Genomic DNA, 70,457 nt, shown 5'->3' with positions numbered 1-70,457 from the left:
CATACACCAGCACCTTTGCGCCTTCCACTTCTACTCCCACGACATGACCCGCCAAGTTGAAGCACACCACTTCTGTGCCCACCAGAACGAAGAGATGCGTCAGTGCCTCATCTACGACAGCGAAGCTGCTGACGCCAAGCTCATCGGCCTCGAGTATATCATATCCGAGGCCCTCTTCCTCACCCTCCCGGACAGCGAGAAGCCGCTCTGGCACTCGCATGAATACGAGGTCAAGAGCGGGGTTCTCTTCATGCCCAGCGTTCCGGGTCCCATCGAGAGGCAAGACCTGGACAAGCTGTGCAAGACTTACGGGAAGACCATCCATTTTTGGCAGGTGGATAGGGGGGACGATTTGCCGCTCGGCATTCCGCAAATTATGCTGGCTTTAACTAGGGATGGACAGTTGCGACCGGAGCTCGCCAGAGACGTGGAGAGACGGTATGGGGTGAGTTTTGAGGAGGAGAGGGAGAAGCGAGCGTATATGGCGGGGCCGAATCTTGGGATGCATCCTTTGGCCAACGGAGGAGGAAAAGGGTTTAAGACTGAGCTCAAGGAGGTGGGCTGTATGCCTGTTGATTCTGTTCCCAGGGTCTTTGTTTGAGTCTCTAGCTATGTAAAATATAATAGCCTGCACTGAGTAGTAGTATTTGTATGTTTGGTATGGTGTAATTTTGTGAATAAACTACTAGTTTCTGTTGGAATTAACCATAAAACTAACAGTAAACTCTAGAACACAACGCAGCAAGATTAGTGTAATCTTACCTGCAGAATACAAAAGATCACCAATTCGTTCCTGCAGAGGCCATGAACACGATGCAAAAGGCTCTTCTACTCATTTGGAGACCTGTATGTCCTTATGGTGATAGTCCCAAAAACGAAGAACCTTTTCTCTATGAGCAGGGAATCCTTTTTAAATAAAGCAAGGTTACCCAACTTCTATCTATCATGGAGGTTGGTTATAGAGCCGTTGCTTTCAGTTCCAGTAGTGGAAGAAGTAGTTCTAGTACGGGCTTCAAAATGCAAAGCATGATGGATGTAACTCTTCAATTATAGGACATGGTATTACACATATACAAAACTCTAACTGATTTATAATTTTAAAGATGTTGACACACCTATATCACTACTAGTTGAGTCTAATTAGGATTCTTACATTCTCCCACTTGGACGTTAACTAGTTATGGTTTGAAACAACATGTTCATTATAAATCATTCTTTAGTGATCACCATGAGTTTCACGCAATCCATATCCTATACACATCTACCAGTAACCATTTGAAAATCGAACTCCAGAAAACAATGCATGTATCAATACTGTATGCACCCTGAAATCATGATATTCAAAATCGCACTGTATGATGTCAATGACATATGCATATATGTACAATCCATACTTTAGTAATCACTACAATTCTCACACCTTTTCCTTCCACACTCATCTGTCCAGTACACTTTAATCAGACTTATCTTTAGAGCTTTTCATCCTTAAACACTGGACTTCGAGTTGATTTCTAGCTTCCTGCACAAAACAAACTTATCCAATATGTTCTTTGGAACAATCATTGGCCACATTAATTGCTTTAAATAAGTCTGAATCAATAACCATAGTGTCAATTGAATATAAGCTTGAATGAAACAACAAAACACAAACTCGCAGCAACACTAATAAATTGTTATAATTCATGCAGTAGCATGTTTTACTCCCACATTCCTACAGAATCAAAACTATCATGCACACCCATGTTTGCTACATGTTCTTTGAACATTCCCACTAATCTCGCATATTGAAACTAACAATAAAGCTTCACGATAGTGGTACGTTTCTAGTAAACTGTATGCAACAACCTTATGTGAAAATGCAATAGCCGTATATATAGATCCTTATTTGAATAGTCATAATCTCCATCCTTATATTCACAAGTTAATCTCCTGTATCACCGTATAACAGTCTTCCTTATTACTTCAAAAATTGAAGTCACAAGTCCAAAACACTTTCACGAAGTAGTACAATTAGCCATTATTCTAACTAGTTGGCCACCAAGTGTATTTATTGCACATATTCTTTTAATCAAACCAGAAAGAACCCTTACGGCGAAAGAGTACAATACATAATAATTTGCAAGATGTAAGGCAAAACAAATATAAAGTTATCACTCCCACTAATTTAATTAATCATAACTTAATTACAGAACAACACTTTTGATAAAGTTCTGAAATATGCATGCTTTGGGAGCAACCTTACTACGACAATTAGTTAACACAAAAGCATCTTACCACATAATTTTATTTATTTATTTATTTTATGTTTCTTTAACATGCAAGAAATCACATTATCAATGAAAAAGTCACAAAAGTATCACAATCTTTGCACAAGATATTCCAATCTTTCCTTGATATTCATTTAAGCATGTATGATGGATACACAAAACCATACCACAAACAATCAAACGGTATGAAACAACTGGACCACAATTGTATCGATATCAAACATTAGTTCGTATTAGCTTCACACTCCTTATAAAGACCAACATGTAACCATCCAATGCAACCATATGCAATAGACAAAGACGATAGAGAATGCACATAAACATCATATATACATTATATATAGTCACACAATTTAACCATGTTGTCATCTTTAAGATTATAATTCAACTTGAGTCATGCTAGTTTGAATCAGGGTGAGGTTCCTTACACTACATTTTAGCAAATTCTAGTGCAAAATTATGAAACCCTTGCTCTACAGCATGAAACTAATGAAACTTGCTTTACAGCCTGAAACTGATTGCGTTGGAAATAATGACTTTCCATTTGATTCATGTCATGGTGGTATATGCCATATGCCGTATGCATGCGTACATTAGTTATTGTTCCAAGACTTGGATGGTAAAGCATGCTAATAGTACATTGGCGTTACTGATTTGTTGTCTCACATATGGATGTTGAATATTAAACATGCATTCATCATAGAAGGAAACTTAATACATGTGTTTTCAAAAACTTTAGTTTACTTTCAATTTGATTTGGACAACACAAAGAACAACTCTCATAATCTTTTAGAACTCAATAACTTTTGAATGAGTTAATGAGTGTGAAGCTCAAGATTTCGTCACTTATTCTCTTACTTGGGCAAAACACTCATTAATTTATTGCTTCACCAAAATTCAGCGTACTAGTTGCTTAAAATTTTAAACACAAAAGAATAGAAATCCAAAACAAGATTCCACGAGTGAGTTCCAATTACTGTAGGATTTACTATAATTAATTAATTATATATATATATATATATATATATATATATATATATATATAATGACTAATCCTCAAGTTATGTAAAATAAACCAGAGACGCTTATTATTCATATAACAAGTTAAGAAGTCATGGTTGTCCTATTAATAACCAAGAGAAGCAAAGTGGACTAACCAGAAACTGCCAGCATAGATTTCTTTATGAGCATAGATTACTTATAAATTTATAACAAATAAAATACATAACCAATGACCACGAAAATGTGAATTGTAGGAGAAGACATATATACGTACAACATATCAAAATGTCAAGCATTTTCATGGTCCATATATGTGCCATTGATTAAGCTTTATTCAAGATATAATTTGCCAAGCAATTTTTGTGCATCGACATCTCTCATGAAGATATATATATATATATATATATATATATATATATATATAAACATTTTCTATCTCATGCTTTCATTAAAATTGGTCCCTTACATACCTATAATGAGGCTCATAGCAAAAGCATTCGTAAATAAAAATAAAGAACTTTATCTCTTGATCACGCATTACATGGGTTACCTCATGAAAACTTTCAACACCTTTGGGCAAGGCTTTCACAAATTTTTTTTTTTTTGAAATAAATTCATACTATGCCATCCTAATTGAACCAAAAATAATGATCTACACCTTTGGGCAAGAAGATCATCGATCCCCTTGTTATAATTAAAATGCAAGTTTGATCAAAGAACCTTAAAATCACTGGTCCTAAAGTCAACTAAGCCATTGCGTTTTGCTTAGTTGATGCAAGTATGTGATAACTTTGTCGTTTTTATATATAGTTGATATGGTTCATTACTTTTCTTTCTAAGTTCATCAATAATTGTTTAAGAAAAACCTATTATTAATTGGAACCCGACTCAAAGCAAAAAGAGTGTTACAATTAAACAAATGGGAAAGCAGAGACCCACTTTGAAATTGATCGAATAAAATATCATATGAGCAACGATTCAATTATTAAGCTACAATTGCATTACACCAATGTCTATGTGCCAATATATATATATATATCAACATGTATTATAGTGTAATCAAGAAGACATTACCTATATGCAAAGAGTACAGCAGTGAACAACATATTGGAAGTGTAAAGAGATGAATGATTACCTACCTGAAGAAGTCATGGATGAAACCAAAGAAAAGCTTCTACTCCGCAACCTCGGATGAGAAACAACTTTAAATATTAAACACCGATTTATGTTACACCTTTGGGCAAGAAACATAAACTGCCAAATATGCATTACACATCCTTATTTGTATAGCTATTTCACAAAATTCACATTCCAACTTGAATCACATTTTTGGATAAGAGACTAAAGTTGCCTTACGGAATCATGAAATACTATACACTGAGTCACAGTTTGAACCAATCATTATTTCTTTCTTTGGAAAGATTAATATCATGTTATAAACTGTTAGTCACAATTTCATGTAAAAATTACATTGAACAGAACTTCCTAATAATTCTCACTTTGGTGAAAAATTATATAAACATTTGTTCAAGAATACTTTATCATGGTTGTTGCTCCTGCAAAAGCCGTTAGTCTCGATAACCTTTGCGATGAGTTATCTTTATCATCATCATGCCTTCCAACATGTGTCTGAAAAACTTTATACACATGAACCATTAATAATGACAACCATAAACCACAATTAAGTTTTTGTCAAATAAAATTCCTGATAATCCCACTTTTTCGTGAAGATTATTTTAATTGGAGTCTTTAACAAGATGAATCATTAGATGCCCAAAAAATTGTTAGCGACATAACACTATATACATAGCCCTGCAATTGTCTAAATCATTAGCAAGCCATTAATTACCGATATATATACATATATGTTGTTCTGGAGTGAGACTTTAATAACAAGATTACTTGTATATGAAACATGTCAGCAACACCACAAGATAGAAGTATGAAAATACTACCTGTAGAAGCTAAGGATGACTGCACAAGAAAGAACTTCTACTCCCACTAATTAACCCAGTTTACTTTTATTGATCAAGATTGAATGATCTATTTACAGTCACGAGACTCCAATATTTCAAGCTACCTACATGTCAGACTTAACCAATATATTCTTGTAAGACAAGAATTAATCAGCCATTTAAATCAATCAAATGCATATAACAAGTCCGAACAAGTTTTAATGCTACCAGTTAACAACTTCAAATGGCAAGAAACGGAGGCTTGAAATAGCGTACATGTATTTAAATATACACACCAGTTTCGTTAAGTTAGGAAAATAAAGAATTATATATATCATTTTCCCAGCAAATATGAATCTAATCATTCTCAGAGTGATAGGAAATAATGCATTGGATCTAGGGCCTGTTAGATGGCTCTAATACCAAATGTTGGAATTAACCTTAAAACTAACAGTAAACTCTAGAACACAACGCAGCAAGATTAGTGTAATCTTACCTGCAGAATACAAAAGATCACCAATTTGTTCCTGCAGAGGCCATGAACACGATGCAAAAGGCTCTTCTACTCACTTGGAGACCTGTATGTCCTTATGGTGATAGTCCCAAAAACGAAGAACCTTTTCTCTGTGAGCAGGGAATCCTTTTTAAATAAAGCAAGGTTACCCAACTTCCATCTATCATGGAGGTTGGTTATAGAGCCGTTGCTTTCCGTTCCGGTAGTGGAGGAAGTAGTTCTAGTACGTGCTTCAAAATGCAAAGCATGATGGATGTAACTCCTCAATTATAGGACATGGTTTTACACATATACAAAACCCTAACTGATTTATAATTTCAAACATGTTGACACATCTATATCACTACTAGTTGAGTCCAATTAGGATTCTTACAGTAACATCCCACATCGCCTAGGGGAGTGGAGCCTGTAAGTCTTATATGCATATTCTTATCTCTACCTAGCACGAGGCTTTTTGGGAGCTCACTGATTTCGGGTTCCATCGGAACTCCGAAGTTGAGCGAGTTCGCGCGAGAGCAATCCCAAGATGGATGACCCATTGGGAAGTTCTCGTGTGAGTTCCCAGAAACAAAATCGTGAGGGTGTGGTCGGGGTTTAAAGTGGACAATATCGTGCTACGGTAGAATCGAGCCCGGGATGTGACACCTACATTAATATTAAGAAACATGGGATGTGACACCTACATTAATATTAAGAAACATGTGGTGCAGTCAAAATGACTCGAAAATAGGCTTGTGATGAATTTTGCAAAAATTTTCAATACCAATTGAAACATGGGTTATAATTCTAGGTATCTATGAAAAAATTGAAATTTTTAGTGCTGGAAAATTTTTTTGCGTGGGAACTAAGGAAATTTTTACAAGATCTCTGAATTCAATTGTACTATTTATTGGGTCCCTTTTTTTTTTTTTGGTTGTATAGATTTTTAAAGTTAAAAAGTAGCAAAATTAATAGATAACAATATCAAGGCCCAAAAGCACGTTTAGGTGTCAAAAATCTTTGGAATGTCATACATTAATATTAGGAAACATGTGGAGCAACCAGAATGAGTTGAAAATAGGCATATTATGACTTTTACAAAAATTCACAAAACCGATTGAAAACGTGTGTTATATAACTCACGATTATGTGAAGAAAAAGAATGAAATATTTAGTTTAGAAAAATCTTTTGCGTGGAAGCTTAAGAAAAATATTCATTTACTTAACTAATTTAGTGTATATAGCACCGCACTTATTTCAAACAAACTAGGCAACCCTAACAGTCCATTGTCTGAAAAAGATTAGCATCAACTCACACAGAGGATACATATATAACATGACTCCAACAAAAGAGAAAAGATGGGGTGATAATATTTTGAAGGCGAACACTTTCACTTCCCTTTGTGGTGAAGTTGATAAACCTTGGACTGTGGGGCCATGCTTAGACAATCAGGTATATACAAGACAGTAAACATTAAATCGATCAACTCGTAAACCAAAACAAGAATTCACACTTTCACGTTTTATGTAAGTGTGTATGTATAAGAAGGACAATAAACATCAGATAAGCGATAAAAGGACAAGCAATAATTCACACTTTCCCAACAGGATTCTCTCCGTATCATTTTGGTGGGGATTTTGGGGATTCGTAAATCGTTGGAATGTCATATATTAAGAAAAGAGGTATTCTCTGAATCTCTTCCACCAAAATCACCAAATCAAGTGATCCGAGCTTTTGAAATTTCATCTAACGGCAAAAAATTATTATAACTTTTAAGGGATCTGTTGATGCACAAAATCAGTGAGGACTTTAATACAACAGAAAGTGTTAAGTTTGTGACCTTCGTTAGATTGCTCCGGTCACTAGTGTGGATAAGTATGTAAATGGATAGAGACAGTGAAGCAAACACAAGATGTACGTGGTTCACCCAGATTGGCTACGTCCACAGAATAGAAGAGTTCTCATTAATTGTGAAGAGTTTACACAAGTACATAGGTTTAAGCTCTCCTTTAGTGAGTACTAGTGAATGATTTAGTACAAATAACATTCGGAAATATTGTGAGAGAATGATCTCTATTTATAGAAGAGAGTTTCTAGTTTCATTCTAACATTGACACGTGTCGTGTTGTGATTGGCTTCTAATGTTGACACGTGTCGCGCTATGATTGATTTTTGATGTCGACACGTGTCGCGCTGTGATTGGTCTCCTAGTTGGAGCGAAATTCTTCTGGGTCCTTGATGGTATAACGTTGACCGATGCTCAGTAGTTTCGGAATTGGTCAAGTATGGTACAAATATGATCAAAACAGGTGGACCGTTGGATGAAATTTCAAAGGTCTGGATCACTTGATCCGATGGCCTTGATACATTAATATTAGAAAACATGTGGAGCAACCATAATTACTATAAAATAGGCATATGATGAATTTTACAAAAATTCACAAAACCGATTGAAAACGTGGGTTATAACTCATGGATTATGTGAATTAAAATGAAATATTTAGTTTAGAATATTTTTTTGCGTGGAAGCTTAAGAAAAATATTTCTTTGGTCTACTAATTTGGTGTATGTAGCCGACCCCACTTAGTGGGAAAAGGCTTTGTTGTTGTTGTTGTTACTAATTTGGTGTATATAGCACTGCCCCTATTTCAAACAAACTAGTAACCCTACCAGTCCAATGTTTGAAAAAGATTAGCATCAACTCAGAGGATGCATATATGACATGACTCCAATAAAAGAGAAAAGCTTGGGTGATAATATTTTGAAGGCCGAACAATTTCACTTCCCTTTGTGGTGAAGTTGCTAAACCTTGGACTGTGGGGCCATGCTTAGACAATCAGGTATATACAAGACAATAAATATCAAATCGATCAACTCGTAAACCAAAACAAGAATTCACACTTTCACGTTTTATAGGTGTGTATGTAGGCATAAGGAGGACAATAAACATCAGATAAGCGACAAAAGGACGAGCAATAATTCACACTTTCACGCGTCTCAAGTGGGATTTTCAGGGGCAATTAGGATCTTTCCCGGTTTTCCAACAAATGGGAGAGTTGCAATCAATGAAAAAGCTATAAAATTATAAAATTATAAAATTAATTGATAATATGAAGATTAGTTGACTTACTTATAAGCATATGTAAGGTCACATCTTTCATCAATGTGAGATTCATTCTCAACACGTCACCTCATGCGTGTCGAATTTTCAAGTCTAACACGTGGACAACACAACAAGGTGACGTAAAGCACGTGTGGATATTTGACTTTAAACATGGGACAACTTGCTCTGATACCATGAAGAAGTTGAGGTTCCATCATAAAACTAAATATAATGCTAAATAGACTAAATTTGCAAACTAAATAATGTGTCGATAATAGAACATAAACACGTTAATCGGTTCTTAATTAATACTCTAATTATTAACAATCACATCATTTGGTTTATACAATTTGGTTTTAAAATTGATCTCTCTAGCATTAAAAATTTAAAACAAATTGACAATATATTAAGTAACCCAACTACTTAGAGCAAGTCCACCCCTAAAAAAAATGCGCCAGCACCCAACTTATTTAATCCATTCAGTGAACAGTGATAGACCCCAATGTACAGTAATAGGCCAAATGCATCTCCACCCCTAAGAGCAAGTCCACCCCTAAAAAATACGCAAGCACCTGACCTATTTAATCCACTCAGTGAACAGTGATAGACCCCAATGAACAGTAATTGGCTAAATGCATCTCCACCCCTAAGAGCAAGTCCACCCCTAAAAAAATACGCCAGCACCTAGCATATTTAATCCATTCAGTGAACAGTGATAGACCCTAACGAACAATAATAGACTAAATGCATCTACACTCCTAACAAAAAATAACCTAGTCCATTTTATAGAAATATTATTAATTTTTATTATAAAATAATAAAAATAATAATTTTATTTAAAAAAAAAGGCAAGTCTGGAACCTCCATCTCTCTCTCCCTTTTTCTCTTTCTCTCCCCATTCGGATTTAAGGAACTATTCCGGTCTTCCCCACCGAAAAATGAAACACCTAATGTGACATGTACGGCTGGAGTCACCTAACGTGACCAATACGACTGACCCTCATCACAACTATACTCACTGCAATTTCTATCATCAATAAGTACTCACCTGAAGCTTACATGGGCGTCCGCAGAGTAATTTGGCATAACCACTTTAAAGTCCCAACATTCTTAATCAGAACTAAACCCAGTGATAGACCAGAATAAAATCATAGTTAATCTCTACGCTATTAACCATCATAACTTCTTTCCTTACATAAAACAAGTACCATATTAAATTTGGATTGTTTTATGGCTGCATCTAACTGTCTACGTACCCTCAAACGGGATCAAGCCATTTGTAGTTCAACTTAGTATTTCAAAGCATTTACAGTAATTATATGTCGATAATATGCATATAGATATACCATAATGCAATCTAAAACTCAACCATACCATAGTATTTTAACACACACACACACATATATATATATATATATATAACATGGCATAAAATGCATAGAACAATTTAAAAGCATTTGTGGAATTATCAGACATATCTATATACGATAAAAGGAAAAGACCCACTCCACTTACCTGAGGTCCGCGCTACGATTACCTAGCACGAAAATCGAGGCATCATAAACCATCGTCGTCTATAACAATTATCAAATCACATCTCAGAGATCTCATTGATAAAATACGTAACTTACATAAAACATATCCCCAAGAATGTTTTGGAATGATTTGAGACCCATTGACCAAAAGTCAATCGTCAATCAAAGATCGATGGTAGGGTCCATAACCCTACGTAACTCTATCCAGAAGATCCGCATCTCAGATTTCCGATCCGTAACTTCCAAAGATCCACATTGTGCTTTTAGAAATGGGTGGCTTCGATCCATTACCTCTGGTGCTCCGCCGCCCCTATAGTTGTTTGGGCTTTGTTCCAGACCTCAAAATGAGTATTTTGATGGTGGTGGTCGACTGTACTACCTTTAAAAATGGAGGAATTTGTGTCGTACCCCCACGAACCTATTTAACTCGATTTTTTGATAAGATTGGAAGAGGAAGGAACGCTAGGTCAATTCCAGGTGGTGTGTGGCTTCTAATCGTTGGAGAAATCATCTGAAAAGGCGTCGAAAATCACGTATGTACCCGGGTCGAGCCGCAGGTCACAGAATGACCCGGTTTGGCTGGGTGGATTTCCCCATGTTCCTCTCATTTTCTTTCCTCTCTTTTCTCTTCTTTCTTTTGGTCATCATTAGTCAGTCACCTCCTCTCCTCTTCTCTTTCCCGATTCCCCCTCTTCATCTTCCTCTTTCTGCTGCCATTCGGCAATTTCTATTTCTTTCTCTTTTTTTTCTTCCCAGCCACTGTGACGACCCGTCTCTAATTTTCCTATGTAATTTCTCCCCGAATATGTAATTTGATGATTATGCCCTTATTAGCAAGTGACGTGGACTTATTCTTATCGCTTTCCTTTTTATTTCTCGTTATCGCATTTAAATTGTACACGCTAGTACGAGTAGGCGAAAATTTTTAAAGTGTAAAAATATCTACTTTGGATAGATTCCGATTTCCTTTTACTGTAAGAAATCTAAAAACCTATCCATTGGATTCTTTTTTATCCTACTCGTGTACCCTCCATTATTTCACTCCCTCACTTATCTCATCTTTCCTTCATTTTTCTGTCCCCCCAATCAGAAAACATCTCATCTCTCTCTCTCTCTTCTCTCCCTCTCCCATACCGAGTTCTTCTTCTTCTTCCTCTCTGCAACAACCACAAAACCACACCAAAAAACTCAAACGTGAAAAACAAATTTCACCATTGTGATTATCTCAGTCCCACGATCACAACCATGTCCTTGAAATCTGGCGTGGATGAGTTTTAACTCACTAACTCGGAAGGTCGACTCGGCGAGTTCGACATATCGATTTTCAAGCCATTTATGGCTTAGGTAAGCCTTGAGAAACCTTTAGAACCTTCATTTCACTTCTATGGGTTGTTATTGATCATTTGTTTATGCTTTGGACGTGTGGTTTTACCCAGAAACTTGAGGAGAATGAGAACCTGCACGTTTTTCATTCCAGAACCGTGGCCATTTGGTCACTTTCAAACCATTTTTCTGGTTAACCTCGACCTCAACTGGACTTCTTCTAGGTACAAACTTGTTCTCTACATTCCTAACTTCAGGCCAAATTTCTGATTAACTCGGACTATATTAGAACTTTCTGTGACTTGGAATCGGTAGACCACATTCCTAGCTTTAATTTGGCTTTTGTAGAAGTGAATTGGGTTGAGAATAGAGCTTGTTAGGAGCTTTGGAAGTTGGGCAAAAAATCTGCAAAACTGCAGATTTTTGTGAGGAAGGTACTCGAGGGCGAGTGGACACGCGTGGCTTGCTGTGCAGCCACTTTGGTCAGTGCGTGGTTGACACGTGTGTGTTCGTGTCGTCGAGTAGATCGATTTCATATATTTAAACCCTAGGTTTGAGCAAACTATGTGGGTTTTATTTAGGTTTCTGTTATGTGCTTTAATTAATGTATTTTAGTTATTTCACATATAAGGGAAACTTATTTCGAGGATTTTCGAGGTCAAGCTAGGCTCGAAGGCTACGACCCAGCGACACACTTGTGAGTAGGCAGTTGTTTTATACCTATATATATTTATAGTTTCCATAAATGCGTATGTACTTCACTTTTATGCTTATATTGCCTAGTATCATTATTGTGATATAAATTGTGAAAAATGCTGCTATATGGTTGTGATATTACTGTTATGGCATTCATATATATTTGTACATGCTCATCTTGCTGCACCCGGTGTTAGTACTCGCCCTAGGGCCAGGGCCAGGGCCAGTCCTTCACGTGTATATTCACATCCGTACCGTTTGCTCACCTTGGATCCAAGCTTAGGTGCCAGTCCTGTCAGGTAGATTTCACTAGGCAATCCGACTTATATGTGATGTGCTTTTGCACCAGTCTTCACGTGATCGTAGTACTAGAGCATATTGATTACACTCAGTCATGTTCGTGTCAGAAACTATCTGTTCAAACTTGTGTGTCAGCTTTATGGGTGGGTTGGAAAAATAAAAAACCGAAAAAAAAAACCGGACCGAAAACCGAACCGAGATCGAAAAAAACCGAACCGAAGCTGTCAAACTGAACCGAACCGAATTTGGTTGGTTCAGTTTCGATTTTTTAGGTCCAAAAACCGGACCAGATCGAACCGAACCGATATATGAAAATCATATACAAATACCTCAAAACCTGATGGCTTGAGGATTCAAACCCCTGTCCTCTAAGTTCGGATAGTTGTTTCATACCAACTTGTTGTTGGCTTTGTGTTGCTATAATTGTACAACTAATTTATTTATAGGAATTCTAATTTTAGGCTTTATAAAATTTCTAAAGTTTACAAACCCTAGCTGACTTCCATTTTAGTTTTCACTTTTCTTCTACACACTTTCTCTCCCATTCGCTACTTTCTTCTTTGCGCAGCAGCCTCCTCTCTCTCTCAGTCTTCAATTCAATCACTCTCTCAAACGCTCTCTCTCATTCCCAGCGGCGACCCTTCTCACTCTCAATCACAGCAAAAGGTTAGTCTCACTCACACTCTGAAGTTTAATTTTCTGTTCGATTCCTTTTCTTCCGATCTGATCCCCTATAATTTTTTTCCCTTCTTGTTTAGATTTATTTTTTAATTTGATTTGTTTTGTAATTGATTTTATTCTGTCTTTTTTGGATATTTTGATTTTGCTTCTTGTGAATTGTATTGCGATTTTATTCGATTTGTGTTTTGGGATTTTAGGATTATGGTTATATTTTTAACGTGTTTGACTGGATGTGATTATTCGGTTTCGGTTTGAAGTATGTTTGGTTGCTGAGGAATTATGGGAAATGAAGGGGTTCAAAGCTTGACTATTTTAGGGCTCTATTTTTGTTGGGTTTTCATCCTCTGGGTTATTAAGGTTTGGTGATTTTTTTTTTCTGATTGGATTATGTAACAGAGATATATCGTGGCTTATATAGTTTTAGAGGTTTGGTTTGAATGTTTGCTCTCTGTGGTTGTTTGGACCTTTTGGCTCTAATTATCTGGAAGTATATACATGTATGGTTGAGTGGAGCTCCTTGGAGCCCCTTTAGCCTTTAGTTGTAGAAAGAAAAAAAGGGATTGCATTTGCAAGCCGCATCTGTGATGGGTTTTAGTGTGATGGTTATTTATGTATAATGGGATTGCAAGCCGCGTAATAGTCATGTAAAAGGAGAATGATAGGTCTCAGGAAGTTATGGAACTAATTACTATTTATCAAGGGGACTAATCATATATTTTGTTTATACTTATACTTTGTTGTTTATGCATAATGGGTTATGCTGCATTTGTTTTGTATAGTTCAATGCACCATGAACCTGTTTCCTTTCTTCGATATCAGTTTGATTCTTGCCTTTGTTGTTGTGGAATAGTTGTAGGATTAGGTTATTATAAATAGGTGCGTTGTAATTCAATGTTGGGAGACTTGATTTTGTCTTGCTGTAAACTGTAAAGGATGATTGGCCTTCCAGATTTTGTATCATTGGCCTTCCAGATTTTAATTAACATTTACTTTTGTATAAGTTTGTAGTACTAACTACTATCTTCTTATTATTTTGTGTGAATTAGATGAAGTCAAAGGCGTTAAAGGTCTCAAGGGCCTCAAGCTCAAGTTCAAAGATCAAAATCAAATAGCTTATTTTATCAATTATGTTGAAATGGGACTTTGATTTTATTTATACTCCTTTGGAAGATGTATTACAAAATGGCTACAAGTTGTTTTCTTAGAATTTTTTTTTGCTATTGGGAAACACAAAAAAAAAAAAAAAAAAAAAAAAAAAAAAAAAAACCGAACCGGGCCGAAACCGAACCGAAAGCAAACCGATAGAAAATCGAACCAAACCGAACCGAACATTAATTTCGGTTTGGTTTCTGATTTTGGCAAAAAACCGAACCGAACGGAACCGAACCCACCCCTAGTCAGCTTATATGGATGAGCACTTTATTATATTGATTATCACAAGATTATTACTGTGGCATATGATATATCATTTACTTGGCATATTTCTGATTATATTGTTGTTATATTGGATTTCATACTTACGTAGTCTGTTTTGAGGAAACTATACTTATTTTACGGCGAGGGGTTAGTATATTCAAAGATAAAGGTTCTCTTATAAGCATTGTTTTGCTGACCCACTCAACTTTGTTTTTCGCCCCTCCAGGACCTAGATAACCGTACTTTTTGTGGCACTCGAAGAATCCCGGCAGGTCTGACATTTCCTTCTGTTTTAGACGTATGAACTTATCACTATCATGTAATAAATGTACTTTGGTTGCTTTGACTACGCTTATGTAGTCTCACCGTCTATTACGCTATGGATAATTGTAGTGGGTTCAACCCACGAATTGCGCACTCTTTCACTGTTTAGTTTTAATTTTATTCACTTTTTGCATCACTTACCATTGTGGTTACGTCACCTCACGGTGATGGCCAGCATGCTTCGACCTTTCCAGGTCAGGGTGTGTCAGCCACACACATGTGGCCCAATAATTTTGTAGTATAAAATAATATAATATAATTAAAATATAGTTATTTCATCAAAACACTTTCGGGTTCGTAGCTCCATAAAACTTTAACCGTAACTCCAAATTCACTTCTGCTTACGCTTACGCGTTCATATCGTCGAGTACTTCAAGAATACGCTAAAAGAATATTTAATCTGTCTCACTATACGTTGATCAACGAAAGTCCAAACCTTCATCTAGAGCATTTTCGTAAATTCACACTTTTAAAATTTATAAAATCATAGTATTAGGGACGAGTTGTCACAGGTGGGTCCCACCATGCTGAAAAAATCATACAACAAAAATATTAAAATAATAAAATGGTATTTTATTTTGAATAATGACTTTACCGAAATGCCCTTGGACTTCGTAAGTCTATAAAATATCCATCGTAGCTTCAAATTTGATTTCGCTTGCTCTTACGCATTTGTAATGATGAATACTACGAGGATACGCTGAAAGAATATTTCATACGTCTCTCTAAACAATGGTCAACAGAAGTCGAAATCCTTGCCTGTAGGGGCATTTTCTTTAATTCACACTTTTAAAATTTGTGAAATCGTAGAATTAGGGACGGGTTGTCAAAAAAGCAATGTAAACATTAAAGTAATTATGTATAAACAAGTTTTTATTTATTTTTTTTTAAACCTCACAGCTGTGTCACTTTATCAATACCCTCTCAACTTTTTCTCTCTCTTTCCTAACTACAAACCCCTATCTTTTTCAAGATGCGTGCCAATTTATTAAAAACAAATAGCTCCTCTCATAAAAAGTTAAAATACAAATACTTAAAAAATATATTTCTCAACACATAAAGTGTGTGACATTTACTACCAAAATGTTAACAAAACCACAAAATAGTTTTGCTCTCGATTTCTCTCTCCTCTTTCTCTCTCATTTTCTTCTCTCTCCCCTCGTTTCCTCTTCACTTATGCCCCCATTCGTTTCCCTCTCTCTCCTCCCTCTCCTCTCTCCTTGTCGTCATGTGGCCCCGCACACACCCAAACAAACCATCCCCCATCTCTCTCATCTTATCAGTGAAAGATTTTTAAGTGTAACTATCACATGAAATTATACACCACGTGTTGCTATATAAATAGTAAGATATGTGTATTAAAAAATTAATAATTTAAAAAATAAAATTTTCCATCATTTATATAAAAAAACATGATATAATACGCGTGATTCCGTTATAATTATTTTCTCATGCGTCCCTTTCACCCATCCTCTCACTGACACAAAAGAGCCTTGGCCCCACGTCATATATTCTTATATTATTTTATTCTCACGAAGTGCCGAGATTTTTAGATTTTTAGATTTTTATGAACCAAACATTTTTAATTAGTCTCGTACTTCTTTTGTTCTGAGGACATTAATATTTTATACTAAGCTCAACCTAAAAGTTCAACAGCAATAAGACCATCTCTAACCGAGGGCTGGCCAGATGGCTCGTTTTAGTCCTCTGGCCCTCCAAAATTCCTCAAGATATTAATATTTTAATGAACAGTACATGACCATATTTGCCTCCGTCTCCAACCGAGGGCCAGAGGGCTCGTTTTAGCCCTTTCACAAAAAACTGTCTCCAACCGAGGACCAAAGGGTCATAGGGCCAAACATAATTTATTATTTAAAAACTACAACTTAAATTCAAATCCAATGGCTTAGGAAGTTATAGGGAAAAAATAGAATTAAAAAAATAATATGAAACAAATTTTATGAAATAGAAGTTATAGGAAAAAAATGGAATTTTAAAAAAATATGAAACAAATTTTGTGAAATAGAAGTTATAGGAAAAAAATGGAATTTAAAAAAAAAATATGAAACAAATTTTGTGAAATAGAAGTTATAGGAAAAAAATGGAATTTAAAAAAAATATGAAACAAATTTTATGAAATAGAAGTTATAGGAAAAAATGGAATTTAAAAAAAATATGAAACAAATTTTGTGAAATAGAAGTTATAGGAAAAAAATGGAATTTAAAAAAAATATGAAGCAAATTTTGTAAAATAGAAGTTATATGAAAAAAAATATGAATCAAATTTTGTAAAATAGAAGTTATATGAAAAAAATAGAATTTAAAAAAAAATGAAACAAATTTTGTAAAATAGAATTGAAAAAAAATATGAAACAAAATTTGATTCATATGAAAAGGAAAAAAAAAAGGGAAAAAAAGAAGTTTAAATTCATAAAAAAAAAAGTTAATACAACGGCTACTAGCCGTTATATTAAAAAAAGGAAAAATTAGTATATGGTCCCTAGTTTTTATTGTTCATTGACTAACACCTTATTAGTTCTCAAATTTTGATTCAAGTCCCTAGCATTAATGTGATAATGAATTTACATGTTTATTATATAATTTTTTAATATAAAAATTAGTAATTAATTTAGGGTTTAATACTCACACCTCTATTAAACTTCTAATTAATTTTCAATTCAAACATTTCCAAAATAATAAAAAAATTAAATTAAATTAAGTTTGTACCTATTAGTTTTTTTTTATATATAAAAAGATTCTCAATTTTTTAATCTTAAATGTACCCATTCTCAAATATATCAATTTGTTATATGTAAAATGTACCCTTTTTTAATATAAAATCCATTCAAATTTTTTAATCCATGTTTAAACTTATATGGGTACATTCTTTTTCGTTGATTTGACAATGTATCCATGTTTTGGTACAATAATTTTTTTTGTTAATTTTGGTTAATGTACCCATACATATATGTATATATATACACACACACACACACACACAAAATATAATAGAGAGAATAATTTATATTTTATCATTTTTAATCCCATAAATTATGGGTTTTATTTAAAATCTCATTAATATAAACAATTACAAATTTCAATTTTTAATTTTTAATTAAAAAAATATAGTAACTTACATTATTACATTAATATCAGGGACCTCAATCAAAAACTAAAAACTAACAAGGTTTCAATCAAAGAATAGTGATAGCTAGGGACCGCATCCAAAGTGTCCTTAAAAAAAATTCAAACTATTAGTTTCGGTTATAACCGACACTAATAGTAATTAAAAAGAAAAATTTTGCTTTTGAATAACTATTACTGTCGGTTATAACCAACAGTATTAAAAAATTATTCTTTAATGCTGTCGGTTATAACCGACAGCAATAGGAAAACATTAAAAAAAAAAAATAGTCAGCCTGGGGTTGGCTGGCTGGCCAAAAGCAGCCAGCCCTCTCTCATCCCGTGGGGCCCTCCCAGATTCCAGAGCCCTCTGGCCTAGCCCTCGGTTATAGACAGTTTTAGGGTTATTTTCGGCACTCTGGCCCTCTGGACCCTTCGGTTAGAGATGGCCTAAGGATCAGAAAAGAAAAAGGCCAATCCCTACAAAAAACCAAAAAAGGAAAAACAAATCGAACCAAATAGAGAAAAACGAGTCCTGAAAAATCTCTCCAGCAATGGGAGTTGGTGCAAGCGGGAAAAGAAAAAGGCGTAATCAAAAGAAGGAGGGGCGAGTAGGGTAGAGTCGTCGAGTGGAGTGGTGAAAATGTCAGGGAGTGGGAGTAGTGTTACGGTGCTGACCGTGGCGGAGAAGCCGTCGGTGGCCAAGTCGGTGGCGACATTACTGTCAGGGAACCAAGGGCAAGGGCTGAGAGTGAGGGAAGGCCGATCCCGCTACAACAAAATCTACGAGTTCAACTACTCCATCAATGGCCGTCCAATATAAAAGTTGTCAACTCGTCATCAAGCAGCCATACACAGGTTTTTCTTCCATTACAATGTTCATCTTATTCAACGACAGATCGTAAAGCTTTATACTATATATATACACAGACATCCAAACAAACACAGTGTGGGATAATTGACCAAAAAAACCCTCATAGAGGGACTGGATCGATACAGATTGAAGCGACACCATCTTTTGTCACCTTTCCCACTCGTGTGAATCCATCGTCCCCTTTGTAAAGGAGATCAGGTACTCGTACTAGATTGAGGACGCGCGTGAGGACGGGCATTGGAACAACTGTTGGTCTAAGGAACTCCTCGTTTATATCCTTCCACAAATCCATAATTTGTTTCTCAAAAACATCAACTGCCTCTTGCTTTGAGACCCCGTATTGCTTCATGTAGCAATGAACACAAGTAATAGCATCAGCCTGCAAAAAAAAAAAAAAAAAAGGAAAGGTAGAAATATCCAGAGTTAATGTTTCTTAGGATCTTAATTATTATTTATTCAGTTGTTTTCGTTTGATTTATTCAATTTGATGTACATAATTAAAGAGTGGTGTGTGATAAGAAAAATATGTATGATTATTGTTTTTCATTTATAAATTAATTTATACGTACGTCGGTCGAAACAATGTCATCCATGATTCTGAAGATGGTATTTGCAGCCCTAATAATTTTGGGGTCATTAAACAACCAGTCAAATGACTGCTTTGTTACAATATCTCCCATGCCAAGTAAAGTGATGGCTGTATTGAAGGTGTAGCTAATAGAAACTGTTGCAACACGCATATACTCCTCCATGCTTGGAATTCATCCTTCGTGTAACCATCGGGCCTCGTCCAAATAGGAATGAGCTTGACCTTTCATCTGAGCCATGCATGCATGCATTATTAAATAGAAGATAAATAATTAATTACGCCACCGTTTAAAATTCTCCAATACAATTTAACAGAAAATTAATAATTAATTGATCTTGCATCTTAAGAGCAATTTGAGTTTTGCATATTGTATAGGTTTTAGTGTTTAGTGTTTAGGGTTTAGGGTTACGTACAGCTTCTATTGCATAGGGAACCCGGTATGAATTTCCTTTCTTTATCATCTCTTCCTCAATTTCATTAAAAAGATTCAGAAGTGCATAGTAAAATATTTGCATATAGTCTTGCAGTTCATCAAGGCCATTGACATCCCACCTGAAACATATATATATATATATATATATTAAGATTTATTAATAGAAAAATGCAGTCAAGGTTTAAAGAGTATTGTTTATTTCAAACCTGTCGATTGCCTCAGTAAAGGTCACGAGCTCTTCAAATGTACCAAATGAATCGTAAATATCATCCATCACAGTTAATAAGACGTTCACTTTTGCCAGAATTTTTCTCCCAACAGAGTACTGGGGTTCAAAATATACTCCCACTGTCCAAAAGTACAACTCCACCACCCTATCTCTTGCAAATGGCAGCTTCCTGTCAAACTCTAGTGCTCTCCACCACCTGTGTTTTCATCTTACTAATTAGATCTTACATGTACCCACCGTCTAATTTTTCTTATTTCAATTTCTTTCAACAAAAATATACAGAACGGTTACCTTGTAATCTCTTGGAGTTCCTTTTTGTGTAAAGCCTGAACAAGATTGAAATCTAACTTTGCAAGTTTCAGTAAAGCTTCGTCATGGGAAGCTTCATCTTGGTAGATTGACGTGTAATGCCTGGCAGATAATCTCTCTAGACTTCTTCGCAGAGGTCTCTCTAAAGCTTGAGTTATTTGTGCTGATAGCGGATAGCTTGCTTTGGTTGCTGCCGACTCGAGGTGAGTGGTGGTGAAATTAAAAGCCTCCTCTAGTATATCTTCTCCATGCACCCTCAGGTGGGATGCTTCATATAAGCTTAGCATGCCCGACAGGTCATCAGTCAAGCTTTCCTTGAAACTACCATTCTCATCATCTTTGAACCTGTTGAACATAGCTGCTAAGAAAAAGAAAATAATATTAGTCCATGGTCCATGACATGTCAGGAGAAAAATTAGGACAAACACGTCGTTTGTAAGATATTTTTTCGCAAATTAAGAAAATTGAGATTAGTGAGAGTTGCCATCTACTGAAGTTTCTCTTCACATGCATACGTAGTACTTTTTGTTCACCTACCACATGTAGCGTTATATCCATGTTGTCTTAGTATCCGAAAACCAAGAGCAACACTATATAGATCGCCATAATTGTCGCCATGGTAGTCAAATATTGTAGCATGCATATTATCCAGTGCTTCTTCGATTTCTCTCTCAAAATGGTATGCCACGCCAAGGCGCTGAATAATATCAATTAACTTTAGTTGATGGGAAAAGTCACTTGCAATTGCTGTGAATATTTTTCTCCTCACTGCTTCTTTGAGGTGGTTAACTTGGTGTTGAATGTCGGCACAAGTCCTCTGCAAAAACAAAATAATTAATAAAATGACAAAAAAATAATGTAACCAACGTTCTCTTGTAAAAATTATATATGTTGTCAGACAATTTACGTTAACAATTTGTGTTACAAAATGTTAAATAAAATTGAGATATACATGCGATAGAAAATATTGAAATCTTCATGCGCGCATGATGATGAATTATAATTACAATTTCTTGAGAGTCGTCATAATTGATGAATTGATCTCTCCAAATGCTTGGGTGATAATATTTTGAAGGCCGAACAATTTCACTTTCATTTTGTGATGAAGCTGCTGAACCCTGAACCATTGTGCTTTCCATGCTTTCTTTCTGTAGCTTTAAGATTGCTATGCAAGTACGAGGAACCATGCTTAGACACGTATATATGCAGGCAATACAGTAAACATCAAATCCATCAACTCGTAAAGGAAAAAAATTTAAAAAACAACAATTCACACTTTCACGTTTTCTTCGCAATTGGATAGAGACCTGGCTTCTCTACTCTCTCACTTTTCATACATTCTCATTCTTTATTATTTATATAGTCATAGTTAAATCATATTAATATTTTATATTACTATTATTTTTTTTCTTATTATCTCTATAAAAAAATTTAATATAAAATGTTGACGTGGCTTAACCGTGACCGTATAAAATAAGAGGGGATGAGAGTGTATGGAAAGTGGGAGGGCAGAGAAGCCGGATCCATTGGATAGGGACCTGGCTTCTCTGCCCTCCCACTTCCCATACACTCTCATCCCCTCCTATTTGTGCGGTCACGATTAAACCACGTCAACATTTTATATTACTATTGCTTTTTGTCTTATTATCTTTAAAAAAAAATCAATATAAAATGTTGACGTGGTTTAACCGTGACCGCACAAAATAGTAGGGGATGAGAGTGTATGGGAAGTGGGAGGGCAGAGAAGCCGGGTCCATTGGATAGGGACATAGCTTCTCTGCCCTCTCACTTTCCATACACTTTCATCCCCTCCTATTTATGCGGTCACGGTTAAACCACGTCAACATTTTATATTTTTCCACTGAATTTTTCTAAAAGTGATAAAACAAAAAAAACTGAGGACTTTTAGTGTTTGTTTTTTGTTTTTGTCTAAACGTTTTAGTGTTTGATAAACATGCTAAAACTAGCTTTTTCGATTGAGGCTGAAAAGAAGCCACTGAAGCAGTAAAAAAACAAGCTTGTTATTCCAAAACTCGGGTGAAAAATGCATTCAATGAATTTTTCAAAATGGTCATATTTATCTGTCGTCCGACTGAACCACATATTTAGTGTGTTGAATCAATCCTACCCTCTTTTTCTCTCTCTTTATCGTACTTATCTATTGCCTGAACCACATATATAGTGTGTTGAATCAAGCCTTGCCACCAGTAGCCACTTGACCACTATGACCCGTCACTACTGCTAGAGGGGGTGGTGGTGGTGGTGGTGATGTGCACAAGTGCAGGGCACAGGGCCCGAATTTCTGAGCGCCCCAAAATTTTTAATCCTCCTCTATATTACATTTAAGTTCTAATAAATAAAAAATTAACTGAAAAGAAAAATCATCATCTTATGATTTTATCTATATTACAATTGATTAAGTGAAGCATATATTAATTTTTTACTTTTTTCCAGTAATAAAAAACTTGTGTATTACTTTCTTGGGTTAAACTCTATTTATTAACTGAAAAGAAAAATCAACATTTAATACATGAAGTTTTTTTTGTCCCAAAGTCATACCTAAAATGTTAATTTTGGGACAGTCTCATACATCTGTTAGTCAAACTGTTAATTCTCCCGTTAAGTGATAACATGACGCCCATGTGGACAATGACTAGGCGCCACGTGTCATTACAAAATATTAAAATAATCAATTAAATATTATAAAATAAATAAAATAAAAAATAAAACCCAGAACCCTATCGTCTTCCCCACCCCGACCCCCTCCCTTCTCCCTCCCTTCTCTACTCTGCACCTACCCAACCTCTGCACATCCATCCTTCCCCCTCCCTCCCGACCCCCTCAATCATTCTCCCTCATTCTCCCTCCCTTCTCTTCCCTGCACACCCACCCATTCCCTTTCTCTGCACTCACCCCTACTGACCTCTTCCCTCATTCTCCCCACCTCCTCTGCACTCACCCCTACCGACCCCCTCCCTCATTCTCCCAACCTCATATGCACTCACCCCTACCAGTCACCACCTCCACTGGACCACCGACACCGTCGCTACGAAAACCACTATCACTAGCCGACTCGACAGGATCTCGAAATCCCGGCTCTTCTTACAACAACAACAACAAAGCCTTTTCCCACTAAGTGGGGTCGACTATGTGAATCCTAGAACGCCATTGCGCTCGGTTTTGTGTCATGTCCTCCGTTAGATCCAAGTACTCTAAGTCTTTTCTTAGGGTATCTTCCAAAGTTTTCCTAGGTCTTCCTCTACCGCTTTCAGCCCTGAACCTCTGTCCTGTAGTCACATCTTTGAACTGGAGCGTCAGTAGGCCTTCTTTGCACATGTCCAACCCACTCATTCCTAATCTTATCCTTTCTCGTGAGCCCACACCTCCAACGAAGCATCCTCATCTTCGCTACACCCATTTTGTGTACGTGTTGATACTTCACCGCCCAACATTCTGTGCCATATAGCATCGCCGACCTTATTGCCGTCCTATAAAATTTTCCCTTAAGCGTCAGTGGCATATGACGATCACACAACACGCCAGATGCACTCTTCCACTTCATCCATCCTGCTTGTATTCCATATATTCTGTCTTTGATCAGCTTAGGCGAAGACCTTTAGATTCCAACACTTCTCTCCAAAGGTTAAGCTTCGCATTTACCCTTTCCTGAGTTTCATCTATCAACCCTATATCGTCTGCGAATTGTATACATTAAAGAATAACATCTTGAATATGTCCTGTTAACTCATCCATTACCAATGCAAAAAGGTAAGGACTTAAGGATTGTTGATGCACAAAATCAGTGAGGACTTTGGTACAACAGAAAGTATTAAGTTTGTGACCTTCTCTAGATTGCTCCGGTCATTAGTGTGGATAAGTATGTAAAAGGATAGAGACAGGAAAGCAAACACAAGATGTACGTGGTTCACCCAGATTGGCTACGTCCACGGAGTATAGGAGTTCTCATTAATTGTAAAGGATTTACACAATTACATAGATTCAAGCTCTCCTTTAGTGGGTACAAGTGAATGATTTAGTACAAATAGCATTAGGAAATATTTTAGGAGAATGATCTCCTTTTATAGAAGAGGGTTTCTAGCCTTGTTCTGACATTGACACGTGTTGTGTTGTGATTGGCTTCCGATGTTGACACGTGTCGCTCTGTGATTGGCCTCCTGGTTGGAGGGGAAGCTCCTCGGTTGGGGACTTGCAAGATCCAAGCCGCTGAGTAATCACGAAACTTCTAAGTACCGAAGTGTGGTATCGTCTTCACTTGCCTTATCTGTCTCATAGGTAGATATGCTATCTTCTCTACAAGTACTCTTCCTCCGTCCAGGGGTGGTATCTTTAACTGGTGGAGATGCACAAGGTAATGTATCAATTTCACTTGAAGATTACTTGTAGTTTCAAGCTTGGTCAAAAGCGATACAAACCATGTAGTAAGAGTCCCCTAAGTCGCCGAGCTAGGGAATCTGCTGAAAGAGGTGACAGACAAGGTAAGCAATCAGAGCTCCAAGCAATCAGTCCCAGATCAGAAGTTTGATTTCGAGTTCCGGCTGATTGTTCTCATTCTCCTTATCTTGCAAGCAGCATGAAGGATAAAGAGAAGAAAAGGAGAAGAGATGATATGAGATACTTTTGCTTTTGAAGAAGTAACTTTCCACATGCTTATTCTTGAACTGGGCTGGAGGATTTTCTGGTTACCTCCAGAGTATAAGGTCGACTGAAGAATTTGAGGGTCAAAACAAGTCCATCAAATCTAGAGTACGTTCGACCCTGCTGATATGGGATACTTTTGCTGTTGACAAAGTAGTGGAAGTATCGGCACATGTTCTGTTACGCTTATCTCCACATGCTTCCTTGTATCCTTCTCACTTGCCCTATCTATTCCTCAGGCAGATGTGGTATCTTCTCTATAAGCATAAGATATTGAAGATGAGTAGTCGAGAGCAATGTCAGGTAAGTAATCAGGTAAGGGTTCCAGGCAGTCAGTTCCTGACTAGAAGCTTGATTCCAAGTGCTGACTGATTGCTCTATTTCTCCTTGTCTTGCAGGTAAGAACAAGGCCAAAGGAAAAGACAGGGGAAAAAAATATGATATGAGATACTCTTGCTTTTAACCCTGATGAAATGAGATATTCTTGCTCTGGTGTAGCTTGTTTGCAGAGGTATTATCGAGGGGAAAGAAAGCTGAGTATTTTGAGAGGCTTCGTTGGAGTGCCCTCTCAGATATGAGGAAGGGTTGAGCATTTTTGCAGGTCTGCCTATTCGTTGAGGATGGAGGTCGACATATATAGGAGTCTCCCTAACAATAAGTAGTAATGTTATTCCTTTACCTTTCTTGGTCATAGCACTGTAGTGGGAGCTGCCAGCTTCACGTGTTTTAACTCTGTCAGAGCACTTTGAAAAAGTGGTCTGTGGTATCTGGAAAGCTGATGTTGCGTGTGAAGATTACAGACAAGCTTTATCCAAAGAGATCTGGCTCTCGAAGTTGAGAAAGTGATGCCTCTTCGGTTTTCGAACAAGCGATCCTGTCAGGGATCTGGCTCTCGAGATTCGGAGAACGGTGCCTCTTCGATTTTTGAGAAAGCAATCCTACTAAGAGTTTGGCTCTTGAAATTCGGAGAGCGGTGTCTCTTCGATTTTTGAGAAAGTAATCCTGTTGGGAGTCGGGCTCTCGAGATTCGGAAGGCGGTACCTCTTCGATTTTGGAGCAAGCAATCTTGTTGGGAGTGTTTTTTCGAATGTGAGTAAAGGTTGGGCATTTTTGCTAGTCTACCTTGCCACGGAGCACAGAGGTTGACACACAGAGACTTTCCAATTATCCAGCAGTGGTGTTGTTCCTTTACCCTTGTGGGTAATAATATGGTAGCTAAACCTTCAAAATTTATGTGTCTAAACTTTGTTAGTGTTGTTTCTTTGCTATTTTTTTACCCTTCTTGGTCATAGCGATGTAGTGGGAGCTGCAAGCTTGACGTGTCTAAACTTTGTCAGAGATCTTTGGCAAAGTTATATGTGGTACCCATGAGCTGATGTTGCGTGTGGAAAGTGGATGATTGAACAGTAAGATTCACATGCTTTCTACTTCACCAGAAATCTTCGATAGATTGCCAGTAATTTCCGCAAAGCTGAGTGTGCATGTGACAGGTGCTGACAAGGCTGAGAAAGTAGGTGCCTCTTCGATTTCTGAGATCGATCCTCGTGGTCTCTGAGCAGCCCAGCTTTTGAGAAAGCAAGCGCCTCTTCGATTTTTGAGATCAGCCCTCGTGGTCTTTGAGTAGCCCAGCTTTTGAGAAAGCAAACGCCTCTTTGATCTCTGAGATCAGCCCTCGTGGTCTCTGAGCAGCCCAGCTTTTGAGAAAGCAAACGCTTCTTCGATTTCTGAGCAAGCACCTCTTCGATTTCTGAAGCTCCGTCGAGTGCAGATTTTTATAGAATCTGACATTAAGTTCCAAAGCACACTTGAATCTCCACCAGTAGAAGCTCTCTTCTTGCATTTCTAAGATCTTGATTTGTCCAACCTCTTCTCTCTTCAACACCTTTGAAAATGTTTGGCCCTTCTGACCGTCGTTTTGACTTGAACCTTGGTGAAGAGGCAGCCGCGCCTTCTCCAGACAACATATGGCGCCCATCATTCTTATCCCCTACTGGTCCTCTTACCGTTGGAGATTCCGTGATGAAAAATGATATGACTGATGCGGTGGTGGCCAAGAACATTCTCACTCCCAAAGATAACAGACTTCTTTCCAAACGGTCTGATGAGTTGGCTGTTAAGGATTTTCTGGCCCTCAGTGTTCAGTGTGCAGGTTCTATGTCGAATATGGCCCAACGCCTATTTGCTTGAACCTGCCAAGTTGAATCATTGGCGGCTGAAGTGATGAGTCTCAAGCAGGAGATTAGAGGGCTCAAGCATGAGAATAAACAGTTGCACAGGCTCGCACATGACTATGCTACAAACATGAAGAGGAAGCTTGACCAGATGAAGGAATCTGATGGTCAGATTTTACTTGATCATCAGAGGTTTGTGGGTTTGTTCCAAAGGCATTTATTGCCTTCGTCTTCTGGGGCTGTACCGCGTAATGAAGCTCCAAATGATCAGCCTCTGATGCCTCTTCCTTCTAGGGTTCTGTCCAATACTGAGGCTCCGAGTGATCACCCTCTGGTGCCTTGTCTTTCTGGGGCTCTACCGACTGCTGAAACTTCTCCTAAGCAACCTTTGTGAATGCCTCCTCTTATTTGTTTATTTTGACTCATGTATATGTACGTATTTGTAACTTATCGGAGATATCAATAAATAAGCTTAGCTTCATTTCAACGTATTGTGTTAAATACACCAAAGCCTTCTTCACTAAGTTCTTTGAATTTTTCTTTTGTTGAAGCTTGTATGTTGAAGCTTTGTGAGTGAAACATGTAAGTTGAGGTAGTGTTCCCTTAATTTCTCGAGTGAGGAAAACTTCTCGGTTGGAGACTTGAAAAATCCAAGTCACTGAGTGGGGTCGGCTATATGAATCTTAGAACGCCATTGTGCTCGATCTTGTGTCATGTCCTCCGTTAGATCCAAGTACTCTAAGTCTTTTCTAAGAGTCTCTTCCAAAGTTTTCCTTAATTTCCTGGCTCTTCTTAAAATGACAATAATTATTTTTCTTATATTGGTTATATCGTTGCTGGCAAAATTGTGAACAAAAATAATTTGAGTAAACTGTCATTTAACCCCCTGAACTATCACGTGAGTGTCAATTTCCCCCCTGAACTATTTTTTCAGCCAATTGACCCCTTAAACTATGTTAAAGTGGTCAATTCACCCCCTACCGTTAAATATCTTTAACTCTATCTAATTTTCTGTTAGAAAGTGTCATGCTAGGCACATGACCACCTTTTTACATTTTATGTTTAAATCTTTACAAAGAAAACATATAAAACAAATATTAAAAAAAAAAACATACAAACCCTAAACTTAATCATTCAAAATAATAGAAAAAGTAAGGCTTTTTACATTAACACCCCACAAAATGTTGAATGCACCCCATATTAATATTTAATATTAAATGACTTATTTACTCCACTATGCAATGCCAATTTTGACCTTATTAGGTTTTAAAAAAAAAAATTTATAAATACACCCCTAATCACTTTTAGCGTATTATTTATCTTCTCAACTATCAAAACTCTCTCATCCTCCATTATTTAAACTTCTATATTCATATTCATCTTTTAGGGTTCATATTGAAAAATAATGCAGCAAACGCAAGATTAAATAATTATCGATGTCATCGAAATCACTAAAACAATGAAAAATGTGAAGTCTTACCTCATGTGGAGCTTCAGAAACATCGATTTTGTGTTTCATTCATCAAAAACAATTTTTCTCAATCAACATGTTTGTAGTTTCATTGGTTAGAGTTTTGTTCAACAATGGAGGATGAGAGGGTTTTGATAGTTGAGAAGATAAATAATACGCTAAAAGTGATTTGGGATGTATTTATAATTTTTTTTTTAAAAAACCTAATAAGGTCAAAATTGTCATTGCATAGTGGAGTAAATAAGTCATTTAATATTAAATTTTAATATGGGGTGCATTCAACATTTTGTGGGGTGTTAATATAAAAAGCCTTACTTTTTCTATTATTTTGAATGATTAAGTTTAGGGTTTGTAAGTTTTTTTTTTAATATTTGTTTTATATGTTTTCTTTGTAAAGATTTAGACATAAAATGTAAAAAGGTGATCATGTGCCAAGCACATGACACTATCTAACAGAAAATTAGATGGAATTAAAGATATTTAACGGTAGGGGTGAATTGGCCGCTTTAACATAGTTTAGGGGGTCAAAATTGGCTGAAAAAAGAGTTCAGGGGGAAATTGACACTCACGTGATAGTTTAGGGGGTTAAATGACAGTTTACTCAAATAATTTGGACTTTATATCGACCCAGAAAAACATGTTGGAAAAGCAGAAACCTGTGTGCGATCAGAGGACAGAGTCGGAGGAGGAAGGAGGAGGGCGATGGAGACACAAAATTAAAAGAAATTGCTTTTGGTTAGTTGGTTTGGGAATTTCCGACGCTTCCGATTCTCCCGCTAATTTCGTTTACCCGAATTTTCCGGTCACCCGGTCGTGTTATGCAAAGCTATATGTAAGCTCACACACACCCTTCTCTTTTTCTCTCTCCGTCTCTCTCTCTCTGCCTTTTGAATCTCCTCCCTATTGGCTTCCCTCGACAGCCAATCTCTCTCTCTCTCTCTCTCTCCCCCCTCTTTGTTCCGACATTTTCCGACGTTTGGATTATGTTTTTCTAGAAACTCCCCTGTTTCGTTTCCTCTTCTGGGTGAGTTTCCATTTTTTGTGTTTTTTATGATCTCCTTTTTGCCTTTTACTATTTATGCCTTATTTTTTCTCAAATATCTCCCACAAGTCTCTGATTCTCCGTAAAGGTATTGTATTTCGATTTTTTAGCTCCAATTCTCAATTGGGATTTTGTTGAATTTTGGTTTTCTTATCTGGGTTTAATGCAATTTTAGTCACCCCTGATTATGTAAGATTTAATTTGGTGATTGGCGTTGATAAATTTGCAAACTTTCGGTGGCATGTTCATATCCTGCTAATATTTGTTTAAAGCTTTAAATTGGTTACTGAATTGTGCGAGTTAGGACATTGAACTTTGTGTGGTTGGATAGATTGTGATGAAGAAATGATTGGTTTTTGTGTTTGGGGTAGGCTTTTCGATATTTTGGACTGTCAAAGAAGGGGAGTTCAAGCGTAAGATTCGCGGTCAAAAGTGCAGGATGGGAAGGGTAAAGCTAAAGATTAAGAGGTTGGAGAATACAAATGGGCGTCAAGCAACTTATGCTAAAAGGAAGAACGGCATCATGAAAAAGGCTAATGAATTATCTATACTATGCGACATTGACATTGTCCTTCTCATGTTTTCGCCGACTGGAAAACCTTCGTTGTGCAGTGGCAAACGCAGGTATGTATCTACAACTGTACATTCATTCTAATGTAGTAACAAATTAAAGAATTTATAGCCTGTTTAGAGGATAGTATGTAACGACGCGTGCAAGGTTTTTGTGTTTGCGTTTGAAAACGATTCAGGTTTATCAGATTAAGCTTTTTAGTTAATCGAAGCAGTTGATTTGGGGGATATGTTTCATGTGTAAGGCATCTTAATTCATTAGTAAAGAATTAGCAAGGAACGTATAATTCTTTAGATCACGTGACCTACCCTAATGTTTTAATTGTTTTCTGTTAATTCTGAACAAATCTGATTGCTCTATTCTTAAATGGAGGTTAGTATCTTTGGCATATTGGTAACGAGGGCTGTATGACGATGATGCAGTTGCATTTATTAAATCATGTGTCTATTAACTTTTGTTTTGTGTGTATCCGTCTGTAAGAATATAACCTTTCGCTGGGAATCAATCACCATTGTCATCAGTAACTTGGCCTTTTCTGTTTTCTTGTTGAGTTTAGTAGCATCGAAGAGGTTATAGCAAAGTTTGCTCAACTTACTCCACAGGAAAGAGCTAAAAGGTAATTTCTTCTCTGAAAGAAACAATCATGTATCTGGATTAATTTTCAAAGTATCCTATCGAAATTTAATTTCTTTGGATGCTAACAGGAAATTGGAAAGCCTCGAAGTAAGTCCCCTTTGATAACCTTGTATTTATTAATTAATGATGTTATTCTTCTCTTCTTCTTTTTTTCTTTTCGGATATAACCTAGATACTACTGCTGCTGTCTCTTACTTAATTTTCTGTTTTCTTGTTGAAAGTGTAGGCACTGAAGAAAACATTCAAGAAGTTGGATCATGATGTTAATATACAAGAATTTTTGGGTACAAGGTACACAAGCTAACACACGGGGTTAAAATTTTGTCAGAAATCATGGGATTACAATTGATATGTTTTTCTCTTCTTTTTGTTTCAGTTCTCAAACGATTGAGGTAAGAATGCAAACCCATGTTTCCAGTGTGATATTTCACCATTCGAGTCTCTTGGTCTTTAACTTTTCATTCTTGCATGCTTTTTATATTCCTCTCTCTCTCTCTCTCTCTCTCTCTTTTCGACAGGACCTGAGTAACCAGTCTAGCTTATTGCAAACCCAACTTTCAGAAATAAAAAAGAGACTAAGGTGAATACCTGAAAATTTAGGTTGGAGAGCCATATTTTACATTTCATTAATTTATGTTCCAGTGAAATTTTACTATGGTCTATGCCCCCCTAAACAAATGCTTTACCAATCTTGAATTCTGCAGCTGCTGGACTAGCCTTGATAAGATCAACAGTGTAGAACAGTTGGGGCAAATGGAAGGTTCACTTAGAGAGTCGCTTAACCAGATTCGAACACATAAGGTATCCTCTGCATCCAAGTGAACTCATTGTCTGGTTCAAAATTTTAAATTTTTTTTAAATTATCTGATTATTGTAATTGGCCTAGCTCTCCAATATTATATGCTACTGAAATGATACCACTGATAATTGGAAGTTGCGGAAACGATGTACTGCCTTAGACTGTAGCAATTTAGAATTTGATTACTTATTAATTTGGGAATGATGTGAATACTAGTATGACATCATTGGAGTTCTAGCAAGAAAGCGTTGACAATTACATACAAATGAGGAGTGTATAATTTTCTGAGTATCCTTTCTCTGTAGTTTTCAAGTGACCTTGTGCTACCTTTAGTTCTGATGCTGCTGCACCTCTTGATACTAATGCAATCCAATTTTCCATTGGCAGGAAAATTTACAAAAGCAGCAAATTATGTCATTAGAATGCACTAGTCAGGTAAAGCATTGCTTCTTTTCTTTTACGAGAAACTTTTTTAAGGTGTTATTTACTTACTGATATTGGCAAACATAATATCTTTATGGTTCTCATCTTGCAGTTCCAAAATGGGTTGCATATACCCTTCAGCATGAATACTGAGCAACAGCTCCAACCTTTGTCATGGATTCCGACTAATGAAAGCCGACATATGGATTTACCTGAGGACACGACCTTGCTTCCACATAGGTGGGTGATTGTTCAGAAGTACATACTAGCTCTCCTAGGAATTTTTGTTGTGTAAGATGAAAATATAGTTGAAAAGAAAAGCAACATGTTATATGATGAGATGAAGTTCTTTATAACACAGAACATTAAATGGCTCCTTCATCTATTTCTTTGTCAATTAAAAAAAACTGTGAAATTCATCTAATGGTGGATTGCTTTATCTTAGAAGTGTTACTGGAAGAATTTCTTGTTATAGGGACATGGAATGCTCAGCAAGTTCCTCCTTTGGGAGTTACTCTGGTTACCTTGGCACAGGAAAAAATCCAGAGATTTCAACTTCTGAACAAGAAAATGGTATTCTTAATGACTTGAGCAGAACCGCACCACTGAGGCTACAGCTGGGTGGGCAATTTCCCTATCTTCCGTACAATCTTAATATGATGACTGATACGAAATTCCAACCACCGGCAGAAATGAGTCCTCAAGAAAACCCTGTTGAGTATCATGTTAATGGAAGCTTTGAAGCTCCTAGACCTGAGTTTTACCCTACTCAGCATAGTTGGGCTTCTACATCTGGTCCTTGTGCGGTTACCATGTTTGACGAGCATTTATTTTCCCAGGTCAGTTTTTCTTCCCGGATCTTCTCAATAAATTTTTCTTGCTTGTTACTAGCATGGCTTCCTTTGCTGTATATGGCTGAAATAGCAAATTACCTCGCATGGAAACTAGACATTGCTTTATGTAATATTGCTTTTTCCATGTATATTATACTGTAATGTGATTGTCCTTTCAGCTACAATGTAATTCAATTTATTTTTCTTCGGAGATAAAATGCAAAGTCACTTGTTTTCCTCCCCATTGCGTTAAACCTGGCATATTCTACCTTATAAAGCATTTCTGTATTCCGTTGACAAACTGAAGTACATTCGGCGGTTTACTTCTCCGTATTGCACTTCTCTGTATTATATTGAAACCATCTCTTTTGCTTGATGCAGCAGACAAACTGAAGTCCATGGGTGATTTTGTCATTCATCCACCGATGGGGAGTTGCTGGAGAAATCTGCTCGAATGCTTGAAAAACCTACTCATCCATCAAGGTTTTCGCGGTCATTATATTTTTTTTTGTCGTGGTAATATTGAAGGCAACCACCGAGTGTACAGCGCAGGTTCAACACATAAACGGCCCTATCAGTCATTAGTACCCTTGCGAGAAGGAACGACGGTGCTGATGCCCAAACAATGAAGCACCAAACCTCCAACGAGAGATCTTTTATACGTTCATTATATATAGAAATATAGGTGTCCTGTTGAGTGTTTTTTTGCTCCCTCCTCACCCCCATGTCTTGGCTGTCAAGTTTTCCAGAGGCAGTTTAGGACATTGCCTTCCGTTGCTTCCCCTCTCATTAATCTGAGCTGTAAATAAAAGTACATATAACAATATACAAAAAACATAACATATTGGAAAAAAAATTTAAATTCCATTTTTTGTGTGTGTAAATTATTGTCTACTATTTCTTGTTGCTGTCTTGGACACTGGAAAACATCAGTTGGAACCACAAGGCAACTATCTGCAGAATAAGGTCCTACACGTACAAAAGGCCATGCTAAATCTTCTCTTCTTCCTTCGTGCCAATTTTACAGGGGTCCCCGGAGGGACATGGTTTCGGTTTACACTTTTTATTTTAAAGCGTGAAAAATATAAACTAGAAATTAAAATTTAGAATCCAAAAATACACATTGACTGCTATCATTGTATGTGGGTTTCGCGTATATTAGTAAGTGTATTAGTTTCGTACGGGAATGTTTTAATGATATAAAAGTGTACGAGTACTGTTCAATACACATGAACCGCTACAATTCCATGTTGCTATCTGTCGACGATACACACTGCAAAACATTCAACTGGAACCATATAAAAAAAAGTTTTGGTTATGTGAAGTTTCCTGCATAGGTTTTCTCTGCGGCAAGTCTTTTGTTGCTAACTGGTATGAATCTTTGAGGCAATCTATGTTGAAAGGGACATGGAAAGCAAAGGGACAATGAACGAGACATTGAAAATTTTAAGATGAAATGTCTTTACACAAGATTTTTTACTCCAATTCATGTAACGTTGTACAACACCAACCAAATATTCAGCCCCACCACTTAAAATTTCTGGTCACAGATTTATTGTATTTGCCTTGTGAAAATAGCAAGATTTACTGTGGTTAATCTCTTGCCTTGTGAAATAACTTTTGTTTATTGTTTCTTGTTTTGGAGGGCTGTACTATAAAGGACGAAGAAAAGTACCTTAGTAGGGCAGCCTGACCGTGTGATTGATCATGTCACACTCACAAAGGAACATGCCCTTTTACGTTAGGGTACCATCCGCCTCACGTAGTTACAAATTCTTAGTGAATGATAATCTTACTCCGTGTGAGTGGCTAACCAGCTAGTGAGCTACGTAATCATGCCTTCCTACTAGATTTCCTCTCTAAATATCATGAAGTTATGTCTTCTGTTGGCCCTTTTGGTTTAGGCTGTTTGGTTGGGTTAGATTCACTATTTGCTACCCATGTTGATTATAGATAGCGGGCCCGTACCCATAGATTCATGGTTTTTCTCTCGTTTCCGTAGTTTGAATTGAGTGCTACGAGCACCACTCTATTCAACTGGTGTAACTCATGTTTTTACGCACAAAAAAATTGGGGCTCTTGGTTTGTGTGAAAGAAAAATTAGAATTTTTTGTTTTTATGAAGTGCGTCAACGGGATGAGTTAATATAGACGGTCAAATTTAAGTTTTAGTGGTTTGAATTGATTAATCTTTAGGCTCCGAACAGTCCGGATTTGATCTCTTTCCAAATTATTATATTGAAACAAGCATAAATTAGATAAAAAATAATTAATTGTTTGTTAAAAGAGAAATAAATGAGAAGCAAGAAATAATAAATTAGCAAATCCATTACTTAGTAGAAAATGGAAAATTTACATTTGGTCTTCAATATTCAAATATAACAACCAAGGACAATACTGAATTGCTGATCAGCCTCGGTTGATTTACAACAATGCCCCTCCAAAGCAAGCCCAGGATGCGAATGGCGGGTGGTCAAGTCCACAACCTCTGCCAACTTCCGCTTTTACAATTACCGCAGAAGTAAAAACAATACAATACCCAAGAAGGAGTTAGGGTTCCCAAAGATGGTAGGGTACCCTACACCTAAGACACATATTAACTTAAAAATTAAAATTTGATGGGAGAGAGCCCTTTTAAAATAAGCCCTACTCACTTTTGACCGCAGAGGCCAACGACCTTGACTCAACGACTCAGAATACTAACTAATATCTTAGTATACTTAAGAGTCATACTAATCTTAATTAAGATTTAATACTCAGTATATATATTTAATGACCTAGGAAATGGGTAAGGATAAGAGGGTAAATTAGATGGTTGGGTGGGGGTGACCTAGCGGAATTGGGCACCACTGTAGGTCTGCCCAAAGGACCACCCAGCTGGGGCAGCATTGTAGGACACAACAGTACGGCCGTCACTGGTTGTGACCTTGAAAGAGAGGGCTTGGCCGTTGAGGTAGCTGTTGGATTGCCAGTTTTGCCCCCAGTTTCTGGACATTGCTTGCCAGCCGGTTCTGGACCCCTTGATGGAAACAGAGTGCACATCACCGGCTCCACCAACATTTGTGATGAGGACCAGGTTGAAGTAGGAGTGACCGTTGATTGTGTATCTGATGCCTCCCCTTCTACTGCAGGGTACCCTACAAACCCCCAACAAAATAAAATTAGAAAAGTATTCCAAACTTCTGTTACTCATTAAGGGGAAAAAGAAAAAAAAAAAAAAAAAATCCCCCATCTGTATGCATGTCATTCTCTAAACTAAATGTTAGTTGTGAAATTCCTCTAATGCCCTTTTCATTTAAAAGTCTGGATTTTGTTAAAACCCAAAAAAATTAGCAATTTTCAGAAATAACCCACAAAAACTCTTAACAAAATTAGTGATTTTTGGGGATAAAGTTTGGATCTTTAACTATGAAACGTTGAAATTTCAGTGGGTTTTACCTTCTGTAGGACACAGGCACAACTCCGGCTTTGTATTGGGCAATGTGCTGGAAGACAGGCTGAGAGAGGTCGAAGTGGTGCTGGGGAGGGTTGCACCAGCCGCCGGCATTGTTGGGGAGGGCGTTGTTTGGTGGACAGAAATTGGTGGCGGTGACCACAATGGAGCCCGGCAGGCACCACTTGGGGTCGTTCACACACCTAATCTCGTAGCAAGATCCGCACCCCAGCCCATTGTTGAACAGAGCAGTGCTCAGGGCCGCCGTGTTGGTTCCGTACCCCTGGCTGTAGAGGTTGCCGTACCCACAAGCTCCGCCTTCAGAAACAAAATCCCAAAAACTCACGTAGGTCAGAGAGAGTGCTTAAAATTGATAGCTGGAGGTAAAAATGGAATCTTTTTTAGTTTAGGTGCATACCCATTGTGCCAGAAGCGTCACCGCCGCCGTAGAAAGTGGCGCGAGCGTTAACCCACCCTCCTCCGCCGTAAGCATGTGCAGAGGCCACCAACATTGCAAGAATACCCACCATGAAAAAACCAGATGGAAAAGCCATTTTCCTGCACACATAAGTAAAACCATTCAGCATTTTATGTAACAATGCATCATTTTGTTCGTTATTTCTAACTAAAAAGGGAAATGAGAGAGAGAGAGAGAGAGAGAGAGGGACAAGATTATTACATTTGGATTGGAAACGAATGAGGTTTGGAAAAAACAGGGGAGAGGATATGCGAGGAGGCAGATGAGTGAGGAATGTGGGAGGGGTTTGGGGGGATTATATAGAACTTTTGGGGTAAGGGGTAGGGTTAGGAGACTTTACTGTTTAGCCAACATGACCAGTGGGTCACTGATCACTGACAGACTTTTTTTAAATTTTTTAATTTTCTGTTAAGTGTTTGGGAGGGGACCATAAACTGCAAGGGCTAACTGGTTTTGAAATAGTTGAAAACACGACCTTTTGAGGTGGAGGGGCAGTTTTGAAGGACAAAGCGTGTGGTTTTGTGGGGGAAAATTCCCATATGCAAGTGAGAGATGGTGGTTTTTTGGGGGTTTGACAGATGATCATTCCAATAGAATCCATACCCTCACATGCAAGCATAGCCCATTTGCCGCAAATACCCTTTTCCCTCCTTTATGCTTCTCTCTGCTTTTACTTTTCCTCTTCTTTTTTTCATTATTTATAGGGTTCTTTAGATATAAACTCATGCAACACTTATTTTCTTAACAAAAACCCATCTCGTTTTAAACATTCAAATAAAACCCAAATTTAAAATAAATTGCCATGTAAACAAATAAATACCTATTATTTTCAAAATATATACAATTGTGCCACAACACCCTAATTATGTTGATGAATTTAATTACCACCATAATTATAGCAAATAAGTGCTTTATTATTACAAAATTATCTACTTTATACTTGTCTTACCATCATCTGTTCCGTTTCTTTTATTTGTTTGACAATCATTGTAGGTAAATTATTTTGCATGTATACGTTAGGCACATTTTGTTGTTATTATATCTGTGTGAAATAAATTACCTATATTTTTAAGTAGAATAAGGGTAATTAATTAACTTTGAATCAATTGGCTAAAAACATTATTTTATTTTGTAGGTAAATAATTTTGCATGTATTATTACATATACTAGGCACATTTGTTATTATTATGTGTTGTTTGCAATCAATCAACATTCATTTATTTTGTACGTAAATTATTTTGCATGTATTATTACATAAGTTAGGCACATTTTGATATTATTATATATATGTGTATGCAAATAGCTTAAATAACTTTTGAATCAAACAGTATTTATTTATTTATTACGTAGGTAAATTATTTTGCATGTATTATTTTACCTGGAACTTATATTGTTATTTTATATATGTAATATATTGGTAATTTTGAATAAAATAACATTTTTATATTTGTAAAAAAATGCTAATTTACTTGTTACAATTATTTGAAAAGGAAAAAAATGCTCATTTTTACATAAATATGAACACAACTATATAAGGAAACAAAACTCTAATGTCATGTAATTTTTGTTATTAATATGCATTGAAATCATGACACTCAAAATTTTCTTTTCCAAATCTGCATAAACATTTCAAAACGTTTAATTGAATGAAATAATATAAAATAAATGTAGATAACAAGTAATAAACCCAAAGTCAATAATATTAGGGGTAATTTAGACATTCAAAAATACCAATTTTGCCAAGTGATACTTAATTATGGATATTGCTTAGTTGGAGCCTAGTCATTGGGTTTTTATCAGAAAATTTTACAATTGGGGGTTTTAGTTAATGAAAATTGAATTCCAAGGGGTATACTCATATTTTCAGTTATTTATATTATCAATTATTATTCTTTTATCTAAACGATTTTTAAACCAATTTAGTTTCTGAAAATTGAGATTCGAACTTAGGTAGAAATGTGCTAGCAAACCGCCCTAGGTCAACAAATATAATTCACATATAGCTTAATCTGTTATGGAAGAGAAAAGGAGATTCAAATTCAAGCGTAAGAGAGTGAACTGACTGTTATTAGCCGATTAAAAATGAAATAATATAGATTTATTAAGATATATTAATTCACTCCGAAAAGCCCTTACTTACCACAACAACCATTTTAAAACAGCTTAAACAGTTTTGGTGAACTGGGTTTTCTTGCTGCGGACAGAATCTCTCTTACCTAACAGAAAGCTTCCAACTTTATTTAGATTATTGCATAACTGAATGTGCATGAATAAAAATTTGCAGGGCTGATTTTATTTCTACACCACAAGCACAACTTTGCTGCCCCAACCACGAGAGAGAGAGAGAGAGAGAGAGAGAGAGCGAGAGAGATGTGTTGTGTCTGTGTCCCTCTTGTTTCTCTGCAATGGCACACATTGAGACATACGTCTCACACGGTTAGAGAAGCTTTAATTACACAGCCGTTTATTAGGACTTGGAGCAGGAAAGGAGGAATTCAATTCCCAAATCTTTTCTGGTAAACGAATTGAATGAGCATTTTTGACCCATGAATCCATGAGAATTTCATCCTTCCTCGTTTAATGGCATCTCTTCTCTACAACAAAAAAAACAAAAATCACGAGCAATTTACATGAAACAAATTCATTGTTATTGTGATGTTTCGACGTAATAAGTGTGACGTTACATAACTGATGACTTGTTATATATAATTTTTATCGTAGTTATATATTAAATTACTGTAATCTTCCTTTCGTTTTCATGTGAATAGGTTGAGTTACTAGAGGATGATTCTATCAAATCATAACAGGAAGAAAATCTGAAAAAAAGAAAGCAAAAGGTCCACGCACACATGCAGAAGCACATGGGTGATGACATTTTTAGCGGCTTACGTGTCTTCTAGCTGAACAAGACCTCCATCCAATTAAATTAATTCCCAACTTTTTATTTATTTATTTTCTTTACTTGCTTCCACTTCAAGACTGTACTTTCTTTTGCCTCACAAATGTGATTAACAAATCATACGAATATCATTAGAAAAAGAATTACAAAATAAAAATGTTAATCGCAACTAAGTGAACAAAAATGTGCAGCCATTGGCGAAACCATGGACGGAGGCCGCATATGCCTACTGGGGGCAGTTGTTCCCACTCAACTTTGTTTGTCTTGAAAAATGTACCAATTAAAACTACAAATTAGTTGTATATACTTAGAAATGAAGTCTCATTCCAAACACAACACAACATGCACTCTCACGTCCTATTCTTTTCTTATCCTTAAACCCTTCCAAGTCATGTAAATTTTTTCATTAGCTAATGGTTTACAACTTAACCGTTCTAAACACCAGTTACCCAAAATCATGTTGATGGACAATAATTTAATATATTGTATCAAAATTTTATTTTAATCTCATGGCTCCGTCCAGGATGTACCATTACGGTGGACACAAGCATTCTTTTAGATTGCTTTTTCAATACAACAATATTTAACTTGAAATGGGGCGCGTGGGTAAGCAACAATATGATCTAACCATAACTAGATATTGATAATCATCATCTAATATGAATTAAATCTGAGACCTTATACAAGTAAAAGTGAATACTATAATTGATAATGCCAATGCCTTAATTTAAAAATAAAGGACCTAGATTGTCTGCCCTCTCTCATCTCATACTCTTCTCATCCTCTTCTATTTATGTGGTCACGGTTAAACCACATCAATATTTTATATTCTCATTGCTTTTTGTTTTATTATTTATATAAAAAAATCAATATAAAATGTTGACACGACTTAACCGTGACCACAAAAATATGAGGGGATAGGAAGGGTATGAGATGTGGAGAGCAGTCATTCCAGATCCAAAAATAAAAACACACATGGCGGTTGTTGTTTGACCTATGAAATTAACACAAGTGACAAACCTGTGAGCGGCTTCTAACCATGGGTCTGTTATCTTGCTGCAACATTTTCCTCTGATATTTAATTAATGGTGGTTGCTAATCACGTAATCTAAACACAAGATCTTAAATCTTGATTATTATTAATAAGATAAGATTTGCATGGAAAACGATAACGTCTCGTGTACAGCTTGGTTGGCGAAATATTAATAAGACCGTGATTATCGGCATTAGTGTTTTAATCATCTTAACTAGTGTCCAAATTACGGAGTAGAAAATTGAGGTCTTGTACGTAATTCATGGTAGCAGCAGTAACTATGTTCATTGACTTCAAAAGTTTTATTTTTTACACGCTATCTCTCATGTTGTACGGCTTCATTGTCATGTGTACCGTTCACAAAAACAAAAGAAAATTGGCAATTTGAGGCAAGTTTAATCGTAATTGAGATGAGTTTTAATGGAGGATGGATGTTTCCAGTTCGATTCGCACGGATGAGAACATGCAAATTTCAGTTGTTTGACATATATGTATTAGGTGTGTCGATGATAGTATTCCCACGTCGGTGAGGAACCAAAAAAATACAAGTGCTTATAAGATGTTGAGCTACTTTTCATATTATCATTGGTTTTATAATGAAATCTCAACTTCTTTATGGTATCAGAACAGGTTGGCTCACGTGAGAAGCTCAACGGTCACACAGATTCCACGATACGCAATTTGTATTGTTCACGTGTTATGTTTGAAAATTTGCCACACGTGAGAGAGGTGTGTGAGAATGTGAGGATAAAGTGCCACATCGATGAGGGACCAAATCATTCAAGGCTTTATAAGAGATTGGACTACTTCTCACATTGCGAATTAATTTATGATGGAACCTTGCGATTAACTTTTAATTTAATCCTTTTTATTACGCATATTTGAATATAATATTTGATTTTTTTCACAGGTTAGAATATAGGACAATCTATATTAAAATTTAAGGTTGAAAACTTAAATACAAGACCCCAGATAAAAAGCAAATGTTTTTAATCAACTGAATTATACGCATACAAGAACAATTTAGAATCTACATAATCGTGTTTGATTGCGGTAAAGGTAACATTCTAGTCACAGGCTAACGAACTCACTTTAACTACGTGGATTTTTCAAGATAAGTGCCGATTGTCCGGTGAAAGAGACTCATTGAGCCCTTTAACGGCGCCAAATTGCAGCAGCTGCACATGCAATTGTTTGGCTTATTGTCCTTTTTTCAAAACCCATTTGGCTTCTCTCCGATTCCCCTTTTTAATTTTTTGTTTTCTCATATATTTTTCCACTCAGAACCATTAAATAATAAAACCCAGATGAAAATAACACATAGAAACAGACAACGCATTTCAAAATCGAATCTGATATGCAAAAATTGCACAGCAATTTGTCTAAAATTTGAGACACTTTCGTAGATATCAAAATATACGTGTCGTAATATTTGATTTAATGATTTAATATAAAAATGAACGACATAACTGACACGTATATCTTATACTGTTTCTAAGAGCAGTTCCACCAGAGGTGGAATAGCCCAGCACCCAGTAAAAAAACCAGGCTGGCACCCTGTCAATTCACTCCAACCCAGCAACTTGCCTGGCACCCAGCCCAAGCTGGTCTCTAGGCTAGTCCAAAATTGACTGACCAAGGAGCCGGGCTATTTGCCTGGCGCGTGCCTTTCACGGTGACAACCTCCGATTCCTCCGATTGGGGCCGAGCTGGAGAACAATTTCGTTGGGTTTTTTTTTCCGGTGACAACCTCCGATTCCGAGCTACAGCATAACAGAACAACTTATAAACAAACCCAGAAAGCAACGGCAAACCAAGAAAAACCCGGGGGTGCGGATTTTCATTTTTCTGTGGGGGAAGACCGGAAGAGTTGCAAAGGGAGGTTCCAGGGGTGCGGAGCGAAATGGGTAGAGAGAGAGAGAGAGAGAGAGAGATGCAGAGGGAGGTCCCAGGGTGCGCTGGGTGTGTGTTCGGCAGTGGTATTAGGTTTGCTTATTTTTTCTAGGTTCTGATGAGGGGAGAGAGGGGGGGAGACAGCTGGGGGAGATGGATGTACCGTGCACAAGGAATTGCACAGAGAAAGAGAGTGTGTGTGGGGCTAATATTTTTATAAAATTGATAATATTTTAATAAATCAAATTATTATTTTATAATAAAACTTAATAATATTTTAATAAAATTGACTAGGCTATTTAGTTTTAGGGGTGGAGATGCCTTGGCATATTACTGTTCACTTGAGTGGATAAATGCGCTGGGTGCTGACGCAAAGTCTTTAGGGATAGACTTGCTATAAGTGTTAGAGTTTTGAGCTCTTTAAGTCCCATATCGGGGAACTCAAGGGAACTTGAGGTTCCCTTTTATAGTGATTAGGTGTTGGACCATTTGGAATGAGGATTAAGGTTTGGACCACTAATTGTGTGAATTAGGCTTGATGATTATACCATAATATTAATATTAATTAATCAAGACAAGGGCCTTGGGGCCTAAGAATTAAAATTAATATGATCAATTAGTTTTAATTTCGAAATAAGTTTTTAATTAAAATTAATTAAAAACGTTTTGATTAATAAACACAACTCTTTGAAAAAGAGTTGAATAGCTTCAGATACATCCAAAAGGTATTTGAAAATGTATGAAAGAGCCTATATAACTGGAGTCCTCAATTCCATCGAAAATCATCTTTTCTTCCGTACAAAATTTCCAGAGAGTAAACACACAAAGCAATTCGTTAGAATTCTATAATCCAGTGCAGGTTGTAGAATTAGGTAGTTGTATCATGGTCGAGCAGACATTGTAGAGCCACAAGCACAAGAGTGGGACGGAAATACTATTCGAAGAACATAACTTTTGCGCTAATCTCTACCTTCAATTCATTCAAGTTAGTATCATTTTAATTTATGTATTTATTATGTAATTTTATTCTATATTACAAATATTTTTGAATAATAAAATATAAGTATTTATGTTATTTTGTTGTTTCTAAATTGTTTTCCAACACTAAGATCTTCAGCATCACACTACAAAACCCTTTATGAGATTTACTATATCTGAAAATTGAAAGTTCAACGGCCAATAACCAACTTGTAGTTGAGATATGTCCAAATGAAATAGTCCCTCAGTCCAAGTTGCTTTTTCAACTGTGCCCTTTTGTGTAAGATTCCATCTGGACCGTCCATAGTCCCAAGTATTTCTGACCGCTATCAAAAGGTGATGGCGTTCTACATTTTGTAACCTTTTCTGTTTTCTCACACCTTTCACTGTTTCGAAAGGGTTCACCGCCTTCTGTGGCCCCTCATATCTAAGTCCAGGATTTGATACTCTGCACACACCAAGGCTGCATGCAACCACAAGTCAAATATATCGACGCAAATTCTTAGGTGTTATGCTCTGGGTGTCTGGACCGTTAAATCTTAATGTTCGTAATAAAATGATCATACATGATCGTTTAAACGATGTCAAAACATAAGATGTGCAATATTAAGCCTGAGTTTTTGTCAATTACTCAATTATCTACAATCTAAATTGTTAGAAATTAAACTACAAACATATAACAAGTAAACCTTTCGTAAGTTCATATTGAACAAATTTTGGATTCAAAAATCATTAGACACACTAACAGTATGACATGCGAACATTATCTTTATAGTTGATTAGTAAAGCTTTATTGCTTTGATAGTTTAGACTGAAGATAGTAGAGAGGATCAAAAAATTTGTCATTTGGCAGTATATAAAAATCTGCATGTCCTTATAAGATGTGGTTATTCTTCGTGTTACCAATGATTTTATACCTTTACGATTAAACTTCCAACTTTCTGTGCAGAAAGCCTAATATTTACTTGCACAGTAGTGTTTTCTCCTGGAACAGTATAAGAATCTGTTAAAAGGGAATTAAAGATTTGATTAGATTGCAGCAAGTGCTAATTATATACCCCGTGAGGATGACTGTAATTCGCAACTCCTCCTAATCTCTATATTGATGTCTTGTCTCACCTCTTTTGTTGTGCTTGTTAAAAGTGATCATCACATGCTAATCATATGGAGCATGACTTCCAGCACAAAGATATGATCAATCAATAACTAATCACCACCAACATATGGTCCAGCAATCAAAAAAAAAAAAAAAAACTGTTTCCCGCAACAGAATTCCTCCAGTTGGAATGAACAAAAAATAAAATAAAGAACGGTGGAGAAGTTGTAATTTTGAAGATATTTTTTAGTGTGAGAACACGAAAATATATGCCATATGTTTTGAATGTTGTTCTCTTATTACAAGCTGAGTTTGCACGGGGATTTTGGGGGAGGGGGAATAAAGCCCCAGGACATTTCTCTAGAAGCAGAAGCAGAAGGAGGCAGGCGCGAGTTAGGGAATGTGAGGAGGAGATCAAGCCCGTGAATCGAAGATATATACCTTTGTGGCAGATTGGCTTTTCTCAGAACTGATTTTCTTGTTTCTTTTATGTTTTAAACTGCCTTACAGTTATAGGTTAACCAACCCAACTACTTCTAGGATTCTCTCTTCCATAGCACTGGGCCAGTAAAAGCACTTCCAACTACCCAATGGAGATTTGGTGAAGTGCTTTCAAAGTTTAGGGTTGATGGGGAAAAAGTTTAAGTGTTTCTTCATTCCATAACGGGAAGAAGAGTAAAAATGATTGTCTTTCTAGTTTTGTAATTTGAGGAAAGTAAAATTACGCAACCAAAATAATTTCAAAATTTTGAACCCTAATTAACCAATGATTGTGTTTTGTATGTTATATTTGAAACTACTTTAAACTTTTTTATTGAGTAAATTGTACAAATGGTCCCTCAACTTTAATCAAATTGGAGCAATGGTCCCTCAACTAAAAATTCATTACCATTGGTCCCTCAACTTATCAAAATGTGTAGCTATAGTCCTTTTCATCAATTTTGTCAAAATATTGTCAAAATAAGCTATGTTGGAATAACCATTTATATAATTAGGGTCCCTTAACTCATCAAAGTGTATGATTATGGTTCTTTTCGTCAACTATGTCAAAAAATTTGTCAAAACGAGTTATATTGGAAGGACTATTGTTACAATTGGGTTAAAGTTAAAGGACCATTTCTCCACTTGAATTAAAGTTCAGGGACCAATGGTAATGGATTTTTAGTTGAGGGACCATAGCTGCACGTTTTGATAAGTTGAGGGACCAAAGGTAATGGATTTTTAGTTGAGGGACCATTGCTCCAATTTGATTAAAGTTGAGGGACCATTTGTACAATTTACTCTATAAAAAAGTTTAAAGTAGTTTCAAATATAACATACAAAACACAATCATTGGTTAATTAGGGTTCAAAATTTTGAAACTTATTTTGGTTGGGTAATTTTACTTTCCTCAAATTACAAAACTAGAAAGACAATAATTTTTACTCTTCTTCCCGTTATGGAATGAAGAAACACTTAAGTTGAGGGACCAAAGGTAATGGATTTCTAGTTGAGGGACCATTGCTCCAATTTGATTAAAGTTGAGGGACCATTTGTACAATTTACTCAATAAAAAAGTTTAAAGTAGTTTCAAATATAACATACAAAACACAATCATTGGTTAATTAGGGTTCAAAATTTTGAAACTTATTTTGGTTGCGTAATTTTACTTTCCTCAAATTACAAAACTAGAAAGACAATCATTTTTACTCTTCTTCCCGTTATGGAATGAAGAAACACTTAAGTTGAGGGACCAAAGGTAATGGATTTTTAGTTGAGGGACCATTGCTCCAATTTGATTAAAGTTGAGGGACCATTTGTACAATTTACTCAATAAAAAAGTTTAAAGTAGTTTCAAATATAACATACAAAACACAATCATTGGTTAATTAGGGTTCAAAATTTTGAAACTTATTTTGGTTGCGTAATTTTACTTTCCTCAAATTACAAAACTAGAAAGACAATCATTTTTACTCTTCTTCCCGTTATGGAATGAAGAAACACTTAAACTTTTTCCCCATCAACCCTAAACTTTGAAAGCACTTCACCAAATCTCCATTGGGTAGTTGGAAGTGCTTTTACTGGCCCAGTGCTATGGAAGAGAGAATCCTAGAAGTAGTTGGGTTGGTTAACCTATAACTGTAAGGCAGTTTAAAAGGACTATAGCTACACATTTTGATTAAAGTTGAGGGACCAAAGGTAATGGATTTTTAGTTGAGGGACCATTGCTCCAATTTGATTAAAGTTGAGGGACCATTTGTACAATTTACTCAATAAAAAAGTTTAAAGTAGTTTCAAATATAACATACAAAACACAATCATTGGTTAATTAGGGTTCAAAATTTTGAAACTTATTTTGGTTGCGTAATTTTACTTTCCTCAAATTACAAAACTAGAAAGACAATCATTTTTACTCTTCTTCCCGTTATGGAATGAAGAAACACTTAAACTTTTTCCCCATCAACCCTAAACTTTGAGGGACCAAAGGTAATGGATTTTTAGTTGAGGGACCATTGCTCCAATTTGATTAAAGTTAAGGGACCATTTGTACAATTTACTCTTTTTTATTTGTAACAAGTAAAATACAACTCTGGCATATCACATTATTTTTTGGTGTTATTATTCAAAGAAACGATGATGTCCAGTGATGTTGCAGAAAGAAGAAAATGTTACCGACACTAATTATGTTTAAGATTTGCATAGATCCTCTTGTTACAACCTTCAATGATGGATCACTTGACTTTTTCATTAGAATAAACCATAAAGGTTATGGATAGCCATTTGTGAATACCGTATCTTGATGGAATAAATTCGACGATTGGAACTATTCAAATATTCATTTGAAGATTACTCCGACAAAAAAATTATGTGAATTGAAGATCGTTTAATCATCTAAACGAATAAAATAAACTGATAGTTCATCATAAATATGTTACTTGGTAGCTACACCGTCGATTTGTTCTATGCATTTAAATGACTAAGTGATCTACTATTGAAATGAATTTTTTGTAAGGATAAGAAATTAAACTATTCCGCTTATGAAATTTGTACTGTCAAGATACGTTTTTCACAAAGATGGAATGAGCTCATCCCCTAGGAGAGGAATGCAAGTTACATATGCAAAAGTTTGTATTGGATCTTGCTTTGAATTTTAAATTAGCGTATGACAGGTTCGGAGTCAAACGGCTACACATTATTCCCCTTTGGGTCATGCATGTCCCATAGTTCAAATATGCCTGAAAATCTATTGGATACTTTTATGTTACGTGACCCCTCACTATCACAAATTCACAATGGTCATTTCTAAGAAAAACTTTGTAATGAATATTATCAGCTTTCAGTAAGCAATTTACATTCTGAATGTTTGGTTTAGGTTAGATTCCATCTTATCGAACCTAATATTTAAAGGGAACTTTAACGAAAAGCACCCGGTACTGTTCATTTTAACGAAAAATCATATTTTTACACTAAAAAGTCAATCCTGGTACTATTCACTTTACCCTTTATTTTGTCCTTATCATTAAAACTCAAAGTTTTCAAGCCATTTTCATTAGTTTTCCTATATTTAATTATCCAGCTACCAACTTCTTGTCACGCAATCTTTTTGTTGAAAAATTGGTTTGAAGTATTGAATCTTGGGTTAATAGCATTTCAAACTATCATTTTCGAGTCGATTTGTTTCTACAAAACCTGAGTCGTGTTGCACAAAACCTAAATCGATGTGATGGCTAACCACACATTAGTTCCAAATTTCAGCGTTGGAATATTTCCTCAACCGGCCTCCTTTGGTTTTAGATCACATTGCTAGCTAGAACTAACTCTGATGAACTCATCCAAAATGGGTCTAAGTCGAGCACTTGTTTAAGATCATAAAAACCGTATAGCCATGTCAAAGGTTCCATGACATAAACCATGAACTTGCATTAAGAACTTTACAGAGAGAAACCCTAAGCAACTGACATATACAATACGCAAATTAATCCGATCATAAATATGATTAGTTGTTTTTGTTTGTGAGAAGCAATTGTCTTACTGAGGGTTAAGTATGGCCCCTCACCTTCTCGACACCATCAAACCAAAAATCCACTCTCAATCCTTCCAGAGGAATTTTTGCGTATCCTGGACTTAAGGGCAAAAAGTGTATTTATTGCAACCTGTGCTACTAAATCAGTTGCTTTATTTTTAGTACCAACAGTTAAGATATGTTTTACCCTAACTACTTGCTGCATCAAAAACTAAATCACAAGCTTCCTTGGTTGACGTAATAATCATATGATTAACAATTTTGTATAGAGAGATTTTATTTTCTTGGTTGTCTTACATTGTGATGTTTTCTCTCGTTCCTCAGTTAATATATGTGTCGATTCATAATTTGTAGGTAACGAAACATATATAGCTCCATGAGTGTAAGAAGTTAAATAGTATTTGTTGTAAAATGGATAGAAAATGAGGAGAAAATATATTTTTCTAGATTTCATTCAAAGCAATATAACATACATCTTTCCCCCATCGCAAGCAAGCAACAACGAGTGGGTTCCATCACGTGTGTACGTAGAGTCACACTTGCATTCACCGACGCACGTGCGTGTACTTCTTTCTACGTCCCCTGCAATTGCACGTGCCCAACTGGTCAACTTTAAACTTTCAGGACCCACTGAAGGTTCTGTGCTGAGGCACCCCAGCCAATGCGAAGCTTCTTGTTTCTTTTCTTTTTTGTCAAGATATTGATCACAACGCGACACATGTATACATTAGAATAAAGCTTTTAGAGTCTTACATCAACTGTAGACAAAAATATGGAACTCTTCTCTACTATAAAAAGAGACCATTCTCTTGCAATTAAGCTTCTTCTGATCTAAGATTCACTAATCCATTATTAGAACTCACTAATGATGATTATGCTTAAATTTTTGTATCATGTAAACTCTACATTATTAATGAAAACTCATCTACCCTCGTGGATGTAGCTCGAGCTAGTGTGAATCACGTATGCCCTGTGTTTGTTTCCCCATCTCTTATTTCATTGCATATTACCTTCACTTGGAGACCGAACAATAATTTGATATCGAACTTGTTATTTAGGAGAGTTAAATTTAAGACATATCACTTAAAAATAGACAAAAATACAACCAAATTATAGTGTTAATGACGATATATGTATAGTTTGATGGTTCAAGTTGGAGTACAATATTCAACCATTACTTTAACTATCAATTAAAAAAAAATTGCTTGGAGGTTTGAATTTCATATTTTTGAAACGTTTGAAACAAGTTTTCTGTCTAGGTGTGGAGAAGTCCACATGCAATTAATAAGAATTTCTTTTTAAATAAAAGAAAAAAGCTTGGAGTTTTACCATTCTTGAATTTCTTTCTAATTGGTCAATGTCTTGCAATGGATTAAGCCCATTTTATGATGGATATAGATTAACCCTGAGGTTCCCTACCTCACAGTAATGGCTGCTAAATTAGGAGGGACTCTATCACCACCACCAGTAGCTGGCAAAATGGTCCTACGCTTTGAAATACTGAGTAAGAAATTTAGGAGGGCACATGGATACAATATCTGTCATAGCATCACGCGTGGAAGGCCTCACTTGGAATGGAAAGTAAAAAGGAAAAAAGGCTAACTAAAGTACGAGATTTTCTAATATGAAGTTGCATATTCAACTCTTCATTCATTCGGCACATGTCATGCATATAACGATTATAGAGTTTTCAATTCGAATAATTAGGTTGTCTAAACATGACAAAACAAAATGGTAAGAAAAAAAACATGTTAGATTTTTATCGTATTTAAGAAAAAAGCATATTAAAAGTTAACGTTGATATACATATTTGTTGGAAAAAAAAAAAAAACATCCAGATCCTTGCTAGAATAGGATTCTCCATGTATCAAGATAACCATTAAAATTGAGACATTGAGAAAAGAATTTTAGGAAAAGATAAATATGACTGAGCGTGACATGGGTGTGACTGTCCGAATGGAACCTTTTATGTTACAACTATGGTGCATGAGTTTGATATATGAGAGTGAAAAAGAAAACCATATTTCACTGCTAATTGAATCCAGCTCTGCACCAAATGAAAAAAGAAAAAAGACGATAATAAAAAAGGTAAAAATCTATTGAACGACAACACGCAAGGTCACCTACTAAAACGTAGTACAGAGTTTGAAGACGTGCCTCAGTGACAGGGTGATGAGCTTTGGAACCCCTAAACAAAAGAAAACCCACTTATTACGAACTACTTTTCAGTTTTAAGGATCAACCAATGAATACGAAGACATCTGACATCACAGTTCGAAAGTGAGACTCATATAAAACAAGAACGTGGAAGACCTAAAATAATGGTTTCTGAAAGGTATCACGTGTCGTTGTGGGTTTCATGAGACGGGCGATTGCTAGTACTCGAAGAGAAGAGAGTGAAGTTGGGTTGGGCAGATCAATTACTGTTTGTTAGGAAACAATCCCACATGAAAGAGTCCATCATGTGGAGCACTATAAGTTTTTGATTAGGACTTCCTCTATCAACTCTCAACTGATAAAGTTCTTCATGCACGCTTGTTCTAAATTGGACCCCCCCCTCACATGCAGCTCACCTTAATTGTTACTTTCGGGTTATGGACTCCTATGTTTTTGTGTCAAAATTCATTACAAAAATACTTAAAGGAGCAAAACCCTAATCTTTTGTTATTAAATTTAAACAGCCTGGAACTGGTATAATTACCTCATCAGATAACTAGTTAAAAGAACATGCAGGCATGCAGCTTAGGCACCAACTCGATCGGCCAAATATATCGGGGTGGGCTGAGCCTTCTAGGTGGTAGGTTTAGTTATAAGCTACGTGCTAAGCTATTAATGGATGATATTTCATAATTTCACGTGCGTTTTTGCATGCTCAAGCCAGATTTAGGAGAGATTTTTCACGTAGAATACTACACGTCATTATATATTGAAGAGACACTTAAAAAAAAAATTCCTCCGATTACATAAGGACATGTAGAATTCTGACTGGTGTTTCGGACCTATTTTCGTCCTTACCCCTTTTGTCAAGTTAAACCAACATGCATGCAACCTAATACCTAATTAAAGTTTTTACTTTTGTCATAGAAAAATACTTTGTTCTTAAACCTTATTCCATTCAGTTTGAGCGCCAATTGAATTTGACATGCAAGAAAACAAGCAGTTGTAATTTATAAAGTCATTCAAAAGAAAGAAAGAAAAAAAGTGACACATCTTTCATAAGATCGATAAATATTTGCATCATGCATGATGAAGCTTTGTTATATTTTCACGATTAAGCTAATCAAATAAGTTGAATAGAGACTTCACATTACTGTTGCCGGCTGCGAAAAGATAAGTTTATGGATAACTAGAACACTAGATTCAGACATGACAAGATGCTCCCACAAATTGAGAGAGTGGAAACTAACCAAGTTGTACATTCTTTGACAAGTTCAAAATCTTAGCCATACTTTATCACTCCCATTTGGAAAACGAAATTCAAACGCATACGAGTTTTGTCAACTAGTCAAGGCAGGAACGAATCTAGAAATAATGTTCATGTGGGCACAACTAAACAATGACGAATAACTTAGCGTCAAATTAATTTTTGCAATTTTAAGTGAGATATTTTGCCAAATACTTGGCCAACCCATCCCCATTGTGTGCTTTGCTTAGCATACATCCTCACACTTTGTGCCATTTAATTGTATGCTTAGGTTTAGTATTGTTATGGTGAACAAGTGGATAAATTATATATCTATAGGGTTGGGAGGTCAAATTTATTAGATGTAAAGGAAGAGATAATTCTTCTTTTTGAGTTGCCAGAATCAACTCTACAACTAAATATTTTTGTGTTATATCTACCTCCTGGTGGTTTTGGATGAGGAACGAGTGATAGAGTTGGTGATGGTGGTGAGTTGATTATTATTCACTGTGCTTTGATTCGACGTCGTATTGAACGACGAAAGATAGCTGCGATTTAAGAGGGCCATGATTATTCCTCAGACCACATTTTTTAGGCCAAAACTTGAGGGGGCCACGTGCACCCCTTCGGCCCTTAATAAGATTCGCCCCTAGGTCAAGGAAGTATTTTATCCTCTTCATTGAAGTTTAAATCACCCACATCGTAAATTAGAATAACTTAAAATATCATATTGTAAAATAAAAATATTAAATGATTAGGTCAGCTGGTTAATGCGCTCAAGTTCGAATCATTCACTTTGTAAATTAGAGTAACTTAGAACAGTATATTATAAACCTAAATACTTAGCCTATGGGCCTATAATCTAGTCACAATCACAATACTATCTAAATTTTTTGTAGGAGTAAATAGTTCATCTGATTGTGGCAAATTGATAAACAAGGAAAAGGACCATAACATGGCTACAATAGGCTGGTGGGTGACAGTTCCATTTGTGATGATCCAAACATGGCCCAGTTGCAGAAATAGTGACGGTTGATGGTTCCAAGAGAAGGAAGAAAGAAAGAACAAAACATCTGGGCATGGTGGCACATTCTGCATGCATTTGTCTGGGGCAAACCCGACTAGCACATGATTGTGGGGAAGAAGAAGAAGAAGAAGATCATGGTCCCCCCCATCGTGGTCCTCCATTTCTGAAAACCCTAGGGCCGCGCAGAAAATATTCCACTACCCCAATGGTAAAAAAATCGATGGCTAGGGAAAATTGTTCCCACTTGGGTAAAATTATATTTTATTATCTTTACAAAATAATTTATGTGGTGGAGGTGGCCAAGAAATCTGACCCCTGAAAAGAAATCTGGTCCAGAAAATGGTTATTTTCAATAAGGATATGATAAAGTTTTTGCAGCAGCATGTTAGATCCTTTCGATACATGCATGCAAATTTCAAGATCTGCAGAGGACCATACTTGACAGTGAAATTGTATGTTTCAATATGTGCATGTTAATATGTTACGTTGCAGACTTGCAGTCCCCGCACAACTTAAATCCAATTTCTTTTTCTTTTTCCCAATATCTTTGTTCTTGTTTCTACTCTGGTAAAAAAATGTGATCACAAGTCAAAAAAGGCTCTTTGTTTTGTGAGAGTTGGGAGAGAAGCGTTTATGGAACGAAGCTTTACTTACTTTGCAAAGAAGTTGCCTCTGCAACTTGAATTCATGATTTTTCGGTCAGAAAGAAACAACATTTCCATTTGTACTCTATTAAATTACATAATTCGAATATTGCCAAGAAAATAAAAAAAGATGGATTTGTATATAGGATAGCACCATGTGATGTGAGTGAGTGACAGCAGCTAATATGTCTACTACCATGCCAAGTGAATAAAAATCTTTTCAAATATCAACCAAGTACTTTCAACTTTTTTGTGTGGAAGACGTTGTGCATAATAAGAGAATCTTGGTTCATGTTGCTTGACCGCGTAGTTTGTTTATTTAATATCGGCACGTCGTCTATATATTGATGTTATCAACACTTTCATACATGAGTGTCAAAATTGTGTCCCTTTAAGTGTTAGTAGAAGTATAGACAATGTAACAATGCTTGTTTACATGATCGACAAGACTCGTAATCAGGCCGACTAACAATATTTTCTCTAATTAAAGTAAAAGTCTTTGAAAACCAGTACTCATAAAAGGATGCTTGTGATTTCAATTTTCAAATTTCAACCAGTACATGAAGATATTTTCTTCAAATTTATTTTTTCCTTGTGTGGTTACTGCTTACTGCCCATTATTTATCAGATGGACCTCTTGAGAAGAATGAGAAATCAAGTGTAAATCAGGTCCATATACTACGGTCAAACGATATTTCTCTTCACTTGTAAATGAGAGGTCTTAGGTTCGATTCTCGCCAAAAGCGAATTTGAACCACATTACTGTTAATCAATTTGAACCACGTTACTGTTAACCAATTGTTCAAAAAGATTTATACAACAACAACAACAACAACAAAGCCTTTTCCCACTAAGTGGGGTCGGCTATATGAATCCTAGAACGCCATTGCGCTCGGTTTTGTGTCATGTCCTCCGTTAGATCCAAGTACTCTAAGTCTTTTCTTAGAGTCTCTTCCAAAGTTTTCCTAGGTCTTCCTCTACCCCTTCGGCCCTGAACCTCTGTCCCGTAGTCACATCTTCGAACCGGAGCGTCAGTCGGCCTTCTTTGCACATGTCCAAATCACCGGAGCCGATTTTCTCTCATCTTTCCTACAATTTCGGCTACTCCTACTTTACCTCGGATATCTTCATTCCCAATCTTATCCTTTCTCGTGTGCCCACACATCCCACGAAGCATCCTCATCTCCACTACACCCATTTTGTGTACGTGTTGATGCTTCACCGCCCAACATTCTGTGCCATACAACATTGCTGGCCTTATTGCCGTCCTATAAAATTTTCCCTTGAGCTTCAGTGGCCTACGACGGTCACACAACACGCCGGATGCACTCTTACACTTCATCCATCCAGCTCGTATTCCATGGTTGAGATCTTCATCTAATTCTCCGTTCTCTTGCAAGATAGATCCTAGGTAGCGAAAACGGTCGCTTTTTGTGATCTTCGCTAGATTGCTCCGGTCATTAGTGTGGATAAGTATATAAATGGATAGAGATAGGAAAGCAAACACAAGATGTACGTGGTTCACCCAGATTGGCTACGTCCACGGAATAGAAGAGTTCTCATTAATTGTGAAGGGTTTACACAAGTACATAGGTTCAAGCTCTCCTTTAGTGAGTACAAGTGAATGATTTAGTACAAATGACATTAGGAAATATTGTGGGAGAATGATCTCGTAATCACAAAACTTCTAAGTATCGGAGTGTGGTGTCGTCTTGACTTGCCTTATCTGTCTCATAGGTAGATGTGGCATCTTCTCTGGAAGTACTCTTCCTCCATCCAGGGGTGGTATCTTCAACTGGTGGAGATGCACAAGGTAATGTATCAATTTCACTTGAAGCTTACTTGTAGTTTCAGGCTTGGTCAAGCGCGATACAAACCATGTAGTAGGAGTCCCCCAAGTCGCCGAGCTAGGGGGTCTGCTGAAAGAGGTGACAGACAAGGTAAGCAATCAGAGCTCCAACTGATTGTTCACCTTCTCCCCATCTTGCAGCAGCATGAAGGATAAAGAGAAGAAAAATGAGAAGAGATGATATGAGATACTTTTGCTTTTGAAGAAGTAACTTTCCACAGGCTTATTCTTGAACTGAGCTGGAGGGTTTTCTGGTTTCCTCCAGAGTATAAGGCCGACTGAAGAATTTGAGGGTCAAAACAAGTCCATCAAATCTAGAGTACGTTCCACCCTGCTGATATGGGATACTTTTGCTTTTGACAGAGTAATGGATGTATCGGCACGTGTGTTGTTACGCTTGTCTCCACATGCTTCCTTGTATCCTTCGCACTTGCCCTATCTGTTCCTCAAGCAGATGCGGAATCTTCCCTGGAAACATAAGATGTTGAAGATGAGTACTCGAGAGCAATGCCAGGTAAGTAATCAGGTAAGGGGTTCCAGGCAGTCAGTTCCTGGCTGGAAGCTTGATTCCAAGTGCTGACTGATTGCTCTCTTTCTCCTTGTCTTGCAGGTAAAAACAAGGCCAAAGGAAAAGACAGGGAAAAAGCATGATATGGGATACTCTTGCTTTTAACCTTGATGATATGAGATATTCTTGCTCTAGTATAGCTTGTTTGCAGAGGTATTATCGGGGGGAAAGAAAGCTGAATATTTCGAAAGGTTTCGTTGGGAGTGCCCTCTCAGATATGATGAAGGGTTGAGCATTTTTGCAGGTCTGCCTGTCCGTTGGGGATGGAGGTCGACATATATAGGAGTCTCCCTAACAACAAGTAGTAATGCTATTCCTTTACCCTGCTTGGTCATAGCACGGTAGTGGGAGCTGCCAGTTTCACATGTTTTAACTCTGTCAGAGCACTTTGAAAAAGTGGTCTGTGGTATCTGGCTCTCGAGATTCGGAGAACGATGCCTCTTCGATTTTTGAGAAAGCAATCATGCTGGGGGTCTGGCTCTCGAGATTCGGAGAGCAGTGTCTCTTCGATTTTTGAGGAAGTAATCATGTTGAGAGTCTGGCTCTCGAGATTCGGAGGGCGGTGCCTCTTCGATTTTGGAGCAAGCAATCCTGTTGGGAGTGTTGTCTCGAATGTGAGTAAAGGTTGGGCATGTTTGCTAGTCTACCTTGCCACGAAGCACAAAGGTTGACACACAGGGACTTTCCAATTATCCAGCAATGGTACTGTTCCTTTACCCTCTCTTCGCTTTTGAGAAAGTAGTCATGTTGGGAGTCTGGCTCTCGAGATTCGGAGGACGGTGCCTCTTCGATTTTGGAGCAAGCAATCTTGTTGGGAGTGTTTTCTCGAATGTGAGTAAAGGTTGGGCATGTTTGCTACCTTTCCACGAAGCATAGAGGTTGACACACAGGGACTTTCCAATTATCCAGCAGTGGTACTGTTCCTTTACCCTTGTGGGTAATAATATGGTAGCTAGACCTTCAAAATTTATGTGTCTAAACTTTGTTAGTGCTGTTTCTTTGCTATTCTTTTACCTTTCTTGGTCAGAGCGATGTAGTGGGAGCTGCAAGCTTCACGTGCTCAACTTTGGCAGAGAACTTTGGCAAAATTATCTGTGGTACCCATGAGCTATTGTTGCGTGTGGGAAGTGGGTGATTGAACAGTAAGATTCATGTGCTTTCTACTTCACCAGAAGTCTTCGACAGAATGCCCATAATTTCTGCAAAGCTGAGTGTGCGTGTGACAGGTGCTGACAAGGCTAGAAAAGTAGGTGCCTCTTCGATTTCTGAGATCGGCCCTCGTGGTCTCTGAGCAGCCCAGCTTTTGAGAAAGCAAGCCCCTCTTCGATTGATTCGGAGAACGATGCCTCATCGATTTTTGAGAAAGCAATCATGCTGGGGGTTTGGCTCTCGAAGATTCGGGGAGTAGTGTCTCTTCGATTTTTGAGAAAGTAATCATGTTGAGAGTCTGGCTCTCGAGATTCGGAGGGCGGTGCCTCTTCAATTTTGGAGCAAGCAATCTTGTTGGGAGTGTTTTCTCGAATGTGAGTAAAGGTTGGGCATGTTTGCTAGTCTACCTTGCCACGAAGCACAGAGGTTGACACACAGGGACTTTCCAATTATCCAGCAATGGTACTGTTCCTTTACCCTCTCTTCGATTTTTAAGAAAGTAGTCATGTTGGGAGTCTGGCTCTCGAGATTCGGAGGACGGTGCCTCTTCGATTTTGGAGCAAGCAATCTTATTAGGAGTGTTTTCTCGACTGTGAGTAAAGGTTGGGCATGTTTGCTAGTCTACCTTGCCACGAAGCACAGAGGTTGACACACAGGGACTTTCCAATTATCCAGCAGTGGTACTGTTCCTTTACCCTTGTGGGTAATAATATGGTAGCTAGACCTTCAAAATTTATGGGTCTAAACTTTGTTAGTGCTGTTTCTTTGCTATTCTTTTACCCTTCTTGGTCAGAGCGATGTAGTGGGAGCTGCAAGCTTCACGTGCTCAACTTTGGCAGAGAACTTTGGCAAAATTATCTGTGGTACCCATGAGCTATTGTTGCGTGTGGGAAGTGGGTGATTGAACAGTAAGATTCATGTGTTTTCTACTTCCCCAGAAGTCTTCGACAGAATGCCCATAATTTCCGCAAAGCTGAGTGTGCGTGTGACAGGTGCTGACAAGGCTGGAAAAGTAGGTGCCTCTTTGATTTCTGAGATCGGCCCTCGTGGTCTCTGGGGAGCCCAGCTTTTGAGAAAGCGAGCGCCTCTTCGATTTCTGAGATCGGCCTTCGTGGTCTTTGAGCAGCCCAACTTTTGAGAAAGCAAACGCCTCTTCGATTTCTGAGCAGGCGCCTCTTCGATTTCTGAAGCTCCGTCGAGTGCAGATTTTTATAGGGGCTGGCATTAAGTTCCAAAGCACACTTGAATCTCCACCAGTAGAAGCTTCATTCTTGCACTTCTAAGATCTTGATTTGTCCGACCTCTTCTCTCTTCAACACCTTTGAAAATGTCTGGCCCCTCCGACCGTCGTTTTGACTTGAACCTTGTTGAAGAGGTAGCCCCGCCTTCTCCAGACAACATATGGCGCCCATCCTTCGTCTCCCCTACTGGTCCTCTTACCGTTGGGGATTCAGTGATGAAGAATGATATGACCGCTGCGGTGGTGGCCAGGAACCTTCTCACTCCCAAAGATAACAGACTACTTTCCAAACGGTCTGATGAGTTAGCTGTTAAGGATTCGCTGGCTCTCAGTGTTCAGTGTGCAGGTTCTGTGTCTAATATGGCCCAACGCCTATTTGCTCGAACCCGCCAAGTTGAATCATTGGCGGCTGAAGTGATGAGTCTCAAACAGGAGATTAGAGGGCTCAAGCATGAGAATAAACAGTTGCATCGGCTCGCACATGACTATGCTACAAACATGAAGAGGAAGCTTGACCAAATGAAGGAAACTGATGGTCAGGTTTTACTTGATCATCAGAGATTTGTGGGTTTGTTCCAAAGGCATTTATTGCCTTCGTCTTCTGGGGCTGTACCGCGTAATGAAGCTCCGAATGATCAACCTCTGATGCCTCCTCCTTCTAGGGTTGTGTCCAGTACTGAGGCTCCAAATGATCCCCCTCCGGTGCCTTCTCTTTCTGGGGCTCTACCGACTGCTGAGACTTCTCCTAAGCAACCTTTGTGAAGGCTCCCTCTTATGTGTTTATTTTGACTCATGTATATGTACATATTTGTAGCTTATCGGGGATATCAATAAATAAGCTTTCCTTCATTTCAACGTATTGTGTTAAATACACCAAAGCCTTCTTCGCTAAGGTCTTTGAATTTTCTTTTGTTGAAGCTTGTATGTTGAAGCTTTCAAAAAGATTTATAAAAAAAAAAAAAAAAAGGTTGATGTAGATTGCGTTGAGTGAGCTACCTTGGCAATATTATTGTTGCTTTGAAGGACATGTCGAAAGAAAATGTGCAACACAGGACTCAAGTCTTCAGACAAAACAAGATATTCATTTCCGTAAGGGGAAGAAGAATCATTCACAACAAAAATACAGAGGAACAATAACAACGTTAAACATCGCAGTTGCCTACTAAAATGGGTTTGAACCCACAATCTGCGCAGGATCGAATCTATACAATGAAGGCGATAATTCCAAACATGGCTGATATATAATGATCTACTGAGACTTACAACCAATTAGCAGACTTCAACGATCGCCATTTGGGTAATTTTCAGATTCCAGTTAGCTATGTGATGTATTTTCTTCAGGTTTTAAAACTTGGGCCTGCTGTCATCTTCGATTTTGAGCTTCCAACCATTCCCTGATCAACTGACTTTCCACTCAAATGCTGTAAAGAGTGAGGTCCACTTTTTCTTAGCTTACCTGGAAACTCTTTGCCCAAATTACCTTTCAAAGAAAGGTTTTTTTTTATGCGACTCCTGTTAAGCATCAGCATACTATTGCGCGGAGGAGCATGCAAAGCCCCTTCAACGCAATCTCCCACCTGTGCACAACCCCAAGGCCTGGATGATCCATCATCACTTATTGGTCTATGCCTTGGAAAACCAGCCCGCAATCTTGAGAAGCCTTGCTGGTCTTGGAGATTTTCCTCCTCAAGTCTAGCACATAGGGGACAGGGAGGGTCGCTTTTTCGTGTCTTGGGTGTTGTTTGCTCCAAGCACTCTGCATGGAAAACATGAGAGCAAGAAAGAACACCGGTAACTGGCATATCTCCACTTCTCACTATCCGACGAGAACTCCAAGGCGATCTCTGTGAAAGAAACCTTTCACACAAGCCACATCTAAAACCATCAGACACATTCACATTATTACAAGGTTGACCAGAAATCTCTGCCTCAAATGACTCAGAAACATCTGCAAAATCAATGCTGCTACTGGCACTACTCCAGCGGTGGCCATCTCTTTGAGGAGTGGCAGAATCATACTCCAGAAACCCAGTAACTGTGAGATCAGAAGCCTCTCTGGGCGGTGTTTGTGCAGGAAAGGACAAGGGATGAATAGGTTTGGCCATGAACGAACGCCGACTTGGATATGTATGATGGGAAGATAGGTACGGCTTCACTGTGGGTTCAGACTCGCTACCGTCTGAACGGGACGAGGTGGAATCCCCCATTTCTTGAATTTCTGAGGTTCCCTGCGAAGATACCATGAAAGGAAACGCTAAAACAAATTTCCTTAATTCAATAAACTAGCACAGTTAAAATTTATACAATACCTCCATGGTAGGTCTAATGGATGTATGCCCCAAAGCTTGACCTAGCAAGTAAGCAGGAGTGAGGTGAAGTTAACACAAATGAGTCACAACATGAATAGTAGCCAATGATCACAATCTTGAGAATGAATGTCCTTAATAAGTATAAATTTTGAGTTCTCTATTTTTACAAAGCTGAAAGGATCTGATTAATGATCAATCATGGTAACTGTTTAGGCATGGTTTGTTAAAATCAATGGAAAAGGTAAGAACTCAATCAGGGAAACACTTCAAATGATGCAACCAAATCCTTCAAAATGGAAACCTTGAGAATCCCCGACGATATTCTATCGAGAATCCCAAAAGTATGAAATGTCAACTGAACTTGTGATCATCTGCAATGTGGAACTTGGGAATCTAAAGGGCACAACAAAGGTCCACATCCAAGTTTACTAATGATCTTGAAACCAATGGAATTCCAGATCAGATACAATAAGCTCCAAAAATTCTTTACACTAGCAACCTACATGATAGAGAAGAAAGAGATCCATCTTAAGTAGTTAAGTATAAGTAGTCAAGCATGACACTAGTTATCGCTATTGAAGTGTTCAACGCATGCTCTATAATAATCAAATGGGACATGTACATAGGATAGTTAGTAAGAACCATATATCAGATCACCTAATTCAGATGGCTTAGCTTTTTGTGACACCGTCACAGTACACACAATCACGAGTGCACACACACACACAGATGTTAACAAGAACTATATGTGTAATAATCTTTTTCCGAGACTGTTACATACACTCAAATTGTGCAGTAGCAGCATATGCAGATGTGTGTGTGTGTGTGTGTAGCTAAATAATATGAACAACAATCATGCAAGATCATTTGCAAAAATTCATTGGTACACTGTAAGATCATGTAAAAGACATAAAATGGTACCATGGCTCAGTTCACTCCAACTAAATGAACCAGAAAAATATATGGAATCCGAAAAGTATCTTAATCATTGAGGTTACCGGAGATAATTTCATCTGCACTTTCTGTCACCAGATTTAAAGCCAAGAAGTAGAAATTCATCACAGACAGCATCATGTGTGTGTTTGCACAGATAAAACAGAATAAAGATTCATTGTCAATTGTTACCTCTCTTTTTTGCAGTTTCATAATCATCTACACTGATTTCCTGTATTGCTGGAGGTGTCCGTTGAGGACCTTGAGAAAGGTCAGATGGACTACTTAAAAACAGCCCAGCACCATCAGACACCGAGTAGTGATGATTATAGAGATTGTTGCCTCTCACCCAGCCCCTACTTCCTTTACTGTTTGATGAAGTAGAAGACCCATATTGCTGATTACCATCATGAAAACCGTACTGTAATTCTTCAGGTTGGAAACGGAAATCCCATCTTGATGGGGGTGGTGAGAAGCTCGTATTAGTTCTCCAGCATGGCTCTTCTGGACCCATTGACCAGTCCCTACTGGGTGTATGTGATTCATGTGGCCTTGCGGCCACACAACACAGAGACCCCGTTTTAGCTATTTTTTATATACCCTTATGAACTTGGGTAAAACGGGCAAACTCAAGGGTTTTGTATACCCTTATGAACTTGGGTAAAACGGGCAAACGCACATATAAATAGGATCAGAGTTTCTTCCACATTAACCAGACATAACATAAGTACGCTGCTTACACCCCTGAACTTCTTCAACAAAGTAGAAAATTTTCAAATTTCTTCAACTGTCACGGTGGCAAACCTACGAACAAAGTTAAGATAACAAATTCAGACAAAGCTGTGTTCAAACACCAAGTACGCAATTTGCTTCAAGCGTTCAACAAAGTACAACACCAGAACAGAAATACTCAACAACAAACGAATCCATCACCACTAGCATTTCTCAGCTATTAAAACAAAACAAAATTTGAAATGCATACCTAACTACCAATAACTACGAAGAATCGAAAAATTATATACATTAGACAAATCCACTGACTTTCACCACCAATATCAAAAGGGTTTTTTTTATAAAGACCCAACTTAACCCAAATTTCAAGTCTTGCAGTAAGTAAATTTCTCATATTTTCATCAAATAGAAGACGAAATTTCTCATATTTTCATCAAATAGAAGACAAGGCATCTGGTTAAACCTCATAGAACGCATTACTCATCAACCTCAGCAAGATAATTTAAAAGACCAAAACTTTACAGTGCAGACAAAAAAAACACACACAGAAATCAAATTTGGGAGTTGAAATTAGTGAAAAACCCTAGAAATTGGAAGCATAAATTGGATACAAATAATTGGGTATTTTTAATACCCTGAAACGTAATCGAGAAATAGCGAGAGAAAGGAGCTTACAGTTAGACGACAGTGACGAAGCACGAGAAGAAACTCTCTGACTGAGTCTGAGCTGCGACCTAGACGACACTGGTTGTGGACTGAGCAAGAAATGGAAACCCTAAATATCAGGGAGAAAAAGAAAGAGCATGTTTAGGGGACCTTTTTGCATTAAGATCCTCCCTTTTTTGTATAATTTTCTATAATCCCCATTCAATTCCTTGTTTATTCTAACTTCATTGATTATTACCTGTGTATAATTTGTGGTAAAAAAACAGTGTTTTTAGAGTGAACCGAAATCGTTTTTTGTTAAAATGTTCTAAGTTTTGTTTACTAAAAAAATCAAGTGGATTCTAAAAAGATATTTTAAATGTTTCATGCAAAAAACACATATTTGATATTTCTTTCAAACAAACAATTTAATTAACTTTACTAAAAATACCTCTAGTTATTTTAAAAATATATCTAAGCGAATCAGGTTGTTTAAAAGCAATTTCCAGACGAAGCGCTGTATACACATACATTATGGGGCCATCCAAATATAAGTGTTGTCACATATTCTTTTATATGGGCCAACCTAATGCACATAAAAGCGCATTAAGATATTCAAGATAATATTATTTAATTGGCCTGTGGTTTTCTGAGCTATAGAATTTGTTTTAAGAAATTTCAACGAAAAACTTCCGGTGCTGTTCATTTTAACGAAAAAACACATTTTTACACTAAAAAGTCAATTTTGGTACTATTCATTTTACCCTTTATTTTATCCTTATCGTTAAAACTCAAAGTTTTCAAACCCTTTTCATTAGTTTTCCTTTTATTCTAGTACGTTTAAAAATGATTGAACTAGTGCTTCCTACAAGAAGCACTAGTTATGTGTTTATTGTAAGAAGCACTTCAAGTGTTTTTTCAAGGTTCACTTACATCATTGATTTCAAAAACATTTTCTCCCAGAACGCTTTTAATTATTTTAAAAACACTTACAAACTAGCTCATAATCGTCACCTGCGGCTCTGAGCTTGGAATAATTGGCCATTATTTATGGGACCCCTTTTTATGTAAGTTGATAATCACACATAATTATTGCTTATAGGTGTAACAAACAGATAACACTAATTGCTAATTCATAAGGAATTATACAATTGTTAGTTCAACTTCCCTTCAGCCAGAAGCAAACACCTAGAGGCCCACAAGCCGAATGATAAACGGAGGTTCATGCACCCACTTTCTTTTTTCATCTCTCCCGTCACGCGTTGAGACCAATATTGAGCGACGGAGTAATGCCTTACGTTGTCACTTACGAGCTATTCCATACACTTGAGGGTTTACGAATGAGGCACTGGACAAGGTGGTCGTCTGTAGATTAACGGCCGCGAACCCGGAGTTGGATATACTCCTTCCTGTGTCCCGGGTGAGATGACACCCGTCGGCTAGGATTTGTTGCAGAGGATTAAGAACGCTCTGTATGAATCTGAGGATTGTACCATCTGCAGCAGCACCATAACAGTTGCAAACAAAATGATAAGCCACAATACTCTTGCATTAAATGTCATCAATGAACTGAGATTTGCAGCTCACACTACCTTTTGCAGCCACATGCTCCACGAACAGGTAAACTCCGCCCGGTCTTAGAACTCTCTTTATCTCTGAAGGTCACAGGACAAATGAACTCGTTTAAAGTTCGGATTTTACATTAACATGGTCTGCAGAAGTTTCTTTGGGTGAAATATGAATGCGCATTTCACATCATCATTTGACAGCTAGAAGGAGCAGTTTTTCCGAAAACTAGAGAAATAAAACGGATGCTTCCCAAAAGATCAACTTAGAATGTAAAGGCATCCACAATCACAAGTAGTAACCACTAGATAGCAATGACTTGGTGCTACAAGTTTACGAAAAGGAAATTCTGCCCCTCGTAAGCTAAATTACCTTTCAGAGTGTTGTCGACATCTTTAACAGAACACAACACAAGAGTTCCAACAACTGCATCAACAGAAGCATCCTCTAATGGAATAGCCTCCCCAACCTGGTTAAGATTAGCATTTCCCGAGTATGAATCACAAACAAAAAGCAAACATAATTGCAAACGAAAACAAAAACTTGAATCAGTCACGGGTGAACAAAGTAGCGCAAAGGAAAACTTGCATCTTACTAGGTTCGTTCAGTCGGTGATCATCTTAATAAGAAATTATGCATCGGAAAATATAAGTTTTACTGATAACCAGTTTCTGTTTTTTTCTGCACTGCCATAAGGGAAGTCTGAAGTTTTCACATACAGCATGTATGAACTCGAAATTCGAAAGGGGCAGACCGGCAGCCACAGCAGCAGCCCGAGCATATTTTTCCATCTTCATAATCGGATCCACGCCAAAAACCCGAACACCACTATCAGCAGCATAGTATCTCAGATTAGGACCAGTCCCAATACCAATTTCCAACACTTGCTCAGCTTTTCCCTTCAATTCAGCAAAGAGCTCTGTCTTGTAACCTGCAATCTACCCACCAAATGATATCGCAGTTAAAACATCCATACCATACACTAATCTCAAATTTAGACTAGTTTGGAAGTGCTTTTGTAGAAAGCATTTTTCCTCAAACTTGCTTCTGCTAGAGGTGTTAATTTTTGCACATTGATATATTACTAAAAATCCAAGGGCTAGCTGAAAAGTTGAAGTATTTCTCCAAGAGCATATGCTTCTCCAGAAAGCGCTTATGTGACTCAGAACATTTTTAGTTAACCCAGGATAGAAATGCTCCCCGTCAAGAAGCAATCCCAAACAGATCATTAGTCCAAATTGAAATCAAAACTATTCTATTCTACTAATTTAAATTATAATTAAGCGAATTTTAATGAAAAGCTTCAATTACTGTATACTTTAACAAAAAATCATATTTTTACGAAAAAAATCAATCATGATCCTATTTAATTTACCCTTTATTTCAAAACTCAAAGTTTTTAAGCATTTTTCATTAGATTTCGTTATAATTAAATATAATCACTAACCTCGGCTTCATAAGATTTCATGGCGGTATTCAAAACGGATGCATAAAGCTCCTCGTACCAGCCCGGTCTTGGAGGGTGAACTTCTTCTAACATGGCCTATGCACTCATCAATGCACTCATCAGACGAAAATACCCTTCAAAATTGCAGAGCAAGAATCAGAAGACGGGGTCGTACGCACATACCGTATAATCTTCAGAAGTCAATTTGGAAGCCGCGGAGGCTTTGGAAGGGCGAATTGGGAATAACGATGGCGTCGCCACTGCTGCTTCGATGAAGCGCCGTCTTCCGCACGAACATAATCCGCTGCTCACGCAGAGCGAGGCCGGCGCCAGTGACCCGTCGGCTGAAGAATCCGAGTTGACTCGGGTCGGAGAAGGATTGGAACCCGACGTGATTAGGCCACGTGGCGCGATGTTGGACATGGAGGGAATGGCGCAATGGATCATTTTCTTCAGCCGTCAGCTCAGTGTGAATAAGAAAGAAAAACATAAGAGACACTTTTTTCTCGAAATACGGACAAATGGAAGTTTTGACTAACGATTTGTTGGCCAATGGTAGAAATCATTTTAAATTGAATATAAATAGTGTTTAATAAAAACTGACTGCACATTATACGATGAATAATCGTAATTGATAGATCATTTGTATCCCCACAAAGAGGATCTGGAGATGATCATTTTCCATATAACCAATGTCGTTTTATCTTATTATTACGCGTCTTGAAGATAAATGTTTGCCCTTGTAGTTCGAATCTTGTCGATTTCCTAATTTAACATCTAATCTAACAAATATATTGTTTGATCAAACAAAAAGAATGCAATTTTAAGCAAATGAACATCATGTGTCCATGAGTGTGTACATGATTCAATATGTTATACATGCTACAAAACCAGTACGAAAATTCGGATTGTTTATCTTCTTCGATCTGGTATTTTACTAATGATCAAATCCTCGGCTTCTAATTTGCGAAGATGTGGGAGGCAGCAGCTACTCGTGGTGGCGGGTCTGATCCTCATCGCCAGTGTTGTCACCGCTGCCACCATCTAGTTGGTCCTCCGATGAAATGTTCATATTTCCGCCATCTGCCATTTGGAAAAGAAAAGGGAGTTCAAGTGCTGAGCAGCTGAAGAGGTTTATAACATGACAAGTTTATTGGCGATTGATTGCACATACCATCACCTTCGCCTCCAGAAGAATAAGCTGAGCGCCTTGAACGCCCTTGCTGGTGCGGTGTGGGCTGATGACAACAAGAAAGATCAAATACGAGAATCAGCATATGCGAAAACAAGTTTAGTTTTTTCACAGTGACGGTGGATCTTTCAACCCCTAACAACTTCTAGCCCCGCTTGAGGTAAGAAAAACATAAAGATCCGGTCAAGCATACCTGCAGCTTTGGGCGGAGTGCTTCCAGCGGCCCTTTCGGCTTTGCACCTTGCTGTTAAAGAAGTTAAAAAACCATAGATAGTCAAAGATATTAGGCATTCAAACTTCATAGTTACAGCAACAAGTAGTCTAAGAAAATCCACACAAATACCTTTCCAAGTGCCCAATCAGCAGAATCAAAATAAGCACGCTCATGGTCCTGACAGAAAATTTCAACTTGTGACTTATCATGATAAAGAGAAAACTAGAATCGCAACAGCGGAATGCGGTGTGATAGGGGAAAAGAGAGATACAAGACGAACAATTACCTTGGATATTAGGGGAGTCTTCCTTGGCAGTATGCCTCCATACTTTTTCTTAATTGCTGCCTCCTGCAGAAGACACAATCACAGACAATGATCCTATTGCATAACTCCATAGCGAATGTTTAAGGCTAAGGGAAAGTTTGAAGCAAAAAGAGAATTCCAATGTCGGAAAAAATCTGTACTAATAGTAATAGACAACAGGGCAACATGTAGGACATGTCAAAATTTTCGGAACTAAATTGTAGTGCAGAGTTGCACCTCCTGCTGGGCTGAAGGCATGGGATTTCCATGATTTTCATTTGAAGCTTTTGGGTCTACCCCGGCATTGTCACCATCACCTAGATCCATTGGAGTGCTATCAGCAACCTCTTGGTCCTTAACCTCCTCCATGTTTGTACCAGACATATTTTGCTCAGGGTGCTGGCGACAACTGCAAAAACAAAAGACTCGTTTACTCAATCAAAACACATGTAAACAAATGTAGTCATTTCGTTGGGGGTTCCAAATAAGCGAACCAGTTCCTTCTTTTTTTAAATCTCGTATAGTTCCATGTCATCTTCAAGATGCTGCTTATAATAAGATCAGGCTATTCATTGGTTCAACTCTATCCATCAAATCATTGACATGCATATAAATGTCTGTAAAACCATCCAGCAATACACCCCTACGAAGAAATATCACTATGACTAGGTTGATAAATGTTCGATGCCATGAAAACACATTGAAGTAAATGCACTAATTCCATTAAACTACACTCCCAGCGCCCGGCGCATCACGGAAGATGCAGCCTTTCAACGTGCCCTCCCAACTCCTAGTCCACAATCCAACATCGAAGATCAAACTCCAGCTACTTGGGGATTGAAGTTCAACTTCCCGATTCAACCTTTACCCGAAACAGCTCGGATCAGCAGCATCTTGAAGATGACATGGAACTATGGTAACGAAGAAAGTCAAATCTTTGCAGCAAAACAAATTAAAGCAAATCTTTCCGCAAGCACAGAGGCACCAACAAAAACAACTAGAATTCAAACTCATTTAATATGCAAATCTTCGGTTGGTGAAAGAAGAGCTGAAAATATGGCAAAACTTGTAAATACGGTTCCTTCTGGGGGTAATCATAAACAATCAGAGTAAATACCAATTGGATCATGGACTTTTGGAAGAACCCAGATCAGAGGTATCAGTGAGTTTGCTACTGGGCAGCTAAGTTGCTTGATTTGCAGCAGAAAGTTAACAGCTTTGATTGGTAAATATCGAGATTTCTGAACTGGGAAATAGCAGAAGTGAAAGGGTTGGAAGCTTACCTGATCAAAGATCGGATCCGATTGCAGAAGCGGAGGATATCTGAAGAAGAAGAAGAAGAAGCAAGCCTAGAGATTACGCCACACGCAGAGCGCGTAAGAGTGAACTTTTGGGCTGTGACAATTGAGGCCTTTTTTTAATTGGGCCGGATTCAGTTTTACGTCTCTTGGGCCTTTATTTTAATATAGCTCGGCCTCAAACCCATATATAATATTTTAATATTAGTTTAAGGCTACAAGCAATGCATTATATATAGTTTTTAATGTTTAGCAAAAATTTAGCTCTCTCTCTTCTCTTGGTTAAATTTAGCTAATTACTGTTTACAAAGTTAAGATAATTAGTCATTTAGCTAGCTTGTTGAAGTTTGGAGCTCGATTGTTTTTGCATTTTTTACTAATGTAGCAAAAAAACCTCATTTAGCTAGGTTGTTGAAGATGCTCCATGGAAGAAAAAATCGATAATATCGGCGATATTTCGCCGATGTTATCGGTTTTTTGCTTTAACGATATTTTAATAGGTATCCAAGATATTTTCGTCAAAATATCGCGATATTATCGATAATATCGCGATATTATCGATAATATCGCGATATTTTAGATAATATCGCGATATTTTGGTTTCTCGACAGTCAGTCATAACCTCGCCGGAGAATAACTCCGAGCAAGAACGAAACCTGCAACCAAACGGAACAAAATCATCACTATCTTTCAACAAAAATCACCACTTTATACCAAAATCAATGACAAAATTACACTAATCCGAGAAGCAAGGGCTTGAATTCGAGCAAGATCTAGAAGAAAACAGTAGAAGCTGAGAAATCGAGTACCTCACCGGCAGTTACAGTGCTAAAGATCATCATCTTTGGAAGGCCGCGGATCGGACGGAGC

General features: G+C 37.2%; 7 protein-coding genes and 2 pseudogenes across 17 annotated transcripts in view; 4 read left to right on the top strand and 5 right to left on the bottom strand.

The window, feature by feature from the left end:
* Positions 1-712, top strand: part of LOC126607285 (oil body-associated protein 1A-like) — an 874-nt gene extending 162 nt beyond the window's left edge. The window contains exon 1 of the mRNA XM_050274824.1: positions 1-712. This exon is cut by the window's left edge and continues 162 nt beyond it. Coding sequence (XP_050130781.1) covers positions 1-601 — 601 coding nt within the window. The 3' untranslated portion in view covers positions 602-712.
* Positions 713-11,451: 10,739 nt separating this feature from the next.
* LOC126607292 (uncharacterized) lies at positions 11,452-14,835 on the top strand. Its single transcript, XM_050274836.1, has 5 exons — positions 11,452-11,700; positions 11,793-11,903; positions 12,311-12,376; positions 13,244-13,341; positions 14,403-14,835. Exons 1-5 carry the CDS (start codon positions 11,624-11,626, stop codon positions 14,501-14,503), a joined length of 453 nt encoding a protein of 150 aa, XP_050130793.1. The 5' UTR covers positions 11,452-11,623; the 3' UTR covers positions 14,504-14,835.
* Positions 14,836-18,538: 3,703 nt separating this feature from the next.
* LOC126607275 ((-)-alpha-pinene synthase-like) lies at positions 18,539-21,792 on the bottom strand (annotated as a pseudogene).
* Positions 21,793-29,587: 7,795 nt separating this feature from the next.
* On the top strand, positions 29,588-34,139 carry LOC126607279 (agamous-like MADS-box protein AGL30). Of its 7 annotated transcripts, none has more exons than XM_050274818.1 (12): positions 29,588-29,783; positions 30,365-30,617; positions 31,121-31,180; positions 31,269-31,287; positions 31,427-31,491; positions 31,577-31,592; positions 31,719-31,780; positions 31,905-32,001; positions 32,387-32,434; positions 32,535-32,662; positions 32,868-33,261; positions 33,637-34,139. In XM_050274818.1, the coding sequence occupies exons 2-12, from the start codon at positions 30,433-30,435 to the stop codon at positions 33,646-33,648; spliced, it is 1,086 nt and encodes a 361-aa protein (XP_050130775.1). In that variant the 5' UTR covers positions 29,588-29,783; positions 30,365-30,432; the 3' UTR covers positions 33,649-34,139. The 7 variants fall into 7 exon arrangements, with proteins under 7 accessions (XP_050130775.1, XP_050130776.1, XP_050130774.1 ...); XM_050274819.1 differs by having other exon boundaries at positions 29,588-29,975; XM_050274817.1 differs by having other exon boundaries at positions 29,588-30,081; positions 31,124-31,180; positions 32,898-33,261.
* Positions 34,140-35,564: 1,425 nt separating this feature from the next.
* LOC126607284 (expansin-A1-like) lies at positions 35,565-37,524 on the bottom strand. Its single transcript, XM_050274823.1, has 4 exons — positions 37,367-37,524; positions 37,106-37,245; positions 36,693-37,005; positions 35,565-36,391 (listed from the first exon to the last, which is right to left on the bottom strand). Coding segments are annotated over exons 1-4 (762 nt in total). The 5' UTR covers positions 37,369-37,524; the 3' UTR covers positions 35,565-36,084.
* Positions 37,525-56,300: 18,776 nt separating this feature from the next.
* On the top strand, positions 56,301-59,876 carry LOC126607286 (uncharacterized). 4 transcript variants are annotated; one of them, XM_050274826.1, is made up of 2 exons: positions 56,301-57,399; positions 58,310-59,876. In XM_050274826.1, exon 2 carries the CDS (start codon positions 59,035-59,037, stop codon positions 59,707-59,709), a length of 675 nt encoding a protein of 224 aa, XP_050130783.1. In that variant the 5' UTR covers positions 56,301-57,399; positions 58,310-59,034; the 3' UTR covers positions 59,710-59,876. The 4 variants fall into 4 exon arrangements, with proteins under 4 accessions (XP_050130783.1, XP_050130782.1, XP_050130786.1 ...); XM_050274825.1 differs by having other exon boundaries at positions 58,092-59,876; XM_050274829.1 differs by lacking the exon at positions 56,301-57,399 and adding an exon at positions 57,414-57,784 and having other exon boundaries at positions 58,700-59,876.
* A 133-nt stretch (positions 59,877-60,009) lies between these two features.
* On the bottom strand, positions 60,010-63,763 carry LOC126607278 (uncharacterized). Its single transcript, XM_050274812.1, has 4 exons — positions 63,597-63,763; positions 62,382-62,993; positions 61,257-61,297; positions 60,010-61,175 (listed from the first exon to the last, which is right to left on the bottom strand). The coding sequence occupies exons 2-4, from the start codon at positions 62,701-62,703 to the stop codon at positions 60,285-60,287; spliced, it is 1,254 nt and encodes a 417-aa protein (XP_050130769.1). The 5' UTR covers positions 62,704-62,993; positions 63,597-63,763; the 3' UTR covers positions 60,010-60,284.
* Positions 63,764-64,594: 831 nt separating this feature from the next.
* Positions 64,595-67,124, bottom strand: LOC126607282 (uncharacterized; annotated as a pseudogene).
* A 249-nt stretch (positions 67,125-67,373) lies between these two features.
* On the bottom strand, positions 67,374-69,706 carry LOC126607291 (uncharacterized). Of its 2 annotated transcripts, none has more exons than XM_050274834.1 (7): positions 69,573-69,706; positions 68,527-68,698; positions 68,272-68,334; positions 68,115-68,162; positions 67,965-68,015; positions 67,754-67,817; positions 67,374-67,662 (listed from the first exon to the last, which is right to left on the bottom strand). In XM_050274834.1, exons 2-7 carry the CDS (start codon positions 68,671-68,673, stop codon positions 67,568-67,570), a joined length of 468 nt encoding a protein of 155 aa, XP_050130791.1. In that variant the 5' UTR covers positions 68,674-68,698; positions 69,573-69,706; the 3' UTR covers positions 67,374-67,567. The 2 variants fall into 2 exon arrangements, with proteins under 2 accessions (XP_050130791.1, XP_050130792.1); XM_050274835.1 differs by having other exon boundaries at positions 69,407-69,578.
* Positions 69,707-70,457: the final 751 nt, after the last annotated feature.

This window comes from Malus sylvestris, chromosome 16 (genome assembly GCF_916048215.2).
Source record: "Malus sylvestris chromosome 16, drMalSylv7.2, whole genome shotgun sequence".
NCBI classification, from domain to species: domain Eukaryota; kingdom Viridiplantae; phylum Streptophyta; class Magnoliopsida; order Rosales; family Rosaceae; genus Malus; species Malus sylvestris.
Note: the sequence above shows the minus strand (reverse complement) of the source record. Positions and strands in the feature narration are given on the sequence as shown.

Bases quoted from the DNA above. Each gene is read 5' to 3' on its own strand.
- LOC126607292 (XM_050274836.1), top strand. From the start codon at position 11,624: ATGAGTTTTAACTCACTAACTCGGAAGGTCGACTCGGCGAGTTCGACA. The intron at 11,701-11,792 runs GTAAGCCTTGAG...GGTTTTACCCAG, and splicing joins TCAAGCCATTTATGGCTTAG to AAACTTGAGGAGAATGAGAA. The intron at 13,342-14,402 runs GTTAGTCTCACT...TGTGTGAATTAG, and splicing joins ACTCTCAATCACAGCAAAAG to ATGAAGTCAAAGGCGTTAAA.
- LOC126607279 (XM_050274813.1), top strand. From the start codon at position 30,030: ATGCCTTATTTTTTCTCAAATATCTCCCACAAGTCTCTGATTCTCCGT. The intron at 32,002-32,386 runs GTATCCTCTGCA...TTCCATTGGCAG, and splicing joins ACCAGATTCGAACACATAAG to GAAAATTTACAAAAGCAGCA. The intron at 32,435-32,534 runs GTAAAGCATTGC...CTCATCTTGCAG, and splicing joins CATTAGAATGCACTAGTCAG to TTCCAAAATGGGTTGCATAT.
- LOC126607284 (XM_050274823.1), bottom strand. The intron at 37,006-37,105 runs GTATGCACCTAA...TTGTTTCTGAAG, and splicing joins TGACGCTTCTGGCACAATGG to GCGGAGCTTGTGGGTACGGC. The intron at 36,392-36,692 runs GTAAAACCCACT...GGGGGTTTGTAG, and splicing joins GTGCCTGTGTCCTACAGAAG to GGTACCCTGCAGTAGAAGGG.
- LOC126607286 (XM_050274826.1), top strand. From the start codon at position 59,035: ATGTCTGGCCCCTCCGACCGTCGTTTTGACTTGAACCTTGTTGAAGAG.
- LOC126607278 (XM_050274812.1), bottom strand. From the start codon at position 62,703: ATGGGTCCAGAAGAGCCATGCTGGAGAACTAATACGAGCTTCTCACCA. The intron at 61,298-62,381 runs GTAACAATTGAC...CTTACTTGCTAG, and splicing joins TGAAACTGCAAAAAAGAGAG to GTCAAGCTTTGGGGCATACA. The intron at 61,176-61,256 runs GTATTGTATAAA...GTATCTTCGCAG, and splicing joins CCATTAGACCTACCATGGAG to GGAACCTCAGAAATTCAAGA.
- LOC126607291 (XM_050274834.1), bottom strand. From the start codon at position 68,673: ATGTCTGGTACAAACATGGAGGAGGTTAAGGACCAAGAGGTTGCTGAT. The intron at 67,818-67,964 runs GTATGCTTGACC...TGTTGTCATCAG, and splicing joins CACTCCGCCCAAAGCTGCAG to CCCACACCGCACCAGCAAGG. The intron at 67,663-67,753 runs GTATGTGCAATC...TCCAAATGGCAG, and splicing joins TTCTGGAGGCGAAGGTGATG to ATGGCGGAAATATGAACATT.